Source organism: Lolium perenne, chromosome 1 (assembly GCF_019359855.2).
Source record: "Lolium perenne isolate Kyuss_39 chromosome 1, Kyuss_2.0, whole genome shotgun sequence".
Taxonomy (NCBI): Eukaryota; Viridiplantae; Streptophyta; class Magnoliopsida; order Poales; family Poaceae; genus Lolium; species Lolium perenne.
The window spans coordinates 185,091,067-185,161,259 of NC_067244.2; the positions used below are offsets into that span (position 1 = coordinate 185,091,067).

General features: G+C 48.2%; 5 protein-coding genes across 6 annotated transcripts; 3 read left to right on the forward strand and 2 right to left on the reverse strand.

The window, feature by feature from the left end:
* Positions 1-38,400: 38,400 nt before the first annotated feature.
* On the forward strand, positions 38,401-41,454 carry LOC127315591 (uncharacterized). 2 transcript variants are annotated; one of them, XM_051346067.2, is made up of 4 exons: positions 38,401-39,590; positions 40,208-40,335; positions 40,416-40,512; positions 41,030-41,454. In XM_051346067.2, the coding sequence occupies exons 1-3, from the start codon at positions 38,459-38,461 to the stop codon at positions 40,476-40,478; spliced, it is 1,323 nt and encodes a 440-aa protein (XP_051202027.1). In that variant the 5' UTR covers positions 38,401-38,458; the 3' UTR covers positions 40,479-40,512; positions 41,030-41,454. The 2 variants fall into 2 exon arrangements, with proteins under 2 accessions (XP_051202027.1, XP_051202033.1); XM_051346073.1 differs by lacking the exon at positions 40,208-40,335 and having other exon boundaries at positions 38,402-39,590.
* A 3,551-nt stretch (positions 41,455-45,005) lies between these two features.
* On the forward strand, positions 45,006-45,803 carry LOC139833439 (uncharacterized). Its single transcript, XM_071823733.1, has 3 exons — positions 45,006-45,296; positions 45,387-45,460; positions 45,596-45,803. Exons 1-3 carry the CDS (start codon positions 45,006-45,008, stop codon positions 45,801-45,803), a joined length of 573 nt encoding a protein of 190 aa, XP_071679834.1.
* Positions 45,804-46,412: 609 nt separating this feature from the next.
* LOC127315606 (uncharacterized) lies at positions 46,413-49,355 on the reverse strand. The gene is made up of 3 exons (XM_051346079.2): positions 48,156-49,355; positions 47,202-47,299; positions 46,413-46,690 (listed from the first exon to the last, which is right to left on the reverse strand). The coding sequence occupies exons 1-2, from the start codon at positions 49,288-49,290 to the stop codon at positions 47,223-47,225; spliced, it is 1,212 nt and encodes a 403-aa protein (XP_051202039.2). The 5' UTR covers positions 49,291-49,355; the 3' UTR covers positions 46,413-46,690; positions 47,202-47,222.
* Positions 49,356-53,071: 3,716 nt separating this feature from the next.
* On the forward strand, positions 53,072-56,519 carry LOC127315623 (peroxisomal adenine nucleotide carrier 1). The gene is made up of 5 exons (XM_051346095.2): positions 53,072-53,486; positions 54,470-54,701; positions 54,779-54,925; positions 55,603-55,766; positions 55,888-56,519. The coding sequence occupies exons 1-5, from the start codon at positions 53,320-53,322 to the stop codon at positions 56,177-56,179; spliced, it is 1,002 nt and encodes a 333-aa protein (XP_051202055.1). The 5' UTR covers positions 53,072-53,319; the 3' UTR covers positions 56,180-56,519.
* A 303-nt stretch (positions 56,520-56,822) lies between these two features.
* Positions 56,823-58,831, reverse strand: LOC127315614 (desmethyl-deoxy-podophyllotoxin synthase). Its single transcript, XM_051346087.2, has 2 exons — positions 57,879-58,831; positions 56,823-57,795 (listed from the first exon to the last, which is right to left on the reverse strand). Exons 1-2 carry the CDS (start codon positions 58,773-58,775, stop codon positions 57,169-57,171), a joined length of 1,524 nt encoding a protein of 507 aa, XP_051202047.1. The 5' UTR covers positions 58,776-58,831; the 3' UTR covers positions 56,823-57,168.
* Between the last annotated feature and the right edge of the window lie 11,362 nt (positions 58,832-70,193).

Below are 70,193 nucleotides of genomic sequence, written 5' to 3' on the forward strand. Positions count from 1 at the left end.
GTAATCATTCAATTAAGTTGATAAATAAGGTCTAGACATATTCAAACCAAAAAAATCATGTATCTACCCCTAACCCTAAGCATGTATCTCGTTGTTTGCGCTATGATACAATATCTACCTATGTTACATTAATCCCCTCTCTCCTACTTAATTAGCTGCCACATCTGCAGTTTTCTGGGACCAATGTGTATGATACTAGCTATGATACTAGCACTATCATGTGGGTACCTAAATCTCGAGTCAAAGTTTGACACGAAACCGATGTGGACTTTATTAATGGTGGAAGGGAGTAACAATCATAAGCACATTATTATTATTGATTGAACAACATTTTATTTGATGTGCCATAAGAAGTTTAGAAACTCCTAGCCCCTGGAGGTGGCGTTTTGGCACACGCGTGCATATGCACCCATTATTGAAAATAATAAAAAAAACAATTATATAAATGTTAAAAAAATCTGACATAATTTTTTTGGTATACATTGTGACATCCTATGTTCGTTCATAAGTTTTTGTGGAAAAACAACATTTTGTGTGGTGTGTACAAAAAAGGCAAAAAATGTGCTGTACGTAGTCGTGTTACAGCATCAAAATTTGTCTTTTTTACAGGAAAATTTTAGTTTAGAATTTTTTGACACTTTGAAATGTGGATTCACATAATGGATTCCTCTACCTCGACCCCCTTGGATTCCTGAACAGACTTACAGTACTACTAGTAGGGCCTACTATTTATTATTATTATTACCTACTGCAGCCAAAATTTAATCTCATCGAGCGGTAAAATTCCCCGCCAACGCCCAAATATCTCGCGCCGCAAAGTTTTAGATCTGCGAATATTTTTTCCCCTCAAAAGAAGGACTGCGAAATTCCCTTTTTCTCCTCTATCGCCCAGCTTCGCCCTAGTTTCGCCCGCAAGCCCTCAGAGAAATCGCCCCTCTTACCTACCTCCCACCTTCACGGCCGCCACACCGGAAAATCACCGCCGCACTTCGCCGTTCAAGCTGCCACGGCTTCAAACCTCGAGGCTGCCCTATCCGCTTGATCCGCACCTACTCCGGCGTCCACTGCACCGTATCTCTTTCGCCGACTCTATCGACCACCGCACTTGACCAGCTTCGCCGACACCGACGTCCCCGTGCACTGCACATCATCTGCTTCACCGACCTTCTACTTCGGCCGGCGCGCTGAACACTTCATCGACCGCCCAGCATGTCCTTCTCCGACCCCCCAAGATCTGCTTCCCCGGCACCCACCGCAACAGCAGTCCCCTCGCTGACCTCCACGTCACCCGTAAGAACGCGGAACACGTCTAAACACCGCCCAGAAATAGGTAACCAGACATCCCTGCGCGTTTTGTTCTGTTAGGAGTATTGCGGTGATCGTATTTCTGAATTCTTGCTATATTTTTAACTTACAAGTGCTTTCGTTGGTAACCACCTCATCCTTTAGATTTAAACACGACGCATAAGTATTTTTTCCCTGACCTAACCCACCCATTTGCTGAAACTCTACATGGTATCAGAGCCTAGGTTTCCTTCCTGCTAGTGCTAGCCGCCCCAAACAGTACCATACAAGTTCTTCCTTTGACCACAAAAACCACCGTTGAGATGTAGAAATCCCGGCGGCGGGAGGCCGCATCAGGTGCTCTGCGTGGGTTGCGGCTATCACACACAGCGATGTGAGTTGTGTGAGATCGGCGGCTGCTCGCGCGGGGACAAAGAAGAGGGTGAAAATCATTTTTGTTTAGAAAGGAGAGAAGAGGAAGTTAATCCGTGGCAGAGAGATCTGGATCCGTGCGAGGGGGAGATGTTGGAGGCGTGCGGAGTGGGCCGAGCCTTTGAGCGCAGGGCGGAGCCGGAGGTTGGTGCTGGACGTTGACCAGCGCGAGCCGGTCGATGTGGCCAGGTGCGGTCTGCCAGGTTGGCCAGGGCGCGCAGACGAGGCACCATCCGAGTGGAAGTGAGGAGAAAATGGAGATCTGAGGCTGTGAGGATATGTTGTGATGGAGTTGATGAGGCTGCGGTTGAGTCGTGATGGAGTTGATGAGGCTGCGGTTTAGTAGTGATGGTGATGGTTGTGGATATGTCTAGGGGAAAGGCATGCGTGCCTGAGGTGAGACTGGTTGAGGCCTGACCAGGGGATAGGCATGGGTGCTTGAGGAGTGGATGGTTGAGGCAGGAGTTGGCTGGGGGTTTGTGGGAGAGACGGAAGAGGTCAGTGGCCGGGCAGTGGAGAAGAGAGGCTGAGGACATTGAGGCGAGTGTGGATGGTTCTGCGGAACTTGTGTGGTGAGGCAGCCGGGGTTGTTGAGGACGTGTATGGCTAGGAGTTGTGCCTATCCCAGATGGTTGAAGCTGGATGTCTTCGCTGCTGATGAAGAGATGAATCGAGATGACAAGATGATGGAAAGTGCAATGCTGTCATGTATCCTAGGAGTTATCTTTGAAAGTTCATTACTCGTCGTTGTCATATGTGTCATGTTGTTGTTGCAAGATGGCCATGGTTGTTTACCCATGATCATCTTGAGGGGGTGTGTTGGACCATGAGTGAGTTTAGTAGTAGCGCTGTAGTAATATTGTATCCAGTGTGAGGCCCATAGAGGCCCATGTCCAGTGGTATTGTAACCCTAACTCAGATGATATAAATACAGAGTGTGGTGGTCTGAGTGATTTAACCCACCCATTCGCTGAAACTCTACAAAATATGAGCCACCAATCATGAACCGTTGAATGCTCTACATGTCCACGATTGACAACAACAAAGCCTTTATTCCCAAACAAGTTGGGGTAGGCTATACAAGTCCACCATTGACACGATTACAATTTCTCACTATTTGGCTGTAGGCTACTGCTCTAGTTACATCATGTTTGATATCTTTCTGCGATCCTGTATTACATGTTTATGCACGTCATAATGCTTCTACTACTGTTTGGTGTCAATTTAATTATAGCAAATCCTTGACTCAGAATCGTTTGTTGTTATTACATGTGCAGCAGGCACATCTTACACTCAGAAACGTAGAGTAAAGCTCGCCTATAATCATGTAAGTACCTGCTGTTTTTTGTATATTGCTTAATGCAAACTTCTATATCTTGGATCCTGTTTCTGTTTACAATTGGCCGCTCCTTCATGCAGAGGAGAAATAGTGAGGCACCAGGTTCTTCTGTCCAAGTACCTGATGAGGTCCGTGTGACTCAAAAAAAAGCTCACGTAAGTTCCCTGTTTTTTTTGGAATGTTAATTTACCTCCTGTGCGTAGTTCAATTGCATCATTTTTCTGTATGTTGCACTACCTAAGTTTCCTAATGGAATCTAATAAAATATAAACAATTACCATATGGAACATTGCACACTGCCTTTGACCCATCTGGCATCCGGCATGCCTGGGTATATGTTACATGATTTGGCTATGTTAAACAAGTCCTGAAATTCTATTATGTTAAATTTTTGCCTGTTGCTTCATTGAGTTTGCCTGTTGTTCCATGGCTAGTGCATGAAGTTTGATAGAAATGATCCTAGCTGAAATGATGCACTTCGTGTTTTTTTATTGCTTTATTCCTAACCTAGCTTCCTATTCTACTTGAAACATGATTGCTTTATTCCTAACCTAGCTTCCTATTCTACTTCAAACATGATTGCTTTATTCCTAACCTAGCTTCCTATTCTACTTGAAACATGATTGCTTTATTCCTAACCTAGCTTCCTATTCTACTTGAAACATTGTGAAAAAAATAGTTATATTACTTGTTTAAATGTCTAGCTTTGTTTTTCTGAGTCCCATTGACATGATGTGGTATATCCATATGCAAATGATCTTGCTGTTTATATAATATGCTCCATGTTCAATTGCTTCATTCATTTTCTAGTAATCTACTAGTAAGTAGCACGTGCTTTGCACGTCACGATATATATAATTTTAAAATATATTTCCATATTTTATTTGATGTTGATAATTATTATTTTTTGCTAAAATTACTCACAAAGCCTAAAGTTTGGCTTTTGAAAAACTAATACACCCTAAAAGAAGTAATGGAAGGAGTAATATGTGAGTTCACTACAATTAAGTTTTTTAGTCAGTATGAAATAGAAGTATACCCTAATACGAAAGTGACAAAACTTTTTCATGGACACCCCATTAGGATTATGTATATTTTTGTGATTAGAGTCGAGAATTTTTAAGGATCTATCTTACCTTTTGCGGCATGCATATTGCACGGCAAGACTATCTAATTTATATATTTCTACTCCGTACCATATTTTTTGAAATTTAAAATACATTATCCAATATCTATGTATAAATTTACTACCTCAATACTTTTTATGTGACCCACACATGGCCACCGTTAGATTTTATATCAAAACTGGTTTGTCATGGGAAAAAAATTTAGACCTTAATATGAGTAAATACGAAATATTAGTACTAAATTAATATATAATATTTTATCAGCCTTGGTTGGTGGACCAATGAACTTCGTATCTTCGAGCTTGAAGATGGTTCTTGTAACATAGTAATTGCTATTTGTTTTCCTAGCACAGAATTATATATCAATATCTTCACATAACCATGTACGATGAAGATGATATTTTTCATAACACAGTGCCAATGTAGACGATGGCTTGTGCTTCTATAAACTCCCAAAACAAAAATGTTTTCTTGAGTAAAACAAAAGAACGGCTGAGATTAAATGATACATGTTTGGTATTAGGGGTGAGATGGCTGAGATTAAATGATACCATGATACTCTTTCGGGGGATTACACTATTTTAAATTTTGATGGTATATGAAAGCTAAAGCCTTAGATTTTGTTGGCAAGTGAATGTTGTCATTGGCCCTGTTATGGATTTTGCATTTCTATTGCCACTACTTGTACTGACATCTCGCTTCATTCGTGTTTAATTCGGTCCCGTTGGTACTCGAACCCGGGTGGGCTGGCTGTGCACTCGCAAGCCTTGCCACTGAGCTAGCACTCAGTTCTCAGATTAAGCAATGCCTCGTTATGCTTAATTTAAATGTTATGGCACTTCATACAAGCCATACAATTAATTGTTGCATTGACCTTCTACGTTGTCGAAGGCACTATTTGAGTCATGCTTAAATCAATCATACATTATTTTCCTAATTGTATCCAATCCAACATGCACATGTTTTGACTGTATTTGGCTATTTGCTAGATTTCTTAAATGCGGTGACACGGCTTCGTTATTGGGCACATGATGTCTAGTTGCTTGGTTCATTGTATACATCATCGCCATGATCTAGTTTGGTTTGTTCTAAGAGGCATGTGGCTTAACTGGTTTCTTTGTTATATCTGCCCATGGTTCTTTCAAAATTATGTCAACAGTGCTGTTTGTTTGTCATGTATTGTATTGCATTTTAACTTGTTTTGTCTTAGTTTCAGCCTGCAAACAAAGTTGTAATGTCAGTAGGGACAACCCATTTAGCAAGTGTTGCGGTCATTTCACAGAGCAACAAAGGATGGTGGCATGTGCTCTCATTGGTCCACTGAGTCCAGTACACCAACCGTTCCAGAAGAAATAGATGTACGAGGCTCTATTTTGGATTGCTTGCTATGTTATATCAGCTCAATGCTGCTCTTGAAATTGGAGGTCTTTTATTGCATCATATGATGTTGTAACTTGTTTTATCTAAATTTCAGGCTTCAAATAAAGCTACAAAGCCAGAAGCAAGGGCCAATGCCTCAAGTATTGATGTTTCACAAAGCAGCAGTGAGAGTGCATATTGCTCGCATAGGCCCATGGTATCTATTGCTCAACTTAATCCGGCACAAAGAGATTTGGGGGATGCATTCCAAGAGGCAGTTGATATATTTGGGCGGGAAAACAAAGATGCGATGAAATAATTGCCAACACACGCCAAGAGATACATGAATTGAAAAATAGGCAAACATTGACGAGAAAATGTTCTAAAGAATCTCCTATGCACTTGTCATGGTAAGCCAGATTGTGATGTGTCCTGGGAATTGAAGGTGTCTAAATAAACTTTGATTCGTTGTTCGATCAAGTGGACTTGATGCCAATGCTTGTAATTACTTCATCGCTCAAAATTTCGTTCAAAATTTTGTGGTCTGTAATAATTGCAAATTTTGTTGTTGTACTAAAATTAGATATGTTCCATGTGGCTGCTGTATTTTGTGTGAAATAATATCCTGTTGTGTACTTCAATTAAACCATAAATCGGCTGCATGCTGAAAATTTGAATCTGAGCGCACGTGTGAACTGTTTTCTGCTCGTAATGCAATAAAGGTTGTTTCTTCGAAGACTATGAACATGGTAGCCCATTAATAATACCTTAATAATTATGCCTGCTAGCAAGATAGATGGTCCTTATTATAGTCAGGCATGCCAACTTGTATGATTAAAAGTCGTTCCTACACATTAAATCTACCATCTGCATTTTTTTCTGTAATAACTTTTCTTTTTACACAACTCAAAACTTGTCATGCTAATATGAAATTCGAGATGGCAAAACATGGGAAAGATAAAGATATCACCAAAAACTCTTTCCTGCGAAATGCTGGGTTTTGAAGCCCAAGTCCAAGTCTTTCTCTGCTCAAGTTTTGGAGGAACAACTCTAAGTAGAACGAGTTGCAACAGCTATGCTAAGAACAAAAGTTGAGATGTTGAGATTGAGATTAGAAGCATGTGATGCCCTACTACACAAGGCCAATCAAGTTCGTTATAATCTCCCAAAGACTAAGAAAATGCCATAGATAATTGGAGATGAACGCTACATAGTGAGTACATTGGTCTTGTGAAATGTTTCCTTAGATTATGGCACCTTTCCTACTTTTGTTGGTGGATGCATTTATCTGCGGTTGGGATCAACTTGGTAGTTGTTCCTGTGGATGTTATATAAATTAATTGCATAGCCTTTTTCAATCAGTTCGAACTTAAATGGTATTATAGCCAAGGTCTCAAGTTTGAATTGTCGAACGTGTGGTTTAATTTAATCTCAGTCGGGCGGCAAAATCTCCCACCAATCCTGAAATATTTCAAACGCATTTTTGAATTGGATTAAGAAGATAGGGACAGAGATCCAGTGCCCCCACGTTCACAGGGCACAACGTGACCTGAGGCTTCCCATCCACCATTCGTTTCAATCCAACGGCAAGGAAAGCAACAACGTGACCCGATTAATTTCTGCTGAACTGAAGAGCTGCAGTGTTCTCTCGAACCTGAAGAAATAGAGAAGGGAACAGAAGATGATTTCGGTCCGAGCGCATCTGGCCGGGCCAAAATGCGCTCAGTACACGCTCCAGCGGAGCGACGCATAGTGACTGGGCCGTTCACAGCGACGCAAACATGCCTAAATATGCGCCTCAGATCCGTCGCGCGGATGCTGCGTGGACGCATAAAGTGTCCGCTCGCGTCTGGCTGACGTTTCGTTGGTCCCGCCTGGAAGTGACCTAGCGTCGATGCGTCTTCTCAGCGGCGCCGCTTCGGCAGTCCGCAGTCGCGTAAAATGGCGATGCCTCGCGTGGCACGAGCTGTCACCTACCTCTGCGAATGGTGATGCCATGCGTGCTGCGGCCGCCGCGTGCCTCCGACCTATATAAACAGGAGCGCACACATATCATCTCCTCCCACACTAAACAGCGGTGAGTAGGAGGTTGAGCGACATCGGCTAGGGTTTAGTGTGGGAGGAGACGATATGCGCGCACCCCTGTATATATATGTCGGAGGCAGGCGACGGCCGCTGCACGCGTGGCGTCGCCATTCGCAGAGGTAGGTGACGGCGCGCGCGCCACGCGAGGCATCGCCATTACGCGCCGCAGATCGCCGAAGCGGCGCCCTAAGAAGACGCATCGACGCCGGGTCACCGCCAAGCGGGCCCGACGAAACGTTCGCCGCACGCGAGCGGACACTTTACGCTTCCACGCATCGTGCGCGCGACGGATCCGAGACGCATATTTGGGCATGTTTGCGTCGCTGCGAACGGCCCGCCACTATGCGTCGTCCCGCTGGAGTTTGTACCGTACGCATGTTTGGCCCGGCGATGCGCTTCGGCCGAAATCATCTTCTGCTCCCTTCTCTATTTGTTCAGGTTCGAGAGAACACAACAGCTCTTCAGTTCAGCAGAAATTAATCGGGTCACGTTGTTGCTTTCCTTGCCGTTGGATTGAAACGAATGGTGGATGGGAAGCCTCAGGTCACGCTGCGCCCTGTGAACGTGGGGCACCGGATCTGTCCAGAAGATAGATGATGATCATGGTAGTAACCGGTATTTAATGTGATGATGATTTGATTTTGCACTCGGCCATGAACAGAGGTACTAGTACGGTCTCACAATTTTTTATCATTATAGTTGGACCTTAGACAAATTCAAAATCTCATAGCGGCAAAACTTCCCGCCCACAAAATACAAAAATTTCACACGCTTCCAAATTCCCATTCTACCCCTCTGGAGATGACAGCAAAGTCGGTTGGTGGGGGGTCTGCCCGTCATTTTTTGGATCACCACCTCCCTAGCCCAGAAACCCTCCCCAAAAAAATTCATTTCCCTCAGACCACCCACCGGAACTTCCCAAGTCCCTCTCTCCCACCTCCACGACCACCGCACCGGAACATCCCTGCCGGACTTCCCTGGCCTACCCGAGGCCTCGCGATCCTCGTTATCCGGCTGCCTGCCGGAGCCGCTTCATCGACGCCGTCATCAACCGGACCGGATCATCCCCGCCGAACCTCGAAACCATATGCTCATCCAGCAGTCTACCGCAGTCGCTGCAGCTGCGGTATCGTCCACCCCACCGGAGCCGCTTCGCCGGATCCGTCGTCCACCGCATCGGATCTTGCTCACCGACACCGCTGTGCATGAACCGGATCTGCTTCACCGGCGCCGTGCATGATCTAAACTCTTCTACTGTCGCTTTTCTATTGCTTGCCTGCAAGTTCTTGTTTAATCTTGGGGTAACCTGTTTGTGCTAACGACGCGCTGTTACGTTTTTGCAGATGAGATGAGTAACCATGAAGTGTAATGGCCGTCTCTCCAACCCCAAGTAGCACATGTTGCGTACTTCATCACCGGATCTATCAACCCCAGGAAGATCTTCTGTGACTCCCACAGAGTGCTTCTCCTAATGTAAGTCCCTTGTTTTAGCGCCATGTTCTGGGTTCAGATGCTTGTTTGTCTGAAGCTCTTTTTGTTCATTCCTAGCTATGAGCGTAACACCTTACTATTTTCTAGTTCATTGCTAACTTTAAGCGATTGAACATTTTGGTTTGCATTCCCTGCTCTGTAGATGTAGCCATCATAACTTCTATCTTGCTCAGTCGTTGTTACAAAAATTATAGGTATTATAGTAACATCCTGCTATTATTTAGTTCATGGCCAATTTTAAGTAATTGCACATGTTGGTTCGCATTCCCTGCTCTATAGCTTTTGGCATCGTAACTTCTATATTTGGTTTACATTGCCTGCTCTGTAGATCTAGCCATCATAACTTTATCTTGCTCAGTCGTTGTTACAAAAATTATGGCCTGCTACTATGTTGTTTGTGCCAATTTTTTACTCCATGAACATGTTGGCTTGCATTCCCTGTACTACAGGTGATGCCATTGTTTTGTATCTACTTCATTGTAAGCTAACAAAGTAAGGACTTAGTTTGGCATGCTATCACTCTGCTATCTAGCCTGTAGTACAAATAAACTTGTCATATTACTAGATAATAATTTTGCGTGCCATCTTGTTCTTCAAAAGCTGCATTATTGACTTGTTTCTCTGACTTGGCATGACGCTCACATATGGAATGCTGAACATATTGGTTTGCATTCCCTCTTATACAAGTTCACAGGTGATCCCACTATATTCTGTATCTGGTCCATCCTAAGCTCCAGCATTAACTATCCTCTATGTGTTGCTCATTACAAGTTTATATCCCGAAACATCTTGATTTGCATCCCCTTCACTATAAGTTCAGGAGTATTATTTAGTTCACGGCCAAAATGAAGTAATTGCACTTGGCACATGTTGGTTCACATTCCCTCCTCTTTAGCTTTTGCCATCGTAACTTCATCTTGCGCCGTCGTTGTTACAAAAGTTATAGCTTTGCTACTATGTTTGGTTTACATTCCTGCTCGTAGATGTAGCCATCATAACTTCATCTTGCTCGATCGTTGTTACAAAATTTATAGCCTGCTACTATGTTGTTCATGCCAATTTTGTACTCCCAGAACATGTTGGTTTGCATGGGACTCGACAGTAGTAAGTCTGTTGTTTCATTCTAACATGCTCTGTTATATTGGCTGTTGGTATGCGGCATGCACTCTTTGTTTGCTTATTGTGCGCATTACAATGATCTTGTTATAACGACGAAATGATGACTTCCAAATTCTTTGGCAAACAATATTGTAGTGTACTTGCCTTTCCATTGTTGTTGTCTTAACTTGTAATGTCTTTGTTTCAGATATAGGTGCTGCATGGACAACTTAAAAGATTGCCGGATCGCTTCATTGTATTGCTAGGTTTAATTACCATTCAATTTCGCTGGGTTCTGTAATATTTTTTCAAAGCCTTGCAGCTGATGTAATATTTAGTTAGTTTTTATTGTTCTTTCGCGCATTTTTTCTTTGGTGCTTGTGGTAAGTGAGGCTATCCGACAGAAATCAATGCTGCATAAATATTCTAAGTATCTAAATCACGAATTCCCATCCCTTAAACGGCCCAATTAAGTGAAATCACATATGTGCCGGCCCGCAAAATCCTAAAGCGCCTATTATGCCGGCATATAAACAGCAACTAAACGGGCTGGCCCACTTACTTATTGGGCCAGCCCACTTGATTTATGGTGGACCCCACACACTAATTGGGCCGGCCCACTTACTATAAGGTGGACCCCACAAACTACTGGGCCGGCCCACTAACTAGTTGGGCCAGCCCAATTGCTTTTGTGGTGGACCCCACATACTAAATGGGCCGGCCCTATAAGAGGAAAGTGGGACCCACCTGTGCTTTTGGCCCGGCCCACTTGCTATATGGTGGACCCTACGTTCTAAATGGGCCGGCCCTTTAACAGGAAAGTGGGACCCACCTGTGCTTTTGGCCCGGCCCACTATCTTGTTGGGCCGGCCCACTTGCTACATGGTGGACCCACATACTAAATGGGCCGGCCCTTTAAGAGGAAAGTGGGACCCACCTGTGTTTTTGGCCCGGCCCACTATCTTGTTGGGCCGGCCCACTTGCTATATGGTGGACCTCACATACTAAATGGCCGGCCCTTTATCAGGAAAGTGGGACCCACCTGTGCTTTTGGCCCGGCCCACTATCTTGTTGGGCCGGCCCACTTGCTATATGGTGGGCCCCACATACTAAATGGGCCAGCCCTTTAACAGGAAAGTGGGACCCACCTGTGCTTTTGGCCCGGCCCATTTGATCTAATGTGGACCCCACGTACTAAATGGGCCGGCCCGATAGCAGGAAAGTGGGACCCACATGCTAATTGGGCCGGCCCAATAACTTCTTGGGCCGGCCCACTTGCTTTAAGGTGGACCCCACTTGGTAAATGGGCCGGCCCGATAACATGAAAGTGGGTCCCACATGTCTTGTGGGCCGGCCCTTTTGCCTGTTGACCGGTCAAACGAGTGCATTCGGCCCGGCCCACATGCTTAGTGGGCCGGCCCATTAATGTTTTGACCAGTCAACCTTAGAGGTTAGGCCCGGCCCACGCAACTAATGGACCAGCCCAGCTATATAGTTGACCGGTCAAACTAAGTCAGCTGGCCCGGCCCGCAAACTTAATGGGCCGGCCCGCTTAAGACGTGGCAGGCCTCGTGTGGGCCTACCATCTACCACGGGGTTTCAGCGGTTAACGCCGTTAACTGCCAGTTAACGGCGTCTGCCACGTGTCAGTTTGCATGACGTCAGCAGTCAACGGGCTCCCGGAAACACTTCTGCAACGGTCCGATTTTCCGTGGCGGAAGGGCACCCAAGCGCGACGGACCGGAAAAACGTGGTAGGACTTTGCACAGCCTTGATTTCGACAACAGAACCCATATCGTCGGGTTAGGCCCATAGGCGACGAAAAATACCCCTTAGCGGATGATTTTGAGACGTTGTCTATCAGAACTTTTCTTGTAGTGGCATGCCTTTTGGTTTATGTAATGCTCCTGCTACTTTTCAAAGATGCATGTCTGCTATTTTTCATGGCTTTTGCGAGAATATTGTGGAGGTATTCATGGATGATTTTTCTGTCTATGGGAATTCTTTTGGTAATTGCTTGCGGAACCTTGATAAAGTTTTGCAGAGGTGTTAAGAAACTAACCTTGTTCTTAATTGGGAGAAATGCCACTTTATGGTTAATGAAGGAATTGTATTGGGACATAAAATTTCCGAGAGAGGTATTGAAGTTGATAGAGCTAAAGTTGAAGCAATTGAGAAGATGCCCTATCCTAGGGATGTTAAAGGTATTCGTAGTGTTCTTGGTCATGCTGGGTTTTATAGGAGATTCATTAAAGATTTCTCTAAGATATCAAAACCTCTTACTAATCTTCTTCAAAAGATGTACCTTTTGTTTTTGATGATGATTGTAAGGAAGCTTTTGAAACTCTAAAGAAAGCCTTAACAACTGCACCTATAGTTGAACCTCCTGATTGGAATTTACCTTTTGAAATTATGTGCGATGCTAGTGATTTTGCTGTAGGCGCTGTTCTTGGACAGCGAGTAGATAAAAAATTGAATGTTGATTCATTATGCTAGTAAAACTCTTGATGCAGCTCAAAGAAATTATGCTACTACTGAAAAAGAATTGCTAGCTGTAGTCTTTGCTTGTGACAAGTTTATATCCTATATTGTTGATTCAAAAGTTACAATTCATACTGATCATGCTGCAATTAGATACCTAATGCAAAAGAAAGATGCTAAGCCAAGGCTTATTAGATGGGTGCTTCTGTTGCAAGAATTTGATTTGCATATTATAGATAGGAAAGGTGCTGATAATCCTGTTGCTGATAATTTGTCTAGATTGGAAAATATTGCTTATGATCCTGTTCCTGTTAATGATAGTTTTCCAAATGAACAATTGACTGTAATAAAGGTGAGCTCGCGAGATAGCCCTTGGTATGCTGATTATGCTAACTTTATTGTTTCCAAGTACTTGCCTCCAACCTTTTCAGCCCAGCAAAGGAGGAACTTCTTTTATGACTTGAGGCATTATTTTTGGGATGACCCACACTTATATAAAGAAGGAGTGGATGGTATTCTGCGAAGATGTGTTCCCGAATATGAACAACAAGAGATATTGAGTAAATGTCATGGTAGTGCTTATGGAGGACATCACGCCGGAGATAGAACCGCGCAAAAGGTTCTACAATCAGGTTTTTATTGGCCAACTCTCTTCAAGGATGCAAGGAAGTTTATTTTATCTTGTGATGAATGTCAAAGGGTTGGTAATATCTCCAGACGCAATGAAATGCCTATGAATTATACTCTTGTTATTGAACCATTTGATTGTTGGGGATTTGACTTCATGGGACCTTTCCCTTCTTCAGAAGGTAACACTCATATACTTGTTGCTGTTGATTATGTTACTAAATGGGTGGAAGCTATACCCACAAAAAGTGCTGATGGTGAGACCTCTTTAAGAATGCTTTTAGATATTATTTTTCCTAGATTTGGAGTTCCTAGATATATTATGACTGATGGAGGTTCTCATTTTATTCATGGTGGTTTTAGAAAAACTCTTGCTAAATATGGTATTAATCATAGAATTGCTTCTGCTTATCATCCTCAAACTAGTGGGCAAGTAGAACTATCAAATAGAGAGATTAAATCTATCTTGCAAAAGACTGTTAATAAATCTAGAAAGAATTGGGCTAGCAAATTGAAGGAAGCATTATGGGCTTATAGAACTGCTTATAATAATCCCATGAGTATGTCACCGTATAAAATGGTTTTTGGAAAAGCTTGTCATTTACCTTTAGAACTAGAGCACAAAGCTTATTGGGCTGTAAGAGAACTAAATAAAGATCCTAAACTTGCCGGCAAGAAGAGGTTGCTACAATTGAGTTCTCTAGATGAATGGAGAAGCGAAGCTTATGAAAATGCTAAACTCTTTAAAGAGAATGTTAAGAAATGGCATGATAAAAGAATTATCAAAAGAGAATTTAATATTGGGGATAAAGTCCTATTGTATCGGTCTCGTCTCAGATTCTTTGCAGGGAAATTACTCTCAAAATGGGAAGTACCATATGTCATTGAGGAGGTATATCGTTCAGGAGCGATTAAAATTAGTTCTCTCCAAGGCGATGCCACACAAGTGGTGAATGGACAAAGACTCAAGCATTATATCTCAGGTGATTCTTATAATGAAGATGTTGATGTTATCCGAGTGGAAACTCCGGAAGCTTTCATCAAAGGTCAAATTGAAAGTCCGGCAGAATTCGACTTCGAATAGGTAACAGTACTGGTAATAAAAAGTTCGCGTTTTACTTTCCGAACAATGTTTTTGCTGTTTTTGGAAAATATGAAAAATTACGAGATCGAAACGGAGTGGAAGAGACGCACGAGGGCGTGCCCCCATAGGCCGGCGCGGGCCCCAGCCTGGCCGCGCCGCCCTATGAGGTGGCTCCCTCGTTGCCCCTCTCCGACTCTGGTTCGACCTGGTACTTTCCTTTTGTCGTAAAAATTTCTGCTATATAACCCCGCGGACCCCTGGAGGTCCGTATATCATTTTCTCGACGTGTTTTGTTTCGAGCTGTTTCCGCCAAGATCTGTCTTTGATCTAGAAGCACCATGGCCTCCAACAACAAGGGCAAGGGGCTTTCGGAGGAAGAAGTGAAGAAGATGTCGTCAAAACAAGAACAACAAGCTATTGGAAGCAAGCAAATCTTGGTGGGATCTGTTGACACTCGACGTTCTTTTTCTCATAACTTGCAGGGACCCTTACCACCTGCTCCTAGCCTCGACTCTTTCCCTGTTTTGGAAGAAGCTTTACGGGTTACCGATGAGTTTTGTGATCAATACTGTGCTCTGAGAAGGGAAGTGGAGATACTTCAAGAGGAGAATCATCGACTCCGAAGAATGCTAGAGCGGTTCCTCACTCCCATCAGGGTCGTCCCATCATCAACACCACCACCGAAGGAGTAATTCATCATCGGTATTGGCACCCCCTTGGTTTGTTCCTAGCTTGGGGGAGTGCCGCGGTATCACATTATCACTATATTTTACTTTTTACTGTCAAGTAGTGTCATATCATGAGTAGGGAAGTTATCATATAAGATGGGTTGCAGTGTGGAAGTATCTCTCCTTAGTTGGTTGTCTATGTATCCCTTGGTGTGAGTTATCGTTATGGAATATTAATGAGAAGTCTTATCATTTACATATTGCACATCTTATTTTAGTTTGCAATCTCTATTATATGATTGATCTTGTTATTAGTATTGGTATCACTTTGGGAGCATTGAGTAAATCTATTTGGTTTTGGCAAACTTATCATTGGTCAATAGCAACAACACTTTGAGGTTTAAGTAGAAAAGAGAAATACATGTAGATATGTTGTTTTATTGTCTTTCTTTCTTGTTAGCTCTTAAGCTTATTATTCTGAAGTAAAAATTGTTTGTGCTTACAAGGAAGATGCATGATTGTTTCTATCACATGTATATTTGTTTGTTTCCCTCAACTTTTATGCTTGCTAATCAACCTTGCTAGCCAAAAACCTGTACCGAGAGGGAATGCTTCTCGTGCATCCAAACTTTAACCCAAACCTATGCCATTTGTGTCCACCATAACTACCTACTACATGGTATTTCCTGCCATTCCAAGTAAATACTTCGTGTGCTACCTTTAAACAATTCAAAATTTACTATCTCTTATTTGTGTCAATGTTTTATAGCTCATGAGGAAGTATGCGGTGTTTTATCTTTCAATCTTGTTGGGCAACTTTCACCAATGGACTAGTGGCTTCATCCGCTTATCCAATAATTTTGCAAAAAGAGCTGGCAATGGGGTTCCCAGCCCCGATTAATTAATTTTCATAATTTTACAAATAGACACTCCTCCATGGTATGTGATTGTTGGAAAGCACCCGAGGATTCGGTTAGCCATGGCTTGAGAAAGCAAAGGAGGGGAGGAGTGTCATCTAAATAAAACTAAAATAAAAAGACACTCCTTCATGGTATGAGAATGATTGGAAGGCACCCGAGGATTCGGTTAGCCGTGGTTTGTGAAAGCAAAGGTTGGAAGGAGTGTCAACTAAGTATAAAATTTTATGGGAGCCGCTCTTCGAGAGTTTGTCTGGCAAGGGGGTTAGAGAACCCGCTATCATTCGTTGACAACAACAAACACCTCTCAAAATGTTACTTTTATGCTCTTTATATGATTTCAAAACTGAAAAAGCTCTAGCACATGATTTAATCCCTGCTTCCCTCTGCGATGGGCCTATCTTTTACTTTATGTTGAGTCAGTAAACCTATTTCCCTCCATCTTAAGCAAGTATTTGAGTTGTTGTGATCAAACCATTTATATTGTGATCTATTTCATCGTGCCTTTTACTCTTCCTTGTTTAGTACAAGTTTTATCTGAATGAATATAGCTTTGAAAGTTATCAATGATTATGAGGAGACTATTATGATTGAGTATGTAAGTTGTGCCATATAAGCTTTAACATAATCTGTTAATTGTTCTCTGACCAAGAACGAAGTTTGCCATCACCAATTATGATTTCTTATGCACCTTTTTTTGTGATTACCTTATACTTGTTTCAAGTTGAATTATATGAGGAAGTTGTTCACTAGAATGTCTTGTGTGAATGAATATGATGCTTCTTGTCCGTATTTTATTTATCGACTCTTCACTCCATAAACATGTGGTCCTGTTTACCGAGTTCAGTTTCGCTTGGGGACAAGCGAAGTCTAAGCTTAGGGGGAGTTGATACGTCCATTTTGCATCACTATTTTATATCATAATTTGCTATTATTCATTGATATGTTTCATATTTAGAGGTGATACTTATGCTATTTCATCTATTTTGCATATTTCATGATTATTGGAGGATCGCGCACCGGAGTCAGGATTCTGCTGGAAAAAGCACCGTCAGAATGCAATATTTTGGAACATCAACAATTGACGGAAATTATATGAAAAATCCTATTTTTCCAGAACACGAAGGGAGCCAAAAGGGGGAGCCGAGGAGGGCCGCCATGGGCCCCCCTCATAGGCCGGCGCGGGCCCTGCCCTGGCCGCGCCGCCATGTGGGGAGGGGGCCCACAACCCCCTCTGGCCTCCTCTCCTTCGCGTACATCTTCGTCCCGAAAACCTAAGCTCCAGAGGATAGTCGCGAAGAGTCACAGCCGCCTCTGCGGGGCGAAAAACACCAGAGAGAAAAGAGCTCTCCGGCAGGCTGAAATCTGCCGGGGAAATTCCCTCCCGGAGGGGGAAATCAACGCCATCGTCATCGTCATCGAGCTGGACATCATCTCCATCGCCATCACCATCATCTTCATCATCATCACCGCCGTCTCCACCGCTGCACCTCGTCACCGCTGTAACAATTTGGGTTGGATCTTGATTGTTTGATAGGGGAAACTCTCCCGGTATTGATTTCTACTTGTTATTGATGCTATTGAGTGAAACCATTGAACCAAGGTTTATGTTCAGATTGTTATTCATCATCATATCACCTCTGATCATGTTCCATATGATGTCTCGTGAGTAGTTCGTTTAGTTCTTGAGGACATGGGTGAAGTCTAAATGTTAGTAGTGAATTATGGTTGAGTAATATTCACTGTTATGATATTTAAGTTGTGGTGTTATTCTTCTAGTGGTTTCATGTGAACGTCGACTACATGATACTTCACCTTTATGGGCCTAGGGGAATACATCTTGTACTCGTTTGCCAATTGCGGGGTTGCCGGAGTGACAGAAACCTGAACCCCCGTTGGTATATCGATGCAGGAGGGATAGCGGGATCTCAGAGTTTAAGGCTGTGGCGGTTAGATTTATCTTAATTACTTTCTTATAGTTGCGGCTGCTTGCAAGGGGTATAATCACAAGTATGTATTAGTCCTAGGAAGGGCGGTGCATTAGCATAGGTTCACCCACACAACACTTATCAAAACAATGAAGATTAATTAGCTATATGAAGCGAAAGCACTAGAGTAAATTCCCGTGTGTCCTCAAGAACGTTTGGTCATTATAAGTAAACAAACCGGCTTGTCCTTTGTGCTAAAAAGGATTGGGCCACTCGCTGCAATTATTTCTCTCGCACTTTACTTACTCGTACTTTATTCATCTGCTACATCAAAACCCCCTGAATACTTGTCTGTGAGCATTTACACTGAATCCTTCATCGAAACTGCTTGTCAACACCTTCTGCTCCTCGTTGGGATCGACATTCTTACTTATCGAAAATACTACGATACACCCCCTATACTTGTGGGTCATCAATTAGCTACCCATGCCAACCTTCTAATGAGAGTAACTCTTTATCTCTTACACTATTTGATTGTCCTCCATGCTTACCGAAAGAGGTTGAATGTTATGTTCCTGTGGATTCTCTTGAAATATTACCTATGAGTAAAACTTGTGAGAATAATTATGCTACTGTTATCAATGATAATCCATGCTATTTTGATAAATCTTATGATAATGCTTTGTGTGTGCCTGATATCGAAATGCATGGTACTAAAGAGTTTTGCGTAGCAAATGTTTATGATAAAGCTCTAGATGATGGTCCTATGTTACTTGATAATATTAATTGTACTACTAATGAAAATGGGATTGGAGAAGTCTTGACTTTATCTAGGAGTCCCATATCTCTTGAGATTGATCAATCATCTTGTTATATTATTGATAAAAGTGGGTTTGAAAGTTTTGATCCCACTATTTTTGAGCTTGATAAAAATTATGTGTTTATGGATCATGAAAAGCATGCTGCATATGATAGTTATACTGTTGAGTTTGTTCATGAAGCTACTGAAAATAATTATGAGAGAGGAAAATATGGTTGTAGAAATTTTTATGGTACTAAAACACCTCTCTATATGCTTAAAATTTTGAAGTTACTCTTGTTTTATCTTCCAATGCTTGTCACTTTGTTCTTCATGAATTTATTTGTGTACAAGATTCCTATGCATAGGAAGTGGGTGAGACTTAAATGTGTTTTGAATTTGCTTTTTGATGCTCTCTTTTTCTTCAACTCTTATTTCTTGCGAGTGCATCATTAAAATTACTGAGCCCATCTTAATGGCTATAAAGAAAGCACTTCTTGGGAGATAACCCATGTATTTATTTTGCTATTGTTTTGTTGTGTCTTGGAAGTTGTTACTACTGTAGCAACCTCTCCTTGTCTTTATTTTATTGCAATGTTGTGCCAAGTGAAGTCTCTAATAGAAGGTTGATACTAGATTTGGATTTCTGCGCAGAAACAGATTTCTATCTGTCACGAATTTGGGCAGGGTTCTCTGTAGGTAACTCAGAAAAATATGCCAATTTACGTGCGTGTTCCTCAGATATGTACGTAACTTTCATTAGTTTTGAGTTTTATGATTTGAGCAACGGAAGTACCTCTTAAAAATTCGTCTTTACTGGCTGTTCTGTTTTGACAAATTCTGTCTCTGTTTTTTGCATTGTCTCTTGTGGACTTTAAGCAAGGCTTTCTAGACGTGGAGAGCTGTAGCTAATGTTTTATTGAGTTCTTGCAATGTGTCACTATAGGACTAAGGTGGATTAAAGTTTTTTGAGTACTAACCCCTCTAATGAAGTTTATGAGAAGTTTGGTGTGAAGGAAGTTTTCAAGGGTCAAGAGAGGAGGATGATATATGATCGAGAAGAGTGAAAAGTCTAAGCTTGGGGATGCCCCCATGGTTCATCCTTGCATATTTCAAGAAGACTCAAGCGTCTAAGCTTGGGGATGCCCAAGGCATCCCCTTCTTCATCAACAATTTATCAGGTTTCTTCTATTGAAACTATATTTTTATTCGGTCACATCTTATGTGCTTTACTTGGAGCGTCTGTGTGCTTTTATTTTCGTTTGTTTATGATTGAATAAATTAGGATCCTAGCAATCCTTGTTTGGGAGAGAGACACACTCCGCTTTTTCATATGAACACTTGTTCTTCGTTTTACTTTTAATGTTCAATGGCAAAAGTTGGAAGCTGTTGCATTTATTGCTATTTGGTTGGAAACAGAAAATGCCTCATATTATCTTGAATAATTTGATACTTGGCAATTGTTTTGAGCTCTCAAGTAGATCATGTTTAATTTCATGCACCATGTAGTTTGAACCTATTAGTGGAGAACTACCGTAGAGCTTGTTGAAATTGGTTTGCATGATTGGTCTCTCTAAGGTCTAGATATCTTCTGGTAAAAGTGTTTGAGCAACAAGGAAGACAGTGTAGAGTTTTTTAATGCTTGCAATATGTTCTTATGTAAATTTTGCTGTACCGGTTCATACTTGTGTTTGCTTCAAATAGCCTTGCTAGCCAAAGCCTTGTACTGAGAGGGAATGCTTCTCGTGCATCCAAAACCTTGAGCCAAAACCTATGCCATGTGTGTCCACCATACCTACCTACTATGTGGTATTTCCTACCATTCCAAGTAAATACTTCATGTGCTACCTTTAAACAATTCAAAATGCTTCTCAATTTGTGTCAATGTTTTATAGCTCATGAGGAAGTATGTGGTGTTTTATCTTTCAATCTTGTTGGGCAGCTTTCGCCAATGGACTAGTGGCTTCATCCTCTTATCCAATAATTTTGCAAAAAGAGCTGGCAACGGGGGTTCCCAGCCCCAATTAATCACAAATAGACACTCCTCCATGGTATGTGAAATGTTGGAAGGCACCCGAGGATTCGGTTAGCCATGGCTTGAGAAAGCACAGGTTGGGAGGAGTGTCATCTAAATAAAACTAAAATAAATAGACACTCCTTCATGGTATGTGATTGTTGGAAGGCACCCGAGGATTCGGTTAGCCATGGCTTGTGAAAGCAAAGGTTGGAAGGAGTGTCACCCAAAAATAAAAATAAACTACATCATGGGAGCCGCTCTTTGAAGGTCTGTCAGGCAAGGGGGTTAGAGTGCCCACTACCATTCGTTGACAACAACAAACACCTCTCAAAACTTTACTTTTATGATCTCTATATGATTTCAAAACTTAAAAAGCTCTAGCACATGATTTTATCCCTGCTTCCCTCTGCAAAGGGCCTTTCTTTTACTTTATGTTGAGTCAGTTTACCTATTTCCTTCCATCTTAGAAGCAAACACTTGTGTCAACTGTGCATTGATTCTTACATACTTGCTTATTTGCATTCATCATATTACTTTGTGTTGACAATTATCCATGAGATATACATGTTGAAGTTGAAAGCAACCGCTGAAACTTATATCTTCCTTTGTGTTGCTTCGATGCCTTTACTTTGAATTTATTGCTTTATGAGTTAACTCTTGTGCAAGACTTTTGATGCTTGTCTTGAAAGTACTATTCATGAAAAGTTTTGCTATATGTTATCTATTTGATTAGCAACTATAGATCATTGCCTTGAGTCACTGCATTCATCTCATATGCTTTACAATAGTATGATCAAGGTTATGTAAGTAGCATGTCACTACAGAAATTATTCTTTTTATCGTTTACCTACTCGAGGGCGAGTAGGAACTAAGCTTGGGGATGCTGATACGTCTCCAATGTATCTATAATTTCTGATGTTCCATGCTTGTTTTATGACAATACCTACATGTTTTGCTCACACTTTATAATGTTTTTATGCGTTTTCCGGAACTAACCTATTAACAAGATGCCGAAGTGCCAGTTCCTGTTTTCTGCTGTTTTTGGTTCCAGAAAGGCTGTTCGGGCAACATTCTCGGAATTCGACGAAACAAAGACCCAGTATCTTATTTTTCCAGGAAGATTCGAGAACACCGAAGGGGAGACGAAGATGGGCCAGGGGGCCCCACACGACAGGGACGCGCGGGCTCCACCCTGGCCGCGCCGGCCTATGGGGAGGGAGCCCTGGCGCCCTTCCGACTCCGCCTCTTCGCCTATATAAGCCATTTCGACCTAAAAACGCGATACGAATTGACGAAACTCCAGAAAGACTCCAGGGGCGCCGCCGCCATCGCGAAACTCCAATTCGGGGGACAGAAGTCTCTGTTCCGGCACCCTGCCGGGACGGGGAAGTGCCCCCGGAAGCCATCTCCATCGACGTCACCGCCTCCATCATGCTCCGTGAGTAGTTCCCCCATGGATTACGGGTTCTAGCAGTAGCTAGTTGGTACTCTCTCTCCCATGTACTTTAATACAATGATCTCATGAGATGCCTTACATGATTGAGATTCATCTGATGTAATCGGTGTTGTGTTTGTTGGGATCCGATGGATGATACATTATGATTACTCTATCTATAAAGTTTGTGAAGTTATTGTTGCTGCAATCTTGTTATGCTTAATGCTTGTCACTAGGTCCCGAGTGGCATGATCTTAGATTTAAGCTCTATAATTATTGCTTAGATTGTATCTACAAGTTGTTTGCACATATTGCTGTCCGGAACCCGAGGCCCCAAAGTGACAGAAATTGGGACAACCGGAGGGGAAGGCTGTGATATGAGGATCACATGTTTTCACCAAGTGTTAATGCTTTGCTCCGGTGCTCTATTAAAAGGAGCACCTTAATAGCCAGTAGATTCCCTTGAGACCCGGCTGCCACCGGCTGGTAGGACAAAAGATGTTGTACAAGTTTCTCATTGCGAGCACGTATGACTATATATGGAAAACATGCCTACATGATTAATAATCTTGATGTTCTATCTTAATGCTATTTCAATCCTATCAATTGCCCAACTGTAATTTGTTCACCCAACACTTGTCACTTGTTATTGGAGAGTACCACTAGTGTAGATCGCTGGGAACCCCGGTCCATCTCTCATCATCATATACTCGTTCTATATGTCATTGGAAGTAGTATCAACTATTTTCTGGTGCCATTGCCTCTGTGTTACTCCTACTGCTGCTGTGTTACTGTTACTATTGCTCTCATATTACTGCTGCTTTCACATCACCCCTGTTACTAGTGCTTTTCTAGGTGCAGCTGAATTGACAACTCAGTTGTTAAGGCTTATAAGTATTCTTTACCTCCCCTTGTGTCGAATCAATAAATTTGGGTTTTACTTCCCTCGAAGACTGTTGCGATCCCCTATACTTGTGGGTTATCAGGGCTCTCAAGTATGTGGAGCCAAAACATTCACAATTGCAACGACAAAGCGCTTCACACACAAGATAGAAGTGCTCTCTCCCATGGCCAAATGATCACCAACTAGATCCGCCGGTATACCATATGCCAACATACGCAAGACGGTGGTCACCTTTTGATATGTGCTATGACCAAGTTCTCCGGCGGCATTTCTCCTTTGCTCAAAGAACCGATCATACTTGGTCACCTCCGTTGCGATGTGCTTGAACAAGTTGATGCTCATCCGAAACACCACCGAAAATAGCTTTCGGGAAATATCGGATTCTCATTGAAATACGACCACATCAACTTCTCATGCCCTTCAATTCTTTCTCTCCACAACTTCTGTCTACCGAACACCGATCCACCAAATTATGGCTTAGTAAGGATATGTTCTCCTCTTCCTATTGATCATACTCGTCATCCGATGAATCGTATGATGAACTCTACAAACATACATATGAAATTATTAACTACAACTAACTATAGTAGCTAAGATATAGACAAAATCATGGCGGCCAGCCGGCGGAGGCGCCTACCTTGCGAGCAAATCGGCGAGCATCTTGGCCGCGCCACGTCGCTAGCAAGCTCGAAGACGACAACATGGCGACGGTGGTGTGGGGTATGTCGAGGAGGAGGCGCGGGCGAGGTCGGTCATGGGATATTCTCATCGGTTCTCCGGCTTGTGCCCATCGGTGGCGACGGCGCCCGGTCGGTACAGCGTGGCGAAGCGGCCGCTACTGCCGGCAGGAGGCGCGGGCGAGGTGGATCTACGGCGCGGCGGTGAGCAACAACGGGGCCGGCGGCGGAATCGACCGGAGGCGGCGAGATTTCGCGGCGGTGGCACGGTGGGAAATGGAGGGCGCGGGAGGGAAATTTCCAGCCGTTGGGGTATTCGCGCGTGCGCCGAACGATGCCGCACGCTGTAACCGACGCGCTCGGGATTGTGCAAAACGCCGCGCACCCTAATTTTTTTACAGTGCCGCGCCGTTTGCCGCATCAAGACTGTGGATGGCGATATCGATGAAGATGTGGGCCAGCGAATCAAGGCTGGTTGGATGAAGTGGCGCCAAGCTTCTGGCGTACTCTGTGACAAGAGAGTGCCACAAAAGCTAAAAGGCAAGTTTTATAGGATAGCTATCCGACCTGCGATGTTGTATGGCGCTGAGTGTTGGCCAACGAAGAGACGACATATCCAACAGTTAAGTGTAGCAGAGATGCGCATGTTGAGATGGATATGTGGCCACACAAGAAAGGATCGGGTACGGAACGACGATATACGGGAGAGAGTTGGGGTAGCACCGATTGAACAGAAGCTGGTCCAACATCGTCTCAGATGGTTTGGACATATCCAACGGAGGCCTCCGGAAGCGCCAGTGCATAGCGGACGGATAAAGCGTGCTGAGAATGTTAAGAGGGGTCGTGGTAGACCAAACTTGACATGAGAGGAGTCCGTTAAGAGAGACCTGAAGGTTTGAAATATCGACAAAGATTTAGCCATGGATAGGGGTGCGTGGAAGTTAGCTATCCACGTTCCGGAACTGTCGTGGTATCGTCACGGCATATGCCATAGGGTGGCTAATCGAAGTGGTTCCTGAGGGATCTCACGGCGGTATCCGGAAGCGGGTATGGGCACGAGCGACACGGCGACGTACCCAGGTTCGAGGCCCTCCGGTGGAGGTAAAACCTCTACTCCTGCTATGAGTGTATATGATGATCACACAGTACAGTGGTGCTCCCAGAGCTGTGTCCGGCTGGCCCTGAGAGGCTAAGGGAGACGATGGTCTCTCTCACAGGGCAGCTCTGTAGGTAGGTGAAAGCAATAATGATCGATCGTCCCTGCACTAGAGGGGTAGTGCGGCTTATATAGGCACCGGCACTTTACACATAAGACCCTATAGTCTACTAGCCGGCTTGGCCGGCTTCGGCTTCCGCTCCTTCCCGAGGCGGTGACGTCAGGAGTGGTTGAGCATCGTGGCCTGTCCCATCCGGCTGCCACGGTCAGCGGTATGGAGGAGGTGTCCCTGTCGCCGTCAGCCACTGTAGCCAGTACGGATCGTCGTAAGCCCTGACGGCCTGTCCGGCGCGTGGCACTATTGCTCCACAGTGCCCCGCGCTTTACGGAAGATGGAGTCAGCGTGGACTTTGGGAACCCTGATCACCAACCCGGTTCCTTCCCGTGCAAGACTCGCCAGCCTCGAGTCGGTCTGAGGTACAAACCCCAGTCGGATATGGCTTGTAGAAGCCGGCCCAGCTACAGCATTGGTGGCCGTAGCCAGGCCGACTGGGATCTAGAGCCAGCCGGCTTCCGGACCAGCCGGCCACGGCGCCAGCCGGCTGCTCCTCAGCCGGCCTTTGCCGCGAGCCGGCCAGTGGCCAGCCGGCTGCTCCGCGTCCATTGCCCTATCCGGGGTCTTCCCCCCGACATTAGCCCCCGAAGCTGGCAAGGTCCTGCGTTTAGAAGGACCTAGGCAGGTTTTCCTGGCTTCTCCGATATATTTGACGGCACTTGGAGGGGCCGACTGAGAATTTCCATTCAGCCGGCTGCGCCCTCATCCGGCTCGTTCCTGCCGGCTGTTCCCCAGCCGGCCGCTTTTTACACTTGTACAATTTTTGCTTTCTCGCAAGATCTGATGGCGCCTCCGCCTTGCTGATGAATTTTGGCTCGAGTGGAACTTTTGGTCCGGCTCCGGCTTGCGGCGCGCCGGAGTCTCCGCCGCCTCGGGCCCTGCGCCCGACTTGACGGGTCTGACGCCTGGCCCGGCGGTCGGTTCGTCTGGTCAAATCACTGTCCCTCCGGATCCGGTGCGGTAGTGGGCGACGTGGTGTGGCCGTTTCCGATAACCGTCGTGGACGTGGGAGGAGTTACGTGCAGTTACGGCGCAGTAAATCCGGGGAGTTACGGCCCACGACCGCCACTTGGAGGCCAACCGCCCGCGTCGGGTGGCTATAAATGCCGCGGGGGAGCGCCTCGAGGCGGCCACTTGCCATTCCCTCCTCCTCGCGCTCCTGCTTCCATCGCCCTCTGCGCGCTCGAGCTTGCTGCTGCTCCGGCGAACTCCTTCCGCTGGCGAACTCCGACGGGCGAGCCTCCACCGATCCGCCGCCGCCACTTGGTCAATCCGGCGCCACGGGGCCACGCATCTCGACGGAGCGTCCTCAGCCGCCGTTGTCGCCGCCGCGGTCGCAAGGTTCTTCCTCGCCGTTCAGCCTCTCCTGGTCATCTTCTTCCTCGTCCTCGTCAATGGCGTCCCCCAGCGGATCGTGGAGGGGCTCCTACATGCGGGAGGACGACATCGAACGCCTGGTGCGCCTCCGGCGGATCCCGCAGTCGGTCATCACGCGGGTGCCCGGCGAGGAGACGGAGCCCGAGCCGAGGGATGGCGAGCGCGTCGTCTTCGGCGCGCACCTCGACCGCGGGCTGGGCCTGCCAGCTTCAACGTTCTTCCGGCGATTCCTCGACCACTTCGGCCTCCAGCCGCACCACCTGCCGGCCAACGCGTGCGTCCTCCTGAGCTGCTTCGTAGCGTTCATGGAGGCTTACGCCGGCTTGTGGCCCGACATCGACTTCTGGAGCCGGCTCTTCTTCTTGAAGGCGCAGACCAACGACGGCCGCCTGCGAGCCTGCGGCGCCGCTTCGATCTACACCCGGCCTGGTACGCCTTTCCCCAAGATCCCCACCATCGACTCGGTGAAGAACTGGCAAATGTCATTCTTCTATGTGCGCAACGAGGGGGAGCTCGTCGACCGGATCAACCTGCCGGAGTTCAATCCGGCTCCTCCAGTCGGCCGGATCAACTGGAGCCACAACGCCCGCTCGACGGATCCGGACGCGGAGGTGAACCTTCTCTGGGACTTTCTGGCGACAGCCACCGGTGGCGGGCTGACTGCCGAAGATCTCCTCTGCACCATCGCCGAGCGCCGGGTGCTGCCGCTCCAGATGCGCACCCACAAGATCGGGCACATGTCCGGCCGGTTCGATCCGAACCGGACGTCCAAGGTGCCGCTCACCAAGGCCCAGGTGGCCAGCCGGGTGAACCACATCACCAAGGCGAACCTGGCGGAGGACTGGAGCTACGGGCTGGTGCCCTGCGACAGGAACCATCCACCGGCGCGGGTAAGCTTCGTGTCTTTGCCATTTTCCGGCTTGCGGCTGCGAGGCCGACTTCCTTTTTCTTCTGCCGACTTCCGGCTTGTCATATGTTCATGTTTTTTCTGTCTTTCTAGGTTTTTGAGCGCCAGAACGCCGAGGACGGCGACCTGGCGACGAAGAGGTGGACGCCGGATCACGTCGATCCGGCTGACCAAGCCGGCGACCATGCCGGCGACGACGACCTGCCGCAGGCGCCTGATCTAGGCGGCCAGGGGGAGCACAATCCGCCCCCTTCACCAGAGCACCAGGAGGAGGAGGAGCCGGCGACGTCCGGCACGGGGCCAATCCCCGCCGTGCCTCTGCGCACGAGGCCGCCAAGCACCACGGCGACTTCGGCGCCCAAGGGCACGAAGAGAGCCGGCTCCACCGCCGCCGCGGAGTCGAGGGCGAAGAAGCAGCGCCGGCAGCAGCCGAAGAAGGTCCCGGAGCAGGCCGGGTGAGTTCTCTCTCGTTTTCTTGTTTGATTCCTTTTCTTTCCTTACTTTCATGCTTACCATCTTTCTGTTTATCCGGCTAGGGCCCCTATCAAGTTTGCCCAGGGCGGCGGCTCCCGGCAAGCTCCGCGCGTTGCGTCGCCGCTTCCGCGCCAGAGGAGGGAGCAGACGCCGTAGCCTTCCTCGCGCGCACCTACGCCGCCGCCGCCTGCGACAGGGGCTTCTTCCTTCGCCGTGCCGCTGGCCTCCGCGCCAGATCGCGGCACGCGGGTCGAGCCAACGCGGCAGCCGACGCCGGACGACATGTTCCCGCGCCGGACGCCTCTTCTCGGACCCAGCCCGCCGGGGCCGGGCGGGGCATGCCGCCTTCAACCGGAGCCGGAGCCGGCGGGGCTGCTCCCGGAACCGGCGCCGGCAGGGCTGCGCCGCCCGCGGCCGGAGCCGGCACCAGGCCCACCGTGGTGGAGCTGGACGAGAGCCCGGAGGGCGCCCCGGCGCCGGAGGCAATCGGGGCCGGCTGGGCCATCTCGCTGCGCCCGGAACGACGCCGCCGCCGCAGCCGACACCAGAGGAGCCGGCCAGGCGGGAGCCGGCAAGGGACGAGCCGGCGCGCACTGGGGACGCTGACTCGCGCGCGCTGGTGAGGACGGAGGGCCCAGCGGGCCCGTCTGAGGGCCTTCATGTGGCCAAGGGTGCCCGGTTGGTGGCTGTGCCGTCCGCCTCCGACTCCAGCTTCGGCTCGGCAGGAACCATGGAGAAGGCATGGCATCAGGCGAATTCCTGCGAGGTACTCAGCCGGGAGGGGCAGCCTGGCACGGCGCCCATGAAGATGCTTTTCTCCGGCTATCGCGCCAGCCTCAAGACCAAGGCCGCCGAGACCCTTGCCCAGCTGGCGACGCTGGAGGATGCTGAGAAGGTGTGTTTTCTTTTCTTCTGCGATTTTCTTGTCCTGGTAGCCCTCCGAGACGTGGGCCGGCTGCCTGAAGCCGGTCCAGGTTTCGTCTAAACAACTGATTCTTTCAGACGGTTGAGGAGCGGCGCACCTTCTTGTACAACCAGGTGGTGACCAGCTACCACCGGGCCAAGATCGAGCGGGCCGCCTTGGCTCGTGAGCTGGAGGTCGTCAAGGGTGAGCTCCACGCTTCTTTCGACTTGATGTCTTATTTTCTTTTTAATCTTGGTTGGCTGATATTTCTTTCCGGCCGCCTCGCAGCTGAAGCCGCCAAGGTCCCGCAGCTGGAGTCGGATCTCCGAGCCGCTCGCGCCCAGTGCGCCGAGAGCGAGGAGGCGGGCCGATCCTCCGCCGGCAAGCTCAAGCTGGCTGAGCAGGAGCTGACGCGGCTGCGCCTGCTGGAGAAGAATCATCTCACCGAGCTTAACGCCCTCAGGACGGCAGAGAAGGAGAAGGTGGATGATCTGAGCCGGCGGCTGACGGAGGTGGAGAAGCAGCGGCTTGCGCTGCAGGAGGAGGTCACCGCCAAGTCCACAGAGCTGACGGCTACCGCCAAACGCTGGACTGATGACTTTAGCGCGCTTGATCGCGGCTTGGCGGGTGAATGCATCTTTATGTTCCTTCCCTTTGCCGGCTTTCGGCTGTCGACTGCCGGTTTCGTTGGCAGCCGGCAGCAGAAACTTCTGATTTCTTTGCTATCCTCATCTTCGGGCTGGTGACAGTCGGTTCTTGCCGGCTGCCGCCAGGCTTTTCCTTTTGGCTTAGGACTTCGAAAATTTGCATTTTTCAGCTTATTTCGGCTTTGACGGTTTCCGACTTGCTTCTTCTTCTTGCAGCGGCCTTCCCGGAGACGCAAGACGCAGCTTTGGCAGCCGTTGGCGCCGCGCGCGACTCCAGGAGGCAGGAGTCCGGCGAGGGCAGCTCGGAGTACTTCTCCATGGAGGACCACCTGGCGTCCATGGCTGCCCGCATCGAGCCCGTCACCAAGCTTGGCTGGGAGCTGCGGAAGGCGGCTGAAGAGCTGGTGCCCATGCTGTGGCCTGGGGAGGCGGCGCCGCAAGATATCTCCGGCCTCATCTCCTCGATGGAGCAGGCGCCGGACCGCTTCCTCGACTGGAAGGAGTCGGCCACGCGCGCCGGTGCCGACATGGCGCTGTCCTTCGTCCTCTCCTGGTACAACGAGGTGGACCTGGGGCAGCTTGAGTTCCGGCGAGCCGGCGTGGAGGACAAGCTCCCTGCCGACTTCAAGGCCGCCCGCCTTGCTCGAGCCAGCACCATCGCCGACTTCGTCGACAAGACGCTCTTCGTCGCGGACCCGAACCCTCCTCCATCCGATGGAGAATACATGGATGATGAGGAGGCGGAAGACGTGCCTGAGGACGACCCGGCAGCCGGCTCCACTGATGCCCCTCCGGCTTAGATTTCCTGCTTTTCAGTTGTTCTTTTGCAAGACAATTTATTAAATCCCCGGGATGCCGGGTGCAGATGTAAGACAATATTATCGCCCTTTTATTAAGTCGCATTTTAGTGTGTTTGTTAATCATTTGTGTGCCGAGTTGCTTTCTTTCGACTCGTTCGCTTTTTCCCATCCGCCCCACTCTTTAGCTGTGCCCTTGCCGGTCGTACGTCCGACTTGCGATCCGTTGCCAGGTCAAGAGCGGGCCGCTGGGTGAGGCCGACAGTATTTCAGTCGAACGAGCTGAATTCGGCAATCCGGCACTTTATGAAAAGTTGCAAGTCAACTCGCTTTTACTCTTTCCCTTAGTCGTTTTTCGCGTGCCGGCTCCCTAGGCCTTACTCCACTTGACCGGACCCGGGTTGCGGTCTGTAGCTGGATCGGAAGCCGGCTGTCGGAAACCGGATCACGTTACTGAGCCGACCGCGTGAGAGGGTTCAAGCCAATTGGCGAAACAAGGTAAAGTACGCGAAAAACTTGTCGGAAACGGCGCTCTTGGCGCAAGCTTTTTCATAACTCACAAAAGGGATACAAGGGATACATACGTTCCTGCTCTCATGTGTAAAATGGGCGGAGTAACCTGACATTCCAGGGACGCTTAGTCTCCTCGTCAGCCTTGTCCGGCTTGTTTTTCTTAGCCTCTTGGGCATTTATGAGATAGTAGGAATCATTGCCTACTGCCTTGCTCACGATGAAGGGGCCCTCCCATGGGGATGACAGTTTATGCTGTCCGGCTGTCCTCTGGATCAGCCGGAGCACTAGGTCTCCTTCTCGGAATGCTAAGGGCTGGACCTTCCGGCTGTGATAGCGTCGGAGGCTTTGCTGGTAGATAGTAGATCTAGACTCAGCCAGCAGCCGGGCCTCTTCGACCAGGTCGACTCCGTCTTCGCGAGCTTCTTTGGCTTCGGCTTCTGTGTAGAGCTTGATCCTTGGCGCATCATGCTCGATATCAGTCGGCAGGACGGCTTCGGCCCCGTATACGAGGAAAAATGGTGTGAAGCCGACTGAGCGGTTTGTCGTTGTGCGCAGGCTCCACAGCACATTGGGCAGTTCTTCAATCCAGCAGCCGGCTGCTCGCTCGAGCGGCTCCACCAGCCGGGGCCGGATGCCGGCTAGGACTAAGCCGTTAGCCTTTTCCACTTGTCCGTTGGACTCTGGGTGTGCCACAGAAGATAGGGCCATCCGGATCCCCATTTCCCCGCAATAGCGAGAGAAGATGCCTTGGGAGAAGTTGGTGCCGTTGTCGGTGATGATGGTGTGGGGGTAGCCGAATCTCACAATGATTTCCTTGAGGAATGTGACGGCTGTGGACCCGTCCAGTTTCTTGATTGGCTTGGCTTCGATCCACTTGGTGAATTTGTCAATCATCACCAAGAGATGTGTCATGCCGCCTCGCGCTGTTCTGAATGGGCCCACCATATCCAAGCCCCATACGGCAAATGGCCATGTGATGGGGATGGTTTTCAAGGCGGAAGCCGGCTGGTGTCTTTGCTTTGTGAAGCGCTGACAGCCATTGCACTTCTTCACCAAATCTTCTGCGTCTCTGAGCGCAGTCGGCCAGTAAAAACCGTGCCGGAAGGCTTTGGCCACTATGGCTCTGGATGAGGCGTGATGTCCGCACTCTCCTTGATGGATTTCCCGTAGGAGTTCAATCCCTTCAGCCGGCTCGACGCACCGCTGGAACACCCCACTTACGCTGCGTTTGTACAGCTGGTGGTTGATGATGGTATAGGCCTTGGCCCTTCTCTCAATCTGCCTGGCCTGGACTCTATCATCGAGCGCACACGGTCGGTGAGGTAGGAGAGGAATTCTTGTGCCCATGAAGGTACGCATCTTATCTCGAATACGCTGACCAACAGGGCCTCCTGCGTGGGAGCTTCCGGATTCGACTGCATGGTCGCCGGGTCCGGCTTGCTAGCCGGCGGGTTCGGCTTGCTAGCCCCCGAGTTTGGCGATGAAGCCCCCGGGTTGGACTGAGAAGTCCCCGGGTTCGGCATGCTAGCCGGCGGGTTCGGCTTGTTAGCCCCCGACTTGGGCGATGAAGCCCCCGGGTTCGGCTGAGCAGCCCCCGGGTCAGCCGGCACGAATATTGAATCCGAGTCCGGTGACGGTATGATGGACGGCTTCTTGAGAACCGCCAAGGCGACACCCGGCGGGATGGCTTGTCGGGTTGAGCCAATCTTGGATAAGGTATCGGCCGCTTCGTTGTTTGCCCGTGGCACATGGTGGAATTCGCAGCCGTCGAAGAAGCCGGATAACTGTTGGACATGGAAGCGGTATGAGGCCATGTTGGCGTCCTTCGCGTCCCGCCGCCGAGATGCTTCTTTGTATGACCAAGTCGGAGTCGCCGAAGCAGAGTATGCGACGCACGCCAATCTCCTTGGCCAGCTTCAGCCCATGAATGAGCGCTTCATACTCCGCCACATTGTTGGATGCGGCGAAGTGGATCTGCAGGACGTAGTCCAGCCGGTCTCCCTTGGGAGAGGTGATGACGATGCCGGCTCCCAGGCCATTGCGCATCTTCGAGCCGTCGAAGTGCATCTTCCAGTGTGTGGAATCCGGCACAGGCGGCAGTCACGCATCTCAGCCCAGTCGACGAAGAAGTCGGCTAGGATCTGCGACTTGATGGCTGTGCGTGGCTCGTAGAGGATGGTGTGGGCGGCTAGCTCCAGGGCCCACTTGGCAACCCGGCCGTTGGCATCCTTGCTGCCGATGATCTCCGCCAAAGGTGCTGTGGCAACCACCCTGATGGGATGTTCTTGAAAGTAATGCTTGAGCTTCTTGGCCGCCATGTAGACGCCGTAGGTGACCTTCTGGTAGTGGGGGTAGTTTTGCTTCGACTGGGAGAGCACTTCGCTGAGGTAATAGACTGGGCGCTGGACCAGCTTCTCTCTGTTTTCGGCTTCTTTGCGCTCCACCACCAGGACAACGCTAACCACCCGGTTGGTGGCTGCGATGTACAACAGCATCGGCTCCATTGAAGCCGGCGTTGCAAGGATTGGCGCGGTTGAGAGCACGCGCTTCAAGTCACGGAAGGCTTCATCCGCCTGCGGTGACCAGACGAATTTGTCCGCCTTCTTCATTAGTTGATACAGGGGCAGTGCCTTCTCCCCAGCCGGCCGACGAAGCGGCTCAAGGAGGCCAGGCAGCCAGCAAACTTCGGACGTCCTTGAGGCAACTGCGGCAGTTCCATCTTCTCCAGGGCACCGATCTTGTCCGGGTTGGCTTCAATCCCTCGCCGAGAGACGAGGTAGCCGAGGAGCTGGCCGGACGGCACGCCGAATGTGCACTTGGCCGGGTTGAGCTTCATCCGGAATCTTCTCGATTGGTGAAGGTTTCTCTCGGTCGTCAAGGAGGGTAGGCATCTCCTTGGTTTTTACAACGACATCATCCACATATGCGTGAACATTTCTGCCGATTTGATCCTGCAAACACTTTTGCATGCACCTTTGGTAGGTGGCGCCTGCATTTTTCAAGCCGAATGGCATAGTCGTGTAGCTTGATAAGCCCCGTACGGGGTAATGAACGAAGTCTTTATTTGATCAGCCGGATTCAAAGGAATCTGGTGGTAGCCTGAATAGGCATCTAGGAAAGACAACAGTTCACAGCCGGCAGTCGAGTCTATGACTTGATCTATGCGCGGCAGGGGAAAGGGATCCTTTGGGCACGCCTTGTTCAGGCTGGTGTAGTCGATACACATGCGCCAGGAGCCGTTCTTCTTCAACACCAGGACCGGGTTCGCCAGCCAGTCCGGGTGCAGCACTTCCATGATGAAGCCGGCAGCTAGGAGCCGGGCGATTTCTTCATCGATGGCCTTCCTTCGTTCTTCGGCGAAGCGCCTGAGAGGCTGCTTCACCGGCTTGGCTTCAGGCCGGACGTGGAGGTGGTGCTCAGCCAACTCCCTCGGCACACCCGGCATGTCTCTTGGAGTCCATGCGAAGATGTCCCGATTCTCACGGAGGAAGCTGGTGAGCTCGCTTTCCTATTTCTTGTTCAAGCCGGCACCGATGGTGACGAACTTGCCCGGCTGCGCCGGGTCCAGCAGGATCTTCTTGGTGTGGTCGGCCGGCTGGAAGTGAGTCGTCCCAGCCGGGTTGCCTGCAGCCGGCATGTCCGTCTGCGCGGCTTTGGCGAGGGCAACGGCGTCGTGGATGAGCTGCTTCTCGGTGGCGATGACCAGCGTCTGGGCCATCTTGGAGCTCTGCGTGGCGCAGTCCATGGAGCGGCGATAGTCGCCGGCTACGGTGATGACCCCCTTGGGGCCAGGCAGCTTCATCTTCAGGTACCCATAGTGGGGCACCGCCATGAACTTGGTCAGGGCCGGCCTGCCCAGGAGCGCGTGGTAGGGACTCACGAGGTCCACCACCTCGAACTCGATTCTCTCTGTGCGGAAGTGGTCCGGCTTCCCGAACATCACCTCCAGCGTGATCCGGCCGATCGGCTGGCAGCAATGGCCTGGCACGATGCCATGGAAGACGGTGGGGGTGGGGCGCAACTCGGCCTCTGGATGCCCAGCGGGCGGGCGGTGTCGCGGTAGAGGATGTTGATGCTGCTGCCGCCGTCGATGAGGACGCGCTAAAATCGCACGCTGCGCCGGGTTGTGCCGATGGAGGGGTCGAGGACCATAGCGTAGCTGCCCGGCTTCGGCAGGTCAGCCGGCGTGTCGCGGCGATCAAAAGTGATGGCCTGCTCGACCGGTTTAGGTGCGGGGGACCGGCGGTATGACCGCGTTGACCTCGAGGGAACGGCGCTCTTGGCTCGTCCTGTCCTCGGGCTCGGAGGTGAAGATGATGTAGGTGGCGTCTTCAGCCAGATACCGGCCGCCATGGTGCACTTGGTTAGCCTCGTGGTGCTCGAGGTTGGCGTTCTCTGCGCCGGCTTGTCCACCCGGCCCGCCGGCTGGTGGAGGCGGGGGGGGAGGCGGGAGGGGTTCACCGCTTGTCAGCCGCTTCATGAAGTGGCAGTCGCGGGTGGTGTGGTTGGAGGGGTTCTTGCCGCTGTGGTATTTGCACGGCGAGTCGAGCATTTGCTCAAAGGTGTACTTCGGCTTCCACTGCCGGTCTTGCTTCTGGCGGCGGCTGCCGCCTGCCGCGTTGTCCGCCACGGCGGCTACGTGGGCGGAGCCGTACCGGCGGTCCGGCTGGTCGCTGTGACGCTTGCCGCGGTAGTTGTCCCGCCGGCTGCCATGCGAGCCGCCCTCGGCCGGCTTGTGCTCAGCCGGCCTGTTGTTGTCCCGCCTTGCTGGAGCCGGTGAAATATCAGCCGGCGCCTTGCCGGCTTCCTCTGCCAGCGCGTACTTGTCGGCGATGGCCATCAAGGCGGCCATCGACTTGGGCTCGCTGCGGCGTAGCTTGTGCCACAGCATGGTGTTGGGCCGGCAGCCGCCCATGAAGAAGCTGATGGCTTGCATCTCGTGCACGCCCTCGCAAGAGTTGCGCATCTCGCACCAGCGCGTCAGGTACGCGCGATCCGTCTCGTCGGGGCCCGCTTGCACATCTCGAGCTGCGGGGCGACCCGGCCGGCGGTAGGTGCCGGTGAAGTTGCCGATGAAGGCGGCTTCGAAGTCCAGCCAGCCGTTTATGCTTTGCCGGCTGGCAGGTTGTTGAGCCACGTGCGGGCGGAGCCGAGTAGCATCGGGGAGTAGCGCACAGCCCGGCGCTTGTTGCCTTTGGCGATGCCGACCGCGGTGGAGTAGTCCTGCAGCCAGTCCTCCGGCTTGGCGGTGCCATCGTACTTGGGGGTGTCGCGCGGGAGCCGGAAGCCGTCGACCATGGGCTCGTTGAGGATCCGCGGCCCGAAGCACTTTGGGCCGGCTGGCCCCTCTTCTTCCGCGATGCGGGATTGAACCCGACCGGTCGAGGCGATCTCGGGCGTCGGCGGGCTCGATGCGCGGGCCCAGCCGGGAGTGTGCCGGCCGGCGCGCGCCGCTTGCTTCGGAGCCGGCCGGTGATGACGGCGGGGCCCGGAGTCTTGCTCCTGGTTCCGGCTTGGAGGGGGTCGGCTGCGGCTGCGCCACTCGGCTGGTGGCTTGGCCGGCCCGAGCTTGCGTGCGTGGCCCGGGAGTCACGATGCCGGCTTGGTCTGGGGAGGCGGACTCGGCCGTGTCCCTGGCGCCTTCCTGTCGTTGCCTGCCGCTCCACGAGCGTGAGAAGCTCTGGGGGCATTGACATGCCCGGGGTCGGCGATCCGCTGTTGGCTGCGTTGAGCAGCTCGCCACCCGCCCGGTCCGGCGGCGTAACTCTTCGCCTTCGAGGCGGTTCAGCTCTTCCGCGGCGGCACGCCGCGCGCACGTTCTTGTCGGGGGTGTTGTAGACGGGGAGCTCCGCGGACGGAGCCGGCGAAGGAGCGCCGTCGCGGGCGATCTCGGCGCCAAGGTCGCGGCCCCTGCGGCGGATATGGCCGGCTCGGCTTGGCTCGTCGCCGCACAGGAGTGAGGCCGTGGGCGCGGTTGTACTCGCGCCGGGTGATCTCCATCGGCGCTTAGCAGCAGCCGGTTCTTCGGTTTGCTTGAGGAGGAGCCGGCGGTGCGCCTCCAAGTCCGCCTCGATGGCGGTGGGGTCTGCACCGGGCGTGAGCGGGGTGCTCGGTTTGCCGGACTGCATCCGGCCGGGACGGTGGTGGTGGCGCTTTCGGGCCCGAGCCGGAGGCGTTGGGGTCGAGATTGCGCTCCAGTCGGGGCGCGCGTGCGCGGGTTCTTGGTGGGGAGCTCGTCGCCGACCATCATGACTTGCACGACGGCGGGGCTGGCGGGAGCGCTCGCTGCCGGCTCGCGGAGGAGGGCTAGCGCAGCGCGGCACCGCCGTGGGTAGCGCGGCGGTGCGACGGTGGCGACGTAGACGTCGAAGCCGCCGAAGGAGATGACGCTGCCGCCGGCTGGGAATGGCCGGTCAGCGAAGCAACAAGCGTTGTCGGCGACGCGGTTGAGGGAGCCGAATCTCCGGATCAAGCCCGAAGCGACTCGCTCGCCGGTGGTGATGGTGAGGCCCGTCCGGATGAAGACACCGGCCGAGGATCTTGAAGGCCCCACGGTGGGCGCCAAATGTCGTGGTATCGTCACGGCATATGCCATAGGGTGGCTAATCGAAGTGGTTCTGAGGGATCTCACGGCGGTATCCGGAAGCGGGTATGGGCACGAGCGACACGGCGACGTACCTGTGTTCGAGGCCCTCCGGTGAAGGTAAAACCTCTACTCCTGCTATGAGTGTATATGATGATCACACAAAGATGCTGGTGCTCCCAAAGCCGTGTCCCGCCGGCCCTGAGAGGCTAAGGGAGACGATGGTCTCTCTCACGGGACAGCTCTGTAGGTAGGTGAAAGCAATAATGATCGATCGTCCACTGCACTAGAGGGGTAGTGCGGCTTATATAGGCACCGGCACTTTACACATAAGACCCTATAGTCTACTAGCCGGCTTGGCCGGCCGGCTTCCGCTCCTTCCCGAGGCGGTGACGTCGGGAGTGGTTGAGCATCGTGGCTGTCCCATCCGGCCGCCACGGTCAGCGGTATGGAGGAGGTGTCCCTGTCGCCGTCGGCCCACCGTAGCTGCACGGATCGTCGTAAGCCCTGATGGCCTGTCCGGCGCGTGGCACTATTGCTCCACAGTGCCCCGCGCTTTACGGAAGATGGAGTCAGCGTGGACTTTGGGAACCCTGATCACCAACCCGGTTCCTTCCCGTGCAAGACTCGCCAGCCTCGAGTCGGTCTGAGGTACAAACCCCAGTCGGATATGGCTTGTAGAAGCCGGCCCAGCTACGACATTGGTGGCCGTAGCCGTGCCGATCGGGATCTAGAGCCGCCTGCTTAGGACCAGCCGGCCACGGCGCCAGCCGGCTGCTCCTCAGCCGGCCTTTGCCGCGAGCCGGCCAGTGGCCAGCCGGCTGCTCCGCGTCCATTGCCCTATCCGGGGTCTTCCCCCCGACAGGAACCATGACTTGGCTTTGAGATCTTATGGGTTTCAACTCTAGCCTACCCCAACTTGTTTGGGACTGAAAGGCTTGGTTGTTGTTGTTGTTGTTGTTGTTGTTGTTGTTGTTGTTGCCGCTCCGTTTGCCGCGTCTACTGGAGGAGCGATTTCGACTCCGTACGCTGATCGGCGGTTAATATAGCACGCGGCCTATATAGCGCGCCTGTTGGAGATGCTCTAAGTGGAGCGACCTCCCATCCCATGAGGCTGACCGGGCCCAATACCCACTTCGCAATGGCCCGATAAAACTAGGTCCGAACAAAACTATAAGGTCCAGCCTAGGTCTCGGGCTGCGCCGCCATCATCACTGTCCCCTTTCCGTCCAAATGAGTGAAAGCGAGGGCGCCGGAATGAGACGCCGCCTCCCCGGCACCTCATCGACGGCGCCTGCCTCCCCGCTTGAAGTCGACGACCTCCTTCGTGAGATCCTTCTCCGCCTCCCGCCTCAGCCATCCTCGCTTCCCCGCGCCTCCGCAGTCTGCACGCGCTGGCGAGGGCTCGTCACCGACCCCAATTTCCTCCGCATCTTCCGCGTCCACCACCCGAAGCCGCCCCTCCTCGGCTTCATCGAGCTTGGCCACATGGGGATCAAGTTCACCCCCATTCTGGACCCTCCCGACCGCATTCCTCCGGAGCGCTTCCACCTTGGACCCTGCAGCCGCGGTACCGAAGTACTCCATTGCCGCCATGGTCTCATCCTCGTCATAGACATGGCGTGGAAGGAGGTCGTTGTGTGCGACCCCATCGCCGGCGAGCAGCGCCACGTAGCCATTCCGCCGGTGCTGAGGCGGTACGACCTCAACGGGGTGGTGCTCTGCTCTGCCAGCGAACAGGGCCACCTGCACGGCAGCTCCCACTCGAGCCCCTTCAAGTTCAAGGTGGTGCTGGTGGGGATGTACAAACAGGATCTCATGGCCTGTGTCTACTCCTCCGAGGCTGGCGTATGGGGCAATCTCATCACCAGAACCGCTCCATCTGACCTTTTTGCTGACCGTGTTCCCGGGATCGTTATTGGTAATGCTCTTTACTGGTTGTCCTTCAGTGATCGTATAGTGGAGTTTGATTTGGATGAGCACAACCTAGCCGTCATCGAGGGGCCTCCTATTACATGTGATTTCCACGATGGCAGCAGTCAGATCATCCAGTCCGAGGATGGTGTTGTTGGCTTAGCCATATTGTCCTACACACGCTTACAAATGTGGCATAGAAATGTTAATTGCCATGGTGTTGCCACGTGGGTGCTGTGGAAGACCATTGAAAGGCAAAACATTCTTGGGCTCCCTCGGACCATGGTAAACGGCCTTATCATGGGATATTCTCAGGATACTGATGAATTATTTATATATGCGGAAGGCAATGCATATATGGTTCACCTTAAGTGGATGCAATCAAAGATACTTCCTGGAATCAATCAGCATATCTATAAGTACCATCCTTTCACAAGTTTCTATACACCAGGTGATTCCTCTTTCTTAGTCATTACGTTGTAGGAGTAACCTAGTCCAGTTATATTGCATATGTGATTGATCAAAAATCTTAACTCTGCTTCTTAAGTCGCCGACACCTTAAGCTTAGTTGACAATTGTCCCTTTGCTAGACAGAAAAACTTAAGCTATGGCTGTTTTTTTAATCATCATTAGTTGTATCTATTCTTGGGAGATCTTAATCAAATGTATGAGTACTTGTATAAAATCAAATGTCAATTAGTAACTTGGTTGACATGCTCGGAATCTCAAAACTAGTTGTATTATTATATCCATTACTTGTCTCGATTCTGATCTTGCTATTTTTGCTAAACCCATGCATTCCGAAATAATAATTTCCTTTGTCACTTCATGAAGACCCCCCAAAATTAGCTGCATTTCTTGTCTCTAGCTAGGCTCAATTTATTTTAAATCGTATGCCCATTGTCTTTTCTTGCTAGAGTTAATTTGTGTAGTCATGTTTTAATTTTGACCGTCTGACATGAAGAGGGATAGTTTATATTAAAAAATCTTGAGTTATTTTTATTATCAGCTAAATTCGTCATTATAAGGTTGCTTTGAGTAATATGGCTTGCATTAATTTTGCAACAGATGTTGTTCTGTTATTCTATTGCAAAATCTTCTGCATTATGAAATATGAATTACAAAAGGGAGTTATTTGGCGCAGTCTTATTTGTCAACTCATCTATGTAACGATTCTAAAAAAAAAACCAATCTATGTAAGTGACTCAATGTAGCCTTCTCGTATCCATTTGTTGTTTCTTCCAAACTGTTAATTGCCTGACTTATTATGATGTAGGCACAACCATTTGTGGATGTGATGAAGTTGACATGCTGCACAATCCATAGGATGACTGTCTAGTTTGGAGAGCTAATCTGCTATAATGCTTCAACAGGTAAGAAGATCATCTCTAGTTTATGGGATTTGGACAGTTAGATTATTTTCTTGGGAAAATCTGTGGCTTCCTGTGTGGGTAGTGTGCACCCTCAAACTACTGTCCATTCAGCAATAGGGATTCACAGATGTGAATAACATAGACAAGTAATTAAAATTATGTTAATGCAAGTGAAAAATGACTCTTTTTGGATCGTAAGTGATATCCAGATGATCCAACTGTTATATGTGGTGCTTGTGTTGAAATCACTTGTGTGTCTCTTGACCGTGCACAGGGTTCTCCCTTGGTTTGGTTGTTTCATGATTGCGAAGTCGAAAGCGATACATTAGTAGCCATTTTGTTATTGCAAACATCAGTCGCATCATTCAGATCCTCCAACCTAGCAAATTGTGGAGAGGCTGAAGGATTTATCACGGTGTCATCGATATTCGTAGGAGATATAGCCAGTAGTACGATATCTGTACAGAGCTCTTCTTTATGTTGCTGATCTGATCATGAGTTTTTTTTCTTCCTTCAGGTGAAACAAGGGCTGCTGCAGTTGTCCGTTGTCAACTGAGTTTGCCTCATCAAACTCATCGTATCACTTTGGTAGATGGTGTTTTGTGTCTGTATGCTTTCTAAGAACTTACTGAATCCATGGCTTAGTCCAGCCAAGTTTCTAATGTACCAAGATTCTTTTGAAGACCTCATCTAGGGAATTCAGCTTCCCAGAGTATTTTCTTTTTAATACTCCCTCAGTTCCTAAAAAAGCTTCGCAACTTTTTCTAGATATGAACTAATCTATAGCTAAACATGTCTATATACCTCCGTATTTAGAGAAAGTTGGGAAGCTTTTTTAGAAACGGAAGGAGTACATGGTTGTGCTTGGCAGCTCCTGTCTTTGGCGATGAGTATTTCAGCCCTAAGCTGAGCTGTGTTATGAAAAACCATGTCATCGCAGTCGATCTAATATTGTCCTGATTTAACCGTGCTCCTTTTTCCCCACTTGAGATTATTAGGAAATTAATGGGAGAAGCGCAGGACTGACATAAATAGTGCACTCTGGCCCTATCAGAATAGAGTTTTGATGGAGAGAAAGAAAAACAAACCCTCGTAAGCATGCTGGGCTTGCAAAGTCGATGTGTTTATATTAGCAGAAAGATGAGGTTCGGTTGAAATTGCATGGCAGAGAGTTAGACCAAATCTGCATCCATTCTATGAAAACAAACCCATCGTAAGCACTGTTTTTTTTTTCAATTGAATGCCAGGAAGATGCTCTAGAATTTTTACCGATTGGCATGGGGGGTGGGCAAAGTGTATGTGTTCATATTACAAGAGGGACGAAGTTCAGTTGAAACGTGGTCTATATGTCAGAGAATGACATCAAATCTGAAATCATTTGATCACACGAACCCTCCAAAGGATGGGAACCCTCCAAAGGATGGTTTCAGTTTTTGTCTACGCACGCTGTAGTTTTTTTTTAACACAGCATGGTAGAATTTGGGACTTCCTTACCTGTTCTTCTTGTGCCCTCTAGCGAAAGATATTTGGAACGTGGTTAGTGTTTCTTTGGGGATTAGTAAGATACCCGAATGCTTTGTTGATCTATATAGAGATTGGCTCAACATGTATTCGGGCGGAGATAGGAAGGCTGTAATTGTAGGTTCCGTGGCGGTTGTATGGACTATTTAGAAAACAAGAAACAAATCTTGTTTTCAAAAAATTCGTCCTGGAGACCCCACAAGTGTTATTACTCTTGTTTGTCATTTCATTAACACTTGGTCAAAATTGCAGAAAAACGGGCTGCAAAAGTTCAGGGGCTAGAAAGATGACGCATGTGGCACAAGAAGTCTTCGGGCAGAATCACGGATGGAATCCTGTGAGCAGGAGGATTACCACCTAGTTTTGGTTTACTTCCTGAAGCTGCAACATCATCGTCGTCATTTTGTCTTAGCTATCTTTCTCTGTAGTGGCGTGTAGCCTGAAAACCTGTAATATTGGTTCAAGTACCTAGCCTCTAGTTTTGTTGCTTGGATGGATCCATTCTAGCCTCTTTTTAGTTTCAGTTTGAATAGATAGCAGTTTTTTGTCCTAGTTTTTCATTTTGAAGTTAGTTCCTTGAACCATGTAAATGTTCTATTGAAACTGGGGATCCCCTGTGGGGTTTCTTTTCTCGAAAAAAAAAAGTGTGCTGGGGACTTTCTTACTCATCCTTTTGCAGTTACAGCTTGAATACGGGACTGGACGGGAGGATCATACTCGTAGTCGCAAGAACACAATATGATCCATCGTTCTTCGTAGATACTTGCTGAAGATGGTTCAGGACTGGAAGTTTGGGAGCACGGTAGGAGGTGGCTGCATGCCTGGATTCGCAGTCTGAAGGAATTCCTCCACGATCAGGCACAAATCAACCTCTGTGTGCTCCTCTCGTCCACCTCTTTACTCGTTAAAACTTTGCCTTTGTTGTCATCCACATCTCTCAATCTCTGTTGACGCATCTTAGGTGCATTAGGATAAGGAAAACATACACCGAGGATAAATGTCCAGGCGACCGTTGTTTATCTGAAGTTAAGAGTATTTGCAGCGGTCGCCTGAAAACTGCAGAAGCGACAGATCGAGTGTTTAGGAAACGTCACCACGTGGTGTCGCTTTTGGGGTGGGTTTGTTCTCAGTTGTGTTCTCTAAACGCGGCCCCAATACAATAAAATATGATAAAAATAAAGATTTATTTTTTCTTGTTCATGACAGAATACACATTTCGTACAACCATGCTAGTTACGTTTTGCAAGGTTATCCTTAGTAAGAATCACACCCCGAGATACCATGCAAAGACTTTCGTTTTGAGCGGTATTTTCATGTTTCATAATTAAAGTTTTGTACATAGAGCTGACCGAGAATATACCATTCTTGATAAGATTCCAATGGATGGCTCCGTAACCAATTGGATTGAAGCTAACCTCTGTAGCAATTCATTTCAAGTAGCTAGTCGGGTACCAATAAGGTTACGTCTGAACGACATAGAAGGTGGAGAATCTTCCATCACCTTTTGTAATGTATCACCTCTATGTCGAAAATATTGTACAAGGCTGGAAATTGTTCTCGAAGAGTAGTTGTACCCAACCATCTCCTTCCAGAACCTTATCTCGGACCCATCTTTGATGGAGAAAGAACCGAAAGGAAAAAAGTGCTTCTTAGTTGCCATATTGCCAGCCCAAAAATGTGAATATCCTGGTTTCCAAAGAACACGAGATATTACTTTTAAGCCCACATACTTTTTCCGTAGTACTTGTTGCCATACGCCATCCTCAGTTAACAACCTGGCCAGTCATTTTCCTAGCAATGCCCTAATTTTGACTTCAAGATCATGGACACCAAGTCCACCTTGATATTTTAGGCGGCATACAACACTCAATTTAGTCAACCGATATTTCCTTTTCTCATTATCTCCTTGCGAAAAGAATTTTGATCGAAAATAATACAATCTATGCAAGACTCTTTTGGGCAACTGGAAGAAAGAAATCATATACAACACCATATTCGTGAGTACTGAATTTATGAGAATTAATTTTCCCCCGAGGGATAATAATTTTTCTTTCCAACTACTCGGACGTTTCTGAAGTCTTTTCTCAACAATTTTTCATGCCAGTCTCCGATAATTAATCGAAATACCAAGATAGCTAATTGGAAAGCATCCAAGCCCATATCCGAATAACTCGGCATATAGGTTGGTATCGTCTTTGGCTTCACGGAAACAGAACAATTGACTTTTATGGAAGTTAATCTTAAGAGCATCTCCACCGGTGCACCCCATAGCGGCCCTGATAGTATTTTGGGGGGCGGCGTGGATTTTGGGCTCGCACCGGTGCGCCCCAAAAGGCGTCAGCTAGTTTTCGAGCCCAATAGAATCCTGGAAATTCCGTGCCGCCCCCTTCGTAGAGGACGCAGATCGGGCGCGCCGGCGCCTCACGATACGTTAGAAAACGAGCGTGGGCTCCGTCTGGCAGCCAGACCCACCGCTTTCCCCACCTCCTACCTACGCCCGAGCCGACTTCCACCCCTCTAGATCGCCACCGCCACTGTCGCCGCCGCGTTCATGCTTGCAATAGACACCGCCGCTTGTCCAGGAACCGCCGTCCAACGACACGACCGTCACCCCCTCGACCGGCGGCTGCTGTTTCGCCTGGAACAAAACTCGCCGCCACCGCGGCACAACCGCCCCGCCCGCAAGGTGTTCGTCGGATTGCCGCGATCGACAGCGACGACGAGATGATGATGCAACTGTTCACAGAGGAGTAGAACGATAAGGCTGTCCGGTGGCAACAACAGCAGTTGATTCTGACGAGTATGCTGCGCGTTTGCCAGCCTTTCTTTGTCGTGCCTCGGCGCGGCGGCTCAAAGCCAGGCAAGAGGAGGAACATCAACCGACATCGTTAAGCCGACGCAATGCTGCTTGATGCCGACTACTTTAACGACGACGCGACTCATTCGCCGAGGAATTTTGGCGCCGATTTAGGATGAACAGGGGTCGGTTCATGAAGATTGTCTACGGCGTCAGGGAGTACGACGACTACTTCATGGCCAAGCAAGATTGCACAGATTTGTGGGGCTTCACCTCAATTCAGAAGTGCACTGCTGCAATACGTTGTCTTGCATATGGAGCTCCTCCAGATATAGCCAATCACTGCCTACGGATGACAGAGTCGATATGTTCACATACTCTCTACAGGCTTTGCCGAGCCGTCATAGCGGTGTTTGCTAAAGACTACTTGAGAGCACCAAAGGCAGATGATACAGCTCGGATCCTGGCAAAAAATGCAGCAAGGGGGTTTCCTGGGATGCTCCGAAGTATTGACTGCATGCACTGGGGCTGGAAGAATTGCCCTTTTTCTTGACAGGGGATCTACAAGGGACATACTGATGAGTGCAGTGTCATTCTTGAGGCGGTGGCAGACCATGACCTCTGGATTTGGTATGCATTTTTGGGCATGGCAAGAACAAACAATGATATTAACGTGTTGCAGCGCTCTCTGGTGTTTTCCAGGCTAGCTGAGGGACAAACTCCTGCCGTGAACTTTGAGGTAAACGGCCACGCATACAACAACAGGTACTATCTAGCTGATGATATCTACCCGATGTATGCTACATTTGTGAAGACAATTCCGTCTCCAGCTTCGGAGATAGACGCTTATTTTGCAACATGCCAAGAAGCAGCTCGCAAGGATGTTGAGCATGATTTTGGGGTGCTTCAGCACGTTTCGCCATTGTCAGATACCCAACTCTCACTTGGTCCGAGTCTCAGATGTGGGAGGTGATGAATGTATGTGTGATCATGCACAACATGATCACTGAGAGCGAACATGACGAACCTTTGCATGACAATCAACCATTTGATTATCAAGGGCCTCTTGCTCAGGTGGAGCATGTACCCCAAGAATTTGCCGATTTTCTTCACATGCATAGTGAAATTCGAGATGCAGGTGTTCATGCTCAACTTCAGGCGGATATAGCTACGCATTTGTGGGCGAGGAGAGGAGCCGACAACTTTTGTGGGCGAGGAGAGGAGCCGACAACAATACATGAGTTAATTTCTATTTGTTTGATTGTATGAATAATTTAATTTCCATTTGTTTAATTGTAAGAATAATTTAATTTCCATCTGTTTGTGTGATTGTATGAATAATTGAATATAGTATGAATAAAATGTGATTGATATGTTGTTTCAAAATATTGTAAAACGTAAAAAAAGTTTTGGGGGCCGCCGTATGGGAGGCGCCGGTGAGGGAACAGCGTCCCAGAATAGAGGGTGCACTGCGCCAAAGACTATTTGGGGCCCGCCAGTGGAGATGCTCTTAGAATCGTACACTGGCATAAAAGTATAGGTGATACTTAGGGCTGGAACATTCATCGCCGAAGACAAGAGCTGACAAGCACAAGCATGTATTCAAAAGAAAGATACTCTGGGAAGCTGAATTCCCTAGATTAGGTATTCAAAAGCATCTTGCTACATTAGAAACTTGACTAGACTAAGCCATGGATTCAAAAGCATCTGGCTACATTACAACCTTGGCTGGACTAAGCCATGGATTCGGTAAGTTTTTAGATAGCGTACAGACACAAAACACCACCTACCAAATTGATACGATTAGTTTGATGAGGCAAACTCAGTGACAACGGACAACTGCAGCAGCCCTTGTTTCACCTGAAGGAAAAAAAACTCATGATCAGATCAGCAACATACAGAAGAGCTCTGTACATATGGTACTACTGGCTATATCTCCTAGGAATATCGATGACACCGTAATAAATCCTTCGGCCTCTCCGCACGAATTTGCTAGGTTGGAGGATCTGAATGATGTAACTGACGTTTCTAAATAACAAAATGGGATACTAATGCATCGCTTTCGACCTCACAATTATGAAATAACCAGACCAAGAGAGAACTTTGTGCATGGTCAAGGGACAAACAAGTGATTAAGCACTACATATAACAGTTGGATCATCTGGATATCACTTACGATCCAAAAAAGAGTAATTTTCACTTGCATTAACGTAATTTTAATTATTTGTCTATCTTATTCACATCTGTGAATCTCTATTGCTGAATGGACAGTAGTTTGAGAGTGCACACTACCCATGGAGGCAGCCAAATATTTTCCCAAGAAAATAATCAAACTGTTAAAATCCCATAAACTAGAGATGATCTTTCTTACCTGTTGAAGGATTGTAGCAGATTAGCCCTTCAAACTAGACAGTCGTCCTATGGATTTTTGCAGCATGTCAGCTTCATCACATCCACGAATGGTTGTGCCTACATCATAATAAGTCAGGCAATTAACAGTTTGGAAAAAACAGCAAATGGATACGAGAAGGCAACATTGAGTCAGTTACATAGATAGATGAGTTGTCAAATAAAACTTGCGCCAAATAACTCCCTTTTGTAACTCATATTTTATACTCCCTCTGATCCATAATAAGTGTTGGTGGTTTCTAACAATTTTGTACTAAAGTTGTACTAAATCACCGACACCAATTATGGATCGGAGGGGGTAGATGATTTTGCAATAGATTAACAGAACAACATCGGTTGTAAAATTAGTGCAATGCATATTACTCAAAGCAACCTTACAATGACGAATTTAGCTGATTAGAAAAGAACTCAAGATTTTTTATAACATAAACTATCCCTCTTCATGTCAGACAGACAAAATTAAAACATGACTAAACAAATAAAGTCTAGCAAGAAAAGACAATATGCATTCAATTTAAAATAAATTGAGCCTAACTAGAGACAATAAATGCAGTTAATTTTTGTGGGTCTTCATGAAGTGACAAAGGAAATCAGCGAAAATAGCAAGATCAGAATCAAGACAAGTAATGGATAAAATAGTAATACAACTAGCTTTGAGATTCCGAGCCTGTCAACCAAGTTACTAATTGACATTTGATTTTATACTAATAATACTCATACATTTGATTAAGATCTCCCAAGAATGGATACAACTAATGATAACCATAGCTTAAGTTTTTCTGTCTAGAGAAGGGACAATAGTGGACTAAGCTTAAGGTGTCAGTGACTTAAGAAGCACAGTTAAGATTATTGATCAATCACATATTATGCAATATAACTGAATTGGGTAACACAATGACTAAGAATGAGCAATCACCTGGTGTACAGTAGAAACTCGTGAAGGGATGGTACCTAAAGATAGGCTCATAGCTTCCAGGAAGTATCTTCGATTGCATCGACTTAAGGTGAAGCATATATGCATCGGGTTCCAGGTATATAAATAAATCATCAGTATCCTGAGAATATCCCATTATAGCGCCATCTGCCTTGGTCCGAGGTCGCCCAAGAATGTTTTGAGTTTCAATGGTCTTCCACAGAACCCACGTGGCAACGCCATGGCGATCAACATTTCTATGCCACATTTGTAAGCATGTGTAAGAAAATATGGCTAAGCCAACGACACCATCCTCAGACTGGATAATGTGGCTGCTTCCATCTTGTAAATCACATGTAACAGGAGGCCCCCCGATCACGGCTAGGTTGTGCCCATCCAAATCAAACTCCACTATACTGTCGGTAAAGGGCAACCAGTAAAGAGCGTTACCAATAAGGGTCGCAGGAACATGGTGGGCGAAAAGATGGAAACGGCCGGCTGTCGTGATGAGATTGCCCCATACGCCAGCGTGGGAGGAGTAAACACAGGCCATGAGATCATTCCTTCCCTTTCCCACCAGCACCACCTTGAAGGGGCTCGAGTGGCAGCTGCCGTGCACGTGACCCTGCTCGCTGGCGGAGCAGAGCACTGCCCCGTTGAGGATGTACCGATCAAGCTCCGGCGGAATGGCCACGTGGCGCTGCTCGCCGGCGATGGGGTCGCACACAAGGACCTCCTTCCGCGCCGACGCCCGGTTATTGACGAGGACGAGGCCATGGCGGCAGTCGAGCACGTCGGTGCCGCGGCTGCAGGGTCCAAGGTGGAAGCGCTCCGGAGGAATGCGGTCGGGAGGGTCCAGGATGGGGGTGAACTGGACCCCCTGGTAGCCATGCTCGATTATGCCGAGGAGGGGCGGCTCCCGGTGGTGGGCGCGGAAGAGGCGGAGGAACTTGGGGTCGGCGACGAGCCCTCGCCAGCGCGTGCAGACCGCGGAGGCGCGGGGAAGCGAGGATGGGCGAGGCGGGAGGCGGAGGAGGATCTGACGGAGGAGATCGTCGACTTCGAGCGGGGAGGCAGGCGTCGCCGGCGATGCGCCGGCGAGGCGGCGTCTCGTTCCGGCGCCCTCGCTCTCACTCATTTGGACGGAAGGGAGATTGACGGACAAGTGATGGCGGCGCAGCCCGAGACGGCGAGACCTAGACCTCATACTTTTGTTCAGACGACCTAGTATTATTGGGCCACTGCCTTCAAGCCGTCCTCAAACCAGGCCCGGTACCCATTTCGCAATGAAGCATGTGAGTCTTTTTTTTTTGAGAGAAAGCATGTGAGTCTATGCTTCAAGAAAATGGCAGAAAATTATGGACCTTGCAAGCTACAAGTTGATTTTCGGTGTCGTGTGGTGTGATTGCGACTTTTAGCAGAACAGATAAGCGCTTGTTTCCCATTGAGGTATGCTTAACACCAAGATTTCTTGTGTGCAACATCCACATCAATTTCCCCCTCCGTTTTAAAAAGATATCTTCATTTCCGCTTCCCAGCCGTTTGGGCAAATGTAGAACGAGTGCCCTAACTTTTTTCTACGGAGTAAAAGAAACGCGGTATGGAAAGATGTTATATTGTGATCCAGGTTCATATAAAAGAGGTTAGTGTCTGATAAGTGGAGCAAGACCCATCGCCGGAGACTTGAGGCGACTGGAGGACCATTGAAAGCAGATCATCACAATAGTTTACAAATACCCTTTGTAAGACGGCAACTAGGGTTTATTGCTTCATTGAAAACTCGCGGCGTTGTGTAAACCCTCATATTGAATATCCGATGGCTGTTGTCCATGGTCTTTTGACTCTTTTCCCCTCTCATTGGAGCATTTTTTCACGTCAAAAACCTTGTGTGCAGGGACGGAGCCAGAAAATTAACTTGGAGGGGGGCAAATTAATATTAGGTTAGTTGGAGGGGCGAAATAGTCAATTTCTAGCAAATTTTGGGATCAATCAACATTCAAAAGAGGGGGTCATTCAGAAAAAAGTCCAGCATAGGGGGGGGGGGGGGGTGGCGATGGCCCTAGCTCGCCCCCTGCTAGCTCCGTCCCTGCTTGTGTGCCCTATGTTTGGTTTATTCGTTGTTCGTTCTTTTGCTTGTCACGTTTATAACAAAAACCCTTACAATGCTTTCATTTTTAAAATAATCTATATGGCTCAATTCGAAGGGCAGAGTTTCTTCTCTATGCCGACGACGGTGTGGAAACATAGGGCCCTGCCCAAACGCAAACTCCTGGCTTGGCACCTCCTCCAAAGCTAGGTACTGCCGCCGACCATCTTCGAAGGTGAAGGCTGGACAAGTCTTTGGCATCCCTATCATGCTTACCCCATGGGAAGTCTAGGACGAAACGAATGCTCCAGTTTTTTCCGTGACATCTCTTTCATGCCTACTGCGGTGTTCTCAAAGATCAAGGCCGAGTCTGCGTTGTGGAGTAGCGTGGATGGCAGTTATGACTCCAGAGTACGTTTTCTGTATCGTTGGTTTTTTTTTTACTCCGCTACGTGTGTGAGGAACCCGTAAAACTTCTTCTTAAGTAATGAGACGGGACAAAACTTTTGCGTGTGTATTTTTTTAAAGAAAAACCTGATGGCAAAGACAATGATGTAATTGAAAAGCATTCCACAGCCTTTACCAAAACCTTCCGGTCTTTTGACTTTTGAAAACATGTTTCTCTTCCGTGGAAAAGCTTGTTCTTCCACCCACTCCCGTGGACCTTATTCGGAATTCGTATGTTTTAGACGTTTGTAAGCACCATTCGATGGATTAATTATGTGTTGAAACATTAGGAAACATTCAGTTCAAGGACACCTTTTACCTCGTCCCCTTGCACTTGAGGGAGTTGTACTCTGAGGGAGCTGCACATTTTATCGGCTATTCTAGCGAGCCGGACCACAGGCGAGACGGTGACTGCCACGCTGGATAGAATACAGAGCCATCCGGCACACACGTCACGAGGTTCACATGTATAGCGAGTAGCGACACGTTCTTTCGCGGGGCCACCCACCTCACTCACCGCGTCCGAATCTGAAAGCAGGCGGCGGACTGACTGACTGACTGACCAGACGACGGACGCGAGACCTCGTCCATCTTCAGCAGAGCCGAGAGCAACTCGCCGGGCAGCCGGCCGGCCTCTTCCGGTCGTCTTCGCCGTCTCCACCCACCCCATCCACCTACTACCCCTCGCTGTCCCCGCTGGACGCCAGCTCCCCAGCAGGGACTCGCCCGCACGTCCGATCTCGTCCATCGTGCCCGCGTGACACATCTCACGGCCACCAACCGACACCCAACGTAGACAGGAACATACTGTATTGTTTATTTTTCTATAAAAAAGTCTATTTTAAATCCTGAAGTCGTAGAGATTAGAAGAAATGAACCCTAAACTTAAAAACCCAATCATCTGTACCCTAAATAAACTATTCAAAGCTTTTTCACCAAGTTGACCAACGCCACATGGACAAAAAATTACAGAAAAAACCTACACAATCATAAATTCGTCATCAAGTGCCGCAACCGCCTTGAGGTGTGGGGTCACGAAGAAGCTCGGCGCAGCAAGGAGCACAAACGCATCGATCGTGGTCGTGTGGCGGTGCTCTAATGTGGCCTCACCATGGAGACTGTCGTCTGCGTGTACTTGGGCATCCCCACGTCTCTTCTTCGTGTCTAGGCAATGCGTCGCCTAGCCATCGTCGTCGACGGTGAGGGAACTGAGCCTAGGAGCTCGAAAATGTTGTCGCGCACCTTTGCTTCAATGATGACCGCGATAGAGCGGGGGATGGGCGAATGCATCCTCCATGGCTGACGTCCATGCTCCTCTCCCTGAACTCCTGCACCGCAATGCCTCCTCCATGACGAGTGGGAATGCAGGATGGGAATGACATAGGCCCATCACTTTCCCCATCCTAACCGCTTTCAGTTAGAGATGGAAGGGAAGAAGTGTAGGCCGGTGGCCCATCCCCTCCCCATCCCATCGGTGTACGACAGTCATGCCTTCCTTCTTTTTAGATGGATAGAGAGATGGACCGAGATAAGTTATGAATCTGATATGCGGGCCCATTTAGTCAATGAGACAATTGGTATTTCCGGCTTGGACTATCCTTTATCCCGGTGCGAAAAACAACTATAGAGTTTAATGTAGACCAGGATTCAGTAACCACAGTAATTTAAAGTTTAGGTACGAGTTCAGGTTTAAAATACTACTTAAGTTGGAAACTAACCTGTGGTTGGATGGTTAGGAAGGCAGTGGCACCCTCAGTCCAACCGAGTTTAAATCCTAGATTTAACCGAGTTCAGCGAAATCCCATCTCAAATAAATCCAGGGTTTGAAGTAGGCCGGGATTGCTAAGTTCAGAGTGCCAATTTCAGGGATTAGGAGTTCGGGGTTTGATTTAGCTTTTGCCTACAAGTTTAGGGTTTATTTTGGACTTTTTCCTTCTTCAAATCGTAGTCTTTTAAAGGTGCTCATAGTGGTAGGCAGTGGCGGAGCCAAGATATTAACCTTGTGTAGTCAGTTTAAACTTGTGTAGTCAAATACATGTATTTATATGATTTTTTTAAAATTTTCTACATTATTTATGCCTATGTAGGTGGAAAACTGTGTAGTCATATGACTACGCAGCCATAGTGTGGCTCCGCCACTGGTGGTAGGGTGTGCGTGTGTGCGTTCATAGGGGTGGTTGTGTGCGCGTATGTATAACCGTCTTTGATTGTACTGCGTTAAAAAAAAAATAGTCAAGTTTTTTTTTTTTTCAAACTGCACGGGTGCTGGTAAGAGAGATACGCACGCACCAACCAGTGAACCAGACGCCCACGTCCCGAAACGGCGAAACCTGACCCCCGCGCCGTGTGTCGTACGAGATCTGCACAGCCGCGACCGGAAGTGGCAGCCGCCTAGTACCTCTGCCGTGACGTCTCCCTCCTCTCCTCTCCTCTCCTACTTACACACACCTCGGCCCGCCCCCCTTTCCCTCCTCCCACGCTGGAACTGGAAGGTACGCGCCCCCCTCACGCAGCCAGCAAAGCACGAGCAGGCTAGCGCAGCAGCAGAGTGCGCAGAGGCGGGCGAGGGAGAGAGAAGGGGGGCTCGGCGCGCTCGCTAGCTCGGAAGGGGATCTCGTCGTCCGGCCGGCCGCTATGGAGGGGGAGGAGGGCGGCGGCGGGGTGGACTGGGACAGCCTGGCCGAGGCCGCGTCGGGGGCCGTCGGCGCGCTCGTCAGCACCACCGTCCTCTACCCGCTCGACACCTGCAAGACCAAGTTCCAGGCTGACGTCCAGACGGACCACGGCGGACACAAGTACAGGTCAGCCACCGCCTCCCTCCCCTCCCTCTCTCTCCTTCCGCTTGATTTCCTTGCGGAATTGCTGGTGTCCGCTGTCCACCGGGAGATAAGGTGATCGGCGGTGCGGCAACTGGAGGGCTCGCTCGAGGGGCGAATTCGGATCTGGGGCCGCTTGATTCTATCGGGATCATTGGGGTTCTCTGTGGATCCTTCTGCTCCGCTGGGAGATATCTTGCGTTGGATGTGGACGCGTTGATTTATCCGTGAGCCGATCGTCAATTCTACCAATTAGTGTCTCGTTAGGACGATTCTTCGTTTTTGCTGTATGTAAGGGTCAACCGGGGAAGGACAAACGGTTACTCACTTGTGGTCTTTACTCTACAGACGTTGCTACGACTCTACTTTAGGCAATAATATCACTACCTGAATTGATTGTTCTACTCAGTTAAGGTTTTACACGGAGTTCATTTAGTCAGACATTGCAGGAAATGGCAGTCATGCATAACGACTGCAAGTTGTCATCACAGGAGCTCTGTGTTCAGTTCCCATCAGAGGAGCTAAGTTAAATTGTTCAGACTTCAGAAGCTCCAAAAATAGTGAATCTGGTAGTCATTACTGCGAAACCTGTCAGGGAAAGTAGTTGAGCACCCAGAAAAAAGGAACATAGTATGAAGGTGTTTCTTTGGCCAATAACCTACACCCAGCTACAGAAAAAAACATATCAGCAAAAACAATACGCCAGTATGAGAGATGCTCTGGCCTAAATGTTTTGGCATGTTGAGAATTGGCTGCGTTTGTGTCCTCCCAAAATACTGCAAGAAGTTTTGGGGCCTAACACGATTTACCTTTACTCGTAGTGTGTCTCCCCCCATTTGTTTTTTTTGGTGTAGGAGATTTCACTACATCCTGTTGCATCTCTGGCATAGCATTTGTTGTCTTCATCTATATTAAACCTGCCTAGTTACCCCATTGTTCAAACTAGCTCACCTCAAATCACTTTTCAGGAACCTCTCAGATGTCTTTTGGGAGGCAATTAAGAAGAAGCAGTTTCTGTCCCTGTATCAGGGCCTCAAGACCAAGAATGTCCAGTCGTTCATTTCGCAGTTCGTTTACTTCTATGGCTATAGCTATTTCAAAAGAGTCTACCTGGAGAAGAGTGGAGCAAAGTCCATTGGAACAAAAGCCAACTTGTTGATTGCAGCCGCCGCTGGTGCTTGCACGGTTGTCGTGACACAGGTAACTGATCTTATAGTAGATTTTTGAAAACCAGTTTTTGCTGCCTCGTCTTATGCTGGTTCCTCTCATCGTTTCAGCCACTGGATACGGCATCTTCTAGAATGCAAACGAGTGCCTTTGGAAAGTCCAAAGGGCTGCGAGCAACTCTTGCCGAAGGTACTTGGCTTGAGGCATTCGATGGCTTGGGCATTTCCCTTATGTTAACATGCAATCCTTCAATTCAGGTACTGTACTTATGCATCATAATTGAATGGCAGATCTTGTAGAACTTAACAGCGTGTCCTTTTCCTTTTCTGTACTAATATAATCATGTATACTCAAGTTGTCTGGAAAGAGATGCTGTTATATATATAGATGCTTCAATCAGGGTGACATATTTTTGTTCAAACAAGCATGTGAAGCATCACAAACAAAATACTCAGCTGGATCAAAATTCTTAATGTATTGTCTGGTTGTGTAGTACACTGTGCTTGTAAGTAACATTGCAGTTACCTGTAAATGAATGGGGTTCTTGTGTGGTTGTACTTGCCACTCAAATCTTGGGAGACTATCTTAAGAAAAACAGTGAGGAGGAACTACAGAACTTGTCTGTGGATGTGCTGTCAATGTCTCCCAAAAGAGCAAATGCATATGCCGAATTATTTAGATATGCAAAATGGTGTGAAACATTGCCTTTGTCATTGTCACCTTCTTGATTCTGTCAACAAAAACTATGTTTTGTATCTGTAGGGTCTTTAAATTTGTTCCAGTATTAGTTTATCTGCACTACGATAACTAAAGTGAGAAGTATAATGCAGCGTATTGTATATCTAATTACTACCTTACTGGTAGCACTCTCTTATGTAACTTACAGCTGTAATTTTTTCCTTTTCCTACTCGAGATAACAACTTTTTTTTGCAGTACACTGTATTTGATCAGCTTAAGCATAAGCTAATTCAGAGGCAGAAACGTAAAGCAGAATCAGCAGGTGATTCTACCCCAGTTGCTCTTTCTGCCTTCTCGGCATTCCTCCTTGGTGCCATCTCAAAAAGTGTTGCTACAATCTTGACTTACCCATTGATCAGGTATGTAAACCTCTCTTTGGCAGCAGCTGCTATCTGAACCTTTCCACTTCTCTTTTGCTTGTCAATGCTGTCTATAAATTCAACCGCCACCTCAGTTATATGACATCTATTTTTCAAACAGGTGCAAGGTCATGATTCAGGCTGCCGACCCTGATGACGATGATGAAGACGAATCTGAGAGGCCAGGCCATTCAAGGCCTCCCAAAACAATGTTGGGTGCCATGTGTGCTATGTGGCACAATGAAGGGATCCCAGGCTTCTTCAAAGGAATACATGCTCAGATACTAAAGACGGTTCTGAGCTCCGCATTACTGCTAATGATAAAGGAGAAGATTTCAAAGTTTACTTGGATCTCACTGCTTGCCCTGCGGCGGTATCTCTTTGTCTCTCAGAAGAGAATCAAGAGTGCATAAATTTGGAATCTCTTCACTGTATCATACACGATCACCCCCAACAGCCAATCTTAATGTCCAAACGTCCACGGGGTATTTCAAGATCCTATACGAAATAACAGAAGGACAGAAGCCAAACAGCACCATGTAATGTGGAATCACCTTCATAGCGTCAGGGAATGTTTTGAATAAATTTGTTTGTTTTTTCCCCCTTAAGCTCTGAGTCTCTGATGCTTACTGAAATGAGATAGGTGCTGCCCAGGACTAGGACTGGTGATGTTGTCTGTACTGCAATGTGTAAAATATCACTTTTTTTATATTCCTTCTTTCTTTGTTGGAAATCGAATTATAGCAATTCTCATATTGTAAATGTCAGATGGTGGCAACAGTATTACACATCTTAACTGAAGGACAGTAGTATACAGACGAAGAGGATTGCCAAATCAGCAATTTCGTGAACGTTCTAATGTTCGTTAGAGGATTGCCAAGTCAGCAATTTCGTGAACGTTCTAATGTTCGTTAGACTGCTTGACTCGAGCTCTATGCCACATATGCGCCATTGTGCTGCCCTTGTATGAAAAACCAGATAACCATGAGGTATGTCAGATGGTGCAACAGTATTGCACATCATATCTGAAGAACACTAGTCTAAAGACACAGAGGATAGCCAAGCCAGCAATTTCGTGTACATTCTTATGTTCATTAGCTTGCTTCTTCACTCGAGCTCTGTGCCACATAAGCGCCACTTCAGATTTTGTGTGCTGCCCTTGTTGTATGAAAAACTAATATCCCAACGTTATTCACACGAAAACTATAGCAACAGAAAAGTTGTATACTGGAGATTATGCGAAGCCAAACCATTCTTAAACTACAATATCAATTCACCTCCGCCGCGTTCATCTCTGCCGATTGGACTTCACCTCTTTTTCTTCCTCCGTCGTGTCATCATCTCCAATCCGACGATGCCGGAGCATTCGCTCTACTCTGAGGTGAATCTTCATCAAGAAAATTCAAATTTTCGCGAGCAATGGCACTCGAACGGTCGGGACAAGCAAGAGGTCGGAGCGCCGCCGAGTGCTGATCCCAAACAGCTCGGTCATGTCCAGCTCCCCGGGCTCCATCCCGTGCGGCAGCTCCCAGTCGAAGTGGTAGAGAAGGCTGGCGAGCACGAGCTCCATGTTGGCCAGTCCGAACGCCATTCCCGGGCACATCCGCCGTCCGGCCCCAAATGGTATGAACTCGAAGTCCATCCCCTTGAAGTCAACGGTACCACCCACGAACCTCTCCGGCAAGAACTCCTCGGGCCGCTCCCAGTACGCCGGGTCCCTGCCGATGGCCCATGCGTTGACGAGCACCATCGCGCCCGCTGGCACGTCGAAGCCGAGGACCTGGCACGGGCGCCGGCATTCCCGGGGAAGAAGCAACGGCCCCGGGGGGTGTAGGCGGAGCGCCTCCTTGATGACGAGGTCCAGGTACCGCAGACCGCCCAAGCTCTCCTCCACGACTTGGTTCTTCCCGTCGAGGACTCGCCGGAGCTCATCCTGCGCCCTGCGCATCACCCTCAGGTTCCTCATGAGCTCGGCCATGGCCCAGTGCATCACCGTGGACGATGTCTCGCTGCTCGCCATGAAGATGTCCTGTCCAAATTAATGCAGATAAAAGTAAATCAGTTTCACTCACTGTGATGGTTGTAAAGGGGATCTAGGGATGAGCTGCTTACGACGATCACGGTCTTGATATCTTCGTCCGTGAGCGGAGGATCGAGCTTCCCCTCTCTCTGGATCCTCAGGAGGACGTGGAGAAAGTCCTCATCGTCGTCGACGGCAGCGGCCATGCTGTTTTCTTGATGCTCCTGGATGATGGTGCCAATGAGCTCCATCATCTCCCGCCGCTCCCGCTTCATCTGGCGTGGCATCCGGCTGATGAGCAACGCCAGCCGCGATGAAGGGAAGAGGTCTGGTAGGCTCTGCGTCGGCGTGATCTTCATCCTCCGATCGAGCATCCGCAGGAACTCGTCGCGGCCCTTGAATCGGCTACCGATGACGGCGCGCACCGCTGAGTCCGCGACATAGGCGCCGATCAGCTCGCTCAGGTTCACCTGGGACGCCGACTGCGACGACAGCGAGCGGAGCAGCCGTCCGACCTCCTCCTCGCGCACGGGCCTGAAGGACCTGACGCGGCGAGAGGTGAAGAGCTCGAGGGTGCAGATCCTGCGGAGCTGCCGCCAGGCCTTGCCATAGGGCGCCATTACAAGGCCCGGGCTGTCGCCGAGGAGGAACTTCCCCATCGGGTTCATGGGCCGCGACGCGAACGCGAGGTCCTGGGTCTTCATGATCTCCCGTGCAGCGTCCGCCGAGCAGGCGACGACGACACGGATCTCGCAGAGACGGAGCAGCATGAGTGGACCGTAGCGGCGCGACAGGTCCCGCATCGCGCGGTGCGGGAGCGCGCGGGCGACGTGGTGCAGGTGGCCGATGACGGGTAGAGCCCACGGGGACGGTGGCGGTCGGATGCCTGCCTCATACCGACGCGAAGGGCGGATGAAGTAGAGCAAGGGGACGATGATAACGAGAGGAAGGAAGAGCAGGGAGAGAGGAACTAGCTCAAGCTCAGCCATGGCGCTCGATCTGGCGGCCTCGCTCTGAGCTACCGCACATAGCGTGCACGGGAGGTCCTTCGCACCCGTATTTACACTACACTAGTACACACTCTATTATTTGTTTATACATAGACTAGTTAAATGCCCGTGCGTTGCTATGGGTGACATACATATATTTGGTTGTCACATATGATGCCCATATAACATAAAATGTACTCATAGGCAGCCTATACAATTAGTCAATCCAAGGATCAAAACCTAAAAAGTATACACCCATGCAGATTTCCAGGATTTACCAGACATCATGTGCTAAAATTAGTACTAACACAAAGGTAAACCAATATCATTGCTTGTCGTTGTTCAACATTGGAGAGTTCAATATGAGAACTTAGCAAATCCTCAAAATTTTGCAATAATTATTACTATACAAAACAGATACACTGAACAAGTTATGGTCTAGAAAACTCACGGCACTTGTATTTTTACAGGAGTTTTGCTCCCTGGAATGCCTCCCCTTCCAAACTATTTTTCTCAAAGTATAATCCAGCAAGATATATATGCTCGGAATTTTTACACTCAAAGTAGGAGCATCTATTGTTTTGTACCATATCCATAGATTTTCCAAGAAGATAATTTCCCAATTGCAGCGATGAGCTAGATGAAGACACCAGAACTGATATGGATATTATGGAGCAGTTGTTTCGAACATTAATGGACAAAGGCTCCAAAAGGGACTAAACCATTTGCATAGTGGTTCTATTTGGTAAATTCTGCACCTCAAAGTAAACCCCAAATCGGAGAATATTGTAGATTTCCTCCGTGTGCCGGTATTCTCAAGCCTACATGAATGCCGACCCAAGTAAACATTAAACACCAATAGCTTGCTACAAGCTAGCAATGAAATGCAACTCCGAACCAAGCTAGCTACAACCAAGTTTAACACCTAATAGGCAATATCTCCAAATTAAGGTAGGTACAGCTAAAGCTTTGAACCTGGAAAAATAAAGAAATAAACTAAATCAGGAAATGCAAGAGAAATAAAGTCACATGCAATAAAATATTTCTCCAATCACAGACAACAGTGTAGTTTAGGGAACTGCAGACTAACTAAGAAATTTCCTCGCTTTTTTATTTAGAGTATTTTGGCTCATTTCCTGTTAACAATCTGAAATAATGCTAACTTGCAGCCCTTTCTTACAACAAACTCTGGAAATTTGAAGTAACTTATGTCTACATTAGCCACACATTGTAGCAAAATATCATCAACAGGAGTTCATTTGGTTTCATGTTTTTTAACGGTCTAGTATTCTCAAAAGAAAAGTGTCTATGCAAAATCATATCAGATTGCTAGTCATATCACATTGAAGGAAAAACCATACATATATTCACTTACAAAGAAATGAGACCACAAGGAGAGAAAAAAAAGTTCCCCAAAAAAGGAGTGAAACAAGATTGGCATAGCAAGCTTGATAGTCGCTGTCCACTGGAGCGTCAGCGACAACTCCCTCCGGAAAAGATCCACTGTCAAGCTAGTTTGTATTGCTTCCAATATCTCAATGCATGAGATGTCCTTCTCATCTGTGAAACACCATATCTGAATCTAACTGAAGCCTCCCTGCAGACGTTTCAGCTGCAGAAGCCGAAAAACAGTTTCTGTTATGTAGCTTTCTTGAGCACTGTAACTTACATCTAAGCCATATCTCAATGACAGGTAGAAGGAGTAAAAATACCAGTCAATTTACCTCAGCAGACACGGCAAACCGCATCAAACCAGTGATTACATTTCAAGACCTGTAGAAGTGGTCATTGACGAGTATCATAATCGGAAAGGGCATAAGTTTAATACCAACCTTCCTAAAATATTGAAATACATGTCCAACATCAGGATGACAGAGCTTCCAAGCCTGGCAAGCATAAGCAGAAGTTCTTATTAGGGAAATTAATTTTATTTGACTTGGTATAATTCCTCAAAGTACTCTAAGCCTGAAGCGGAAGTTACTTTTCATTTATGTAAAACAGAGCCATGTTTTCACATTCTTAATAAGAGATGTATATCTACCTGGTATTCTCCAAAAAAAAAAGATTTATATACCTGTAGAGTACAACCGGAGTATCATAAATTTCTTTGTCACGTATATTCATACCTTTGCACTTGTAAAGTATCTCTAAATGAGTAGTTCAGAGTACTTACTTTAAGCTCATTTCTGCAAGACTCAAGAGAACATGGATCTTCCGAATTTCTTCTATATGTGGTCCCTCTCCAATCACTTGTTCAGTAACCAGCTATAGTACAGGCTTAGAATATCTAGAATCTAACTTCTATGGATAAAACAGGCGTACAATGTCAATGATCTTAGGACACGCTATTGGTAGCAGTTTCCCATCGGTCTCAAAATACTGTGTCAAAAACAAATAAAGTTCTCTTTATACGTCGTAACTTGAAAAGTCCAGATCTGTGGGTTCAGATAAATTTGTTAAAGAGCATCTTTCAATAGAATTTCTAACATACCTGAAAGAGCAGATAAGTTAGTGATATGCACAGTTCAAACAAAAGAGAGGGAGGGAGCGATATCATCACAGCTCGTCAAAATATTAAACATGTACTGCAGTGCTGAAAGATGCAAGAGAGTAACTGAGATATTACAGGGGCAGACGATTTCGCTAATAATGAAATAAAAAATAGAATATTGTAGATAAGTATTAGAACATAATACTGGCTACTTCTCAGAACCTTTTAGTTTTCCAATTTACTACTATCAGACTATATAAAACAAAAGGAGGATAGAACCTGATAATTGTTTATCTTGGAAGAACAATGACAAATGAAACAAGCTTTCCAATGCCTTTATTTTTTGGAAAATAAAAACAATGTTTCTTGTCTTCTTGAAAATTATGGGTCTAACTAAAATTCATGTTAACAAAAAATTATGAGAAAGGAAATCACATTAATAATGGTATAAAAGATATCACTACGGGATCCATAGTTAGAATTCCAAGAAAAGTACAGATGAATATTTTCATTTCATCAATGAGGAGCCTTTTTGCTGTACATGATAGGAAGCATTTAATTCAAAGAGGATATGGATATTATGGAGCAGTTGTTTCGAACATTAATGGACAAAGGCTCCAAAAGGGACTAAACCATTTGCATAGTGGTTCTATTTGGTAAATTCTGCACCTCAAAGTAAACCCCAAATCGGAGAATATTGTAGATTTCCTCCGTGTGCCGGTATTCTCAAGCCTACATGAATGCCGACCCAAGTAAACATTAAACACCAATAGCTTGCTACAAGCTAGCAATGAAATGCAACCCCGAACCAAGCTAGCTACAACCAAGTTTAACACCTAATAGGCAATATCTCCAAATTAAGGTAGGTACAACTAAAGCTTTGAACCTGGAAAAATAAAGAAATAAACTAAATCAGGAAATGCAAGAGAAATAAAGTCACATGCAATAAAATATTTCTCCAATCACAGACAACAGTGTAATTTAGGGAACTGCAGACTAACTAAGAAATTTCCTCGCTTTTTTATTTAGAGTATTTTGGCTCATTTCCTGTTAACAATCTGAAATAATGCTAACTTGCAGCCCTTTCTTACAACAAACTCTGGAAATTTGAAGTAACTTATGTCTACATTAGCCACACATTGTAGCAAAATATCATCAACAGGAGTTCATTTGGTTTCATGTTTTTTAACGGTCTAGTATTCTCAAAAGAAAAGTGTCTATGCAAAATCATATCAGATTGCTAGTCATATCACATTGAAGGAAAAACCATACATATATTCACTTACAAAGAAATGAGACCACAAGGAGAGAAAAAAAAGTTCCCCAAAAAAGGAGTGAAACAAGATTGGCATAGCAAGCTTGATAGTCGCTGTCCACTGGAGCGTCAGCGACAACTCCCTCCGGAAAAGATCCACTGTCAAGCTAGTTTGTATTGCTTCCAATATCTCAATGCATGAGATGTCCTTCTCATCTGTGAAACACCATATCTGAATCTAACTGAAGCCTCCCTGCAGACGTTTCAGCTGCAGAAGCCGAAAAACAGTTTCTGTTAGCTTTCTTGAGCACTGTAACTTACATCTAAGCCATATCTCAATGACAGGTAGAAGGAGTAAAAATACCAGTCAATTTACCTCAGCAGACACGGCAAACCGCATCAAACCAGTGATTACATTTCAAGACCTGTAGAAGTGGTCATTGACGAGTATCATAATCGGAAAGGGCATAAGTTTAATACCAACCTTCCTAAAATATTGAAATACATGTCCAACATCATGATGACAGAGCTTCCAAGCCTGGCAAGCATAAGCAGAAGTTCTTATTAGGGAAATTAATTTTATTTGACTTGGTATAATTCCTCAAAGTACTCTAAGCCTGAAGCGGAAGTTACTTTTCATTTATGTAAAACAGAGCCATGTTTTCACATTCTTAATAAGAGATGTATATCTACCTGGTATTCTCCAAAAAAAGAAGATTTATATACCTGTAGAGTACAACCGGAGTATCATAAATTTCTTTGTCACGTATATTCATACCTTTGCACTTGTAAAGTATCTCTAAATGAGTAGTTCAGAGTACTTACTTTAAGCTCATTTCTGCAAGACTCAAGAGAACATGGATCTTCCGAATTTCTTCTATATGTGGTCTCTCTCCAATCACTTGTTCAGTAACCAGCTATAGTACAGGCTTAGAATATCTAGAATCTAACTTCTATGGATAAAACAGGCGTACAATGTCAATGATCTTAGGACACGCTATTGGTAGCAGTTTCCCATCGGTCTCAAAATACTGTGTCAAAAACAAATAAAGTTCTCTTTATACGTCGTAACTTGAAAAGTCCAGATCTGTGGGTTCAGATAAATTTGTTAAAGAGCATCTTTCAATAGAATTTCTAACATACCTGAAAGAGCAGATAAGTTAGTGATATGCACAGTTCAAACAAAAGAGAGGGAGGGAGCGATATCATTACAGCTCGTCAAAATATTAAACATGTACTGCAGTGCTGAAAGATGCAAGAGAGTAACTGAGATATTACAGGGGCAGACGATTTCGCTAATAATGAAATAAAAAATAGAATATTGTAGATAAGTATTAGAACATAATACTGGCTACTTCTCAGAACCTTTTAGTTTTCCAATTTACTACTATCAGACTATATAAAACAAAAGGAGGATAGAACCTGATAATTGTTTATCTTGGAAGAACAATGACAAATGAAACAAGCTTTCCAATGCCTTTATTTTTTGGAAAATAAAAACAATGTTTCTTGTCTTCTTGAAAATTATGGGTCTAACTAAAATTCATGTTAACAAAAAATTATGAGAAAGGAAATCACATTAATAATGGTATAAAAGATATCACTACGGGATCCATAGTTAGAATTCCAAGAAAAGTACAGATGAATATTTTCATTTCATCAATGAGGAGCCTTTTTGCTGTACATGATAGGAAGCATTTAATTGAAAGAGGCTGCATGAAACAGGTTGGACAAACAACAACAATATGGTAGGGTTTCATGAAATAGGTTGCACAAACATGTAATTCAAAGAGGTTGCATGAAATAGATTGCACAAACAACAGCATACAAAGGACGTATGGCTGATGTTCCAAACATAATGAAGCTTCTAGTAGTACAAAATAAATAGGATTTACTATCTGATAGAACTTATGGTAGAATTTGTGATCGCATATACGATACAAAGTATAATATTTTATGTAAGTAGATGATGTTGTGAATGAGCAACTTGTATTCACAGTGGGCCAAAGGCCAGTACATGTACAAGGGTACAATATGCAGGGAAACCCCTCACACTATGAGAATATACAGTATATGGGACTATACACCACTAACACCCCCCCGCAAACTCATGGTGGATCAACAACACTGAGTTTGGAGAGAAAGAAACCATGCTGTGCTCTGGTCTGGGCCTTCGTGAAGAAATCAGCAAGCTGTAGCTCAGAAGGCACATAATGAGGGGCCACAACCTGTTCCTGCACAGCATGACGCACGTAGAAGGCATCAACACCTATGTGTTTGGTGAGCTCGTGCTTCACCGGGTCACGCGCAATGCTGATGGCACCAGTACTGTCCGATAAGAGAGGAGTCGGGGCATCAGCAGAAACACCAAAGTCCGCAAGTAACCAGCGTAACCAAGTCACCTCAGCCGTCAAGAGAGCCATCGCTCGCAACTCAGCCTCAACACTCGAACGAGAGACTGCAACCTGCTTCTTGGTCTTCCAAGCAATGAGAGAGCCACCAAGAAAGACACAGTAGGCAGAAAGAGACTTGCGATCCTCTGGATCACTAGCCCAGGTAGCATCTGAGTAGGTCTGGAGCTGTAAGGAGCTGGAGCGAGGAAAGAAAAGGCGACGGGAGATAGTGCCACGAAGATAGCGAAGGACACGAAGAAGATGACTATAGTGGACACTAGTGGGAGCAGCCATGAACTGACTCAGAATGTGGACTGGGTAGGAAATGTCAGGGCGTGTGACAGCAAGGTAGACAAGACTCCCAACCAAGTGACGATAGCGAGTCGGATCCGAAAGAGGATCACCATCAGTGGAACGGAGGCGGACATTGAGCTCCATAGGAGTCTCGACAATGCGCTCATCCCCAAGAGCGGCACGAGTGAGAAGGTCCTGAATATACTTCTCCTGGGAGATATAGAAGCCATCGGAGGTAGAGGAAACCTCAAGCCCAAGAAAGTAGCGGAGAGGACCAAGATCAGTCATGAGAAACTGATCGCGAAGACGGGCCTTGACAAAGGCAATGTACTCAGGGTCGTCGCCTGTGATGATCATGTCATCAACATAAAGAAGAAGCAGAGTCCGACCACGAGAGCATGTGTGGACAAAGAGCGCGGGGTCATGTGCGCTAGGGACGAAACCAGCAACGGTGACCACAGAGGCAAAACGCTGAAACCAGGCGCGAGGGGCTTGCTTAAGGCCATAGAGAGAGCGCCGGAGACGACAGACCATACCATCGGGAACAGAGTAGCCAGGAGGTGGCTGCATGTATACCTCCTCAGTCAACTCACCGTTAAGAAAAGCATTCTGCACATCAAGCTGACAGACAGACCAGTGACGAACAGAAGCAACGGCAAGAAGAGTACGAACAGTGGTCATGTGAGCCACTGGAGCAAAGGTCTCGTCATAGTCACGGCCATGCTCCTGCTGAAAGCCGCGAGCGACAAGTCGAGCCTTGTAGCGCTCAAGAGAACCATCGGAGCGAGTCTTGATTTTGTAGACCCACTTACAGGTGATGGGACGAACAGAGGAAGGAGGAGTGACAACATCCCAAGTGCCAGTACGCTCAAGAGCAGCAATCTCCTGAGCCATCGCTAGCTGCCATTCGGGATGAGCAAGGGCATCCCTATAAGAGGTCGGCTCAAGGGCAGCAGAAAGACCATAGTGAGTGGGAGAATAGCGATCAGGAGGAGGACGAGGACGAGCACGAAGATGATGAGTCGGCTCGGACGGAGAGGGCATCGCATCAGAGGTAGAGGGCATGTCAGGAGAAGCAGCATCATCCTCACGGGGACGACGGGAGTAATGAAAAGGATAGGGAGGGACGACCGTAGTCGAGGAAGGTGACATGGGAGAGGAAGGTGTGGAGGGTGGGGACGGTGGTGAGGGAGGAGAGGGAGGTCTGGCGGGTGGAGGAGGAGAAGGTGGTGTGATACTCGGCGGAACAGGGACCGGAGGCACAGGGGGAGGTGAGGCAGGGAACATGAGAAAAGAGATATCATCCACCGAGAAGGAAGAGGAGGAGGGACGCGGGTAGAAAGGACGGGACTCATCAAAAGTGACATCCCGAGATATGCGCATCCGATGACCAATAGGATCCCAACACTTATATCCTTTGTGCTCAGGACTGTAGCCAAGGAAGACACACTCAACAGATTGAGCACTCAGCTTGGTGCGTTCGCGTGGAGCAAGAAGAACATAGCACACGCAACCAAAAAGACGAAGGGTCGAGTAATCAGGAGTGTGACCAGTGAGACGCTCAAGAGGAATACCACCCTGCAAGGCTGTGGAGGGCTGAAGGTTAATGAGATAGGTGGAAATAGACACAGCCTCAGCCCAGAAGTGAGGAGGAAGAGAGGCAGCGATCATCATCGCACGAGCCGTCTCAAGCAGGTGGCGATGTTTGCGCTCAGCCACGCCATTTTGGGCATGGGCGCCAGGGCAGGAGAACTGGGCAAGAGTGCCCTGCTCAGCAAGAAAACCACGCAACAGCTGGGAGATGTACTCACCAGCAGAATCAGCCTGAAAGACACGTATAGGCGTGGAAAACTGAGTGTGGACCATGGCAGCAAAACGCTTATATATCGAGAGAACCTCGCTACGAGAAGTCATAAAATAAATCCAAGTGTGGCGAGAGAAGTCATCGATAAAAAGAACATAGTAGCGGTGGCCCCCCTTCGAAGCAAAGGGAGCCGGACCCCATACATCAGAATGAACCAAATCAAAAGGACGCTGAGAAACAGACTCACTAGTAGGATAAGGTAACTGATTCTGTTTACCAAGCCTACAACCCTGACAACCCTGAAGCGAGACATCTCCTGAGACAGGCCCCAGAAGACCTCGACGAAGTAAGGACGACAAGCGAGAACCACAAAGATGTCCAAGACGATGATGCCACTGCTGGAAGGAGGCGGTAGTAGAAGCAGCAAGCACACGTGGTGCAGTCGATGAAGTGGTAGAAGAAGGAACATGGAGCCAGTCAAGCTCCCAAAGACCCTGGGAGTCACGGCACCGAGGGCCAGCCCCAACCAGTGCCCGAGTGTGAGTGTCCTGAACAGAACAAGAATCAACATCAAGAATGACCCGACAACCAGAATCAGTGAGTTGAGAGGCAGAAAACAGGTTCATGGTAAGACGGGGAACATGAGAAATATCAGGAACAGAAAAGGAGGAAGTAGAAAGAGTGCCACGACTAGCAACGGGAAGAGAAGTGCCATCGGCAGTAAGAACATTAACAAGAAGAGAAAGAGGTCGAAGAGAAGAAAGAGAGGAAGAATCAGGAGACATGTGAAAAGAAGCTCCAGAGTCCAGAACCCACGAGGATGTACCTGACTCTGTGGAAGAAGCCTCCACCGAGGCAGCGGTGCCAGTCGAAGAAGAGCCAGAGGAGGCAAGAAGGCGCCGAAGTCTCGCAATATCCTGCTCAGCGAAGTCGGTGGTGGAGGACACTGAAGAGGGAGCACGCAGACCAGTAGAGGTGGGGAGCGTGCCAGTGCGCAAGTGGCGCTGCTTCTTGAAGCAGTCAGTCTCGGGGTGTCCAGACTTGTGGCAATATCCACACATAAGACCTGAACGAGGGTGTCCCAGAGCACGGGAAGAGCGACCTCCACGACCAGGTGGCGTGGGCAAGAGCGGCGGTGTAGGTGCAGCAGGAACTCGAGCAGCAAGAACAGAAGGTGTCCCAAGCAGACCAGCACCACGCAGACGAGTCTCCTCAGCTCGGAGCTCGGTCAACACCTCTGAGATAGGGACACGACCCCGAGCAAACAACTGAGCACGGCGGGGCTCAAACTCTGGACGAAGTCTAGACAGGAACTCATGGATCCTCTGAAAGTCCATATCTGAACGCACTGTTCGGCAACACTGGCAAGTACCACAGACAACACTGCGAAGAGAGTCAAGCTGGCGCCAAATCGCCGCACTCTGGGTGTAGAACTCATCAACAGTCGAGTCACCCTGCTGAAGATCATGCTCCTGACGCAACACAGATAAATACAGAGAATCCCCAGAAGGCTGATAGCACTGACAAAGGTGAGACCACATCTCAGCAACAGTAGCAAGGCCCATAAACTCAGAAGCAAACTGTGGCTGAACACTCTGAGAGAGAACAGCAGCGGCCCTAGCATCCTCATCACACCACTGAGTAAAGGCAGTGAGACTATCACGGTAGGAACTAAGAGCCTCTGAATAAGCAAGTACCTGCTGCTCATATGCCGCATCAGCAGCGGCCTCGGCAGATTTGGCCGAATCCTGAGCAGCCTGGGTAGCATCATCAGCAAGGGCCGGTGGCACAGGCGGCGGGGTAGGAGGCACAGGAGCAGTGGGACGCGGCGGGCAGGAGACCTCGCCGGTAAGAACACCCCACAGTCGAAGACCCCGCATATGGATGCGCATAAAAACAGCAAACTCCCCATAGTTGGTGCCATCAAAAATCACCGGGCACCGAGGAATGCTAACATAGCCTGTAGAAGATGACGCCATAGTGCGACTCAGATCTCTCTTTTTTTTTTTTTTTTTTTGGAGATCAGATCGAGTCAACCCACTATCTGGCAGAGAGCCACACAGGAAGCTCACGCATGTGGGCTTGCACTCGTGTGCCAAACAAGCAGTAGCAAGTGCCCAGCCAAGCGAAACTGGAGAAGAGCCAATCCAAGAAGGGATCGGGGCAGTCCACTCCAATCCTCCACGGGGCTGGCAGATCGGCCAAACGAGATTGCGGCCGGCCGAATCGGGCAAGCAGCAGCCAAAACAGGGAGAGGCCGGCCGGATCGATGCAGATCAAGAGGAGGCCGGCCGGATCGGAGCAGATCAAGAGGAGGCCGCGGCGGGCTACAGCGGAGGCGACCGGAGACAGGGCCGGCCGGGACGGGCTGCAGCGGTGGCGGCCCGGGGCAGGACGCGGAAGGAGGCGGCCAAGATAGGAGCAGGCCGGGACAGTCGCCGGAGAACTCGCCGGTGAGATCGACGGCAGGGACGGCGGCAGCACGAAGTTGCTATGACCAAGCGAAGCTAAACCTAAGCTCTGATACCATGTTGTGAATGAGCAACTTGTATTCACAGTGGGCCAAAGGCCAGTACATGTACAAGGGTACAATATGCAGGGAAACCCCTCACACTACGAGAATATACAGTATATGGGACTATACACCACTAACAGATGACATGTCAATTATCATAGTTAAACTGAAAGAGGACTCTCCCATCAGAGATGATACTGCAGGATACAATCCAAACTGATGCATTATGCATTTGTGAGATACTGCATAATGATACTACATGCGGACCAAACAAAAATTGAGTGGTCAAGGAGGAGCACAAAGCCTCCCACCTGATTTTTATTTTCACTTTTTCAGATGAAAGGGGTGAAAACAGCCCGGAAGCAGATGCAAACATGGGAAGGGGGAGGGGGCCGCCTCACGCGTGGAGGCGAGGTCAAATATATATACCCAGCAGAACAAGGGGAGGGGGGAGATCACGGTCGCTCGGGCTGCATGAACGTGAGCCAGAGGTCCATGTCGCAGCGAAGTTACATGGGGAGGCAAGCGTGCAAGAGGACGGCATCATCCCGGCAGTTCTTGCGCGCTAGGGAGATTGAGGGAGCAAGCCCGTTAAACACCACACCGTTGCGGTGTTTCCAGATGTGCCACATGCACAAGAGCTGGAGCATCAACGCGGTGCGCGAC

Bases quoted from the DNA above. Each gene is read 5' to 3' on its own strand.
- LOC127315623 (XM_051346095.2), top strand. From the start codon at position 53,320: ATGGAGGGGGAGGAGGGCGGCGGCGGGGTGGACTGGGACAGCCTGGCC. The intron at 53,487-54,469 runs GTCAGCCACCGC...ATCACTTTTCAG, and splicing joins CACGGCGGACACAAGTACAG to GAACCTCTCAGATGTCTTTT. The intron at 55,767-55,887 runs GTATGTAAACCT...TTTTTCAAACAG, and splicing joins TTGACTTACCCATTGATCAG to GTGCAAGGTCATGATTCAGG.
- LOC127315606 (XM_051346079.2), bottom strand. From the start codon at position 49,290: ATGAGTGAGAGCGAGGGCGCCGGAACGAGACGCCGCCTCGCCGGCGCA. The intron at 47,300-48,155 runs GTGATTGCTCAT...ATTATGATGTAG, and splicing joins GAGTTTCTACTGTACACCAG to GCACAACCATTCGTGGATGT.
- LOC127315591 (XM_051346067.2), top strand. From the start codon at position 38,459: ATGAGTGAAAGCGAGGGCGCCGGAATGAGACGCCGCCTCCCCGGCACC. The intron at 39,591-40,207 runs GTGATTCCTCTT...ATTTTGCAACAG, and splicing joins CACAAGTTTCTATACACCAG to ATGTTGTTCTGTTATTCTAT. The intron at 40,336-40,415 runs GTAAGTGACTCA...ATTATGATGTAG, and splicing joins TAAAAAAAAAACCAATCTAT to GCACAACCATTTGTGGATGT.
- LOC139833439 (XM_071823733.1), top strand. From the start codon at position 45,006: ATGAACAGGGGTCGGTTCATGAAGATTGTCTACGGCGTCAGGGAGTAC. The intron at 45,297-45,386 runs GCAAAAAATGCA...TTTTCTTGACAG, and splicing joins ATGATACAGCTCGGATCCTG to GGGATCTACAAGGGACATAC. The intron at 45,461-45,595 runs GTATGCATTTTT...ATACAACAACAG, and splicing joins GACCATGACCTCTGGATTTG to GTACTATCTAGCTGATGATA.
- LOC127315614 (XM_051346087.2), bottom strand. From the start codon at position 58,775: ATGGCTGAGCTTGAGCTAGTTCCTCTCTCCCTGCTCTTCCTTCCTCTC. The intron at 57,796-57,878 runs GTAAGCAGCTCA...TAATTTGGACAG, and splicing joins ATATCAAGACCGTGATCGTC to GACATCTTCATGGCGAGCAG.